A 72,089-nucleotide genomic window follows, 5' to 3' on the forward strand; every position below is an offset into this window, starting at 1 on the left:
TCTTTAAAGCAGAGACATGGACGGCCGGTGGGTCTGATTCCAGTGACGAGCTTGCTATACAGTGCGTCCTTGGGGATTCTGCCATCATTCATGCGGCTCACATGGCCAAGCCATCTCAAGCACCGCTGGCTCAGTAGGGCATATATGCTGGGGATGTTGGCCGCCTCGAGGATTTCTGCATTGGAGATACGGTCCTGCCACCTGATGCCAAGGATTCTCCGGAGACAGCGAAGATGGAATGCAGTAAGACGTCGCTCTTGGCTGACATACATTGTCCAGACCTCGCTGCCATAGAGCAAGGTACTGAGGACACAGGTTTGAAACACTCGGGCTTTTGTATTCCAAGTCAGTGCACCATTTTCCCACACCCTTTTTGCCAGTCTGGACATAGCAGCAGATGCCTTTCCCAAGCACTTGTTGATTTCTGCATCGAGAGACAGATTACTGGTGATAGTTGAGCCTAGGTAGGGGAACTCTTGAACCACTTCCAGAGCATGGTCACTGATATTGATGGATGGAGTATTTCTGACGTCCTGTCCCATGATGTTCATTTTCTTGAGGCTGATGGTTATGCCAAATTCGTTGTAGGCAGCCGCAATCCTGTCGATGAGTCTCTGCAGGCACTCTTCCGTGTGGGATGTTAATGAAGCATTGTCAGCAAAGAGGAGTTCCCCGATGAGGACTTTCCATACTTTGGGCTTTGCTCTAAGATGGGCAAGGTTGAACAACCTACCTTCTGATCTTGTGTGGAGGAAAATTCCTTCTTCTGAAGACTTAAACGTATGTGAGAGCAGCAGTGAGAGCAGCAGTGAGAAGACGATCCCAAACAGTATAGGTACGAGAACACAGCCCTATTTCATGCCTCTCAGGATAGGAAAAGGGTCTGATGAGGCACCGCTATGCTGAATTGTGCCTTTCACATTGTCATGGAATGAACTGATGATACTTAGTAGCTTTGGTGGACATCCGATCTTTGCTAGTAGTCTGAAGAGACCACGTCTGCTGACGAGGTCAAAGGTTTTGGTGAGATCTATGAAAGCAACGTAGAGGAGCATCCATTGTTCGCGGCATTTCTCCTGTAGCTGGCGAAGGGAGAACAGCATGTCAATGGTGGATCTCTCTGCTCGAAAGCTACACTGTGCCTCAGGGTAGACATGCTCAGTCAGCTTCTGGAGTCTGTTTAAAATGACTCGAACAAAGGCTTTCCTCACTATGCTGAGCCGGGAGATTCCACGGTCGTTGTTGCAGTCACTGCAGTCACCCTTGTTCTTATAGAGGGTGATGATATTGGCATCGTGCATGTCCTGTGGTACTGCGCCCTCATCCCAGCACAGGCAAAGCAGGTCATGGAGTGCTAAGAGTATAACAGACTTGTCACTCTTGATTATTTCAGGGGTAATGCCGTCCTTTCCATGGGCTTTTCCCCTGGCTAGAGAATCGATGGTATTACTGAGTTCCGATTTTGTTGGCTGTTCGTCCAGCTCATCCATGACTGGCAGAGACTGGGCTGCATTGAGGGCGGTATCAGTGACATCATTTTCCCTGGAGTACAGTTCTAGGTAGTACTCCACCCAGTGGTCCAAAACAGTATAGGTACGAGAACACAGCCCTATTGCCTTGGTCAGTGATCGTTTCCCCTGATTTAAACTTGAGGGGGGAGATCTTCTTGATGGTTGGCCTAAAAGCTCTCTTAATGCCATCATATTTTCCTCTGATGCTTCCGGTATCAGAGGCCAGCTAAATATGACTGCATAGGTGTTGCCAGTAGTCATTTGCACAGGGCCTGGCTGTTCTTTGTGCAGTGCTTCCAGCGGCTTTAAAGTGCTACGGATGTTAACTCACTGGGGGCTTTCTTGTAGTTCAGCAGTGCAGTGCACTTAGCGGCTATGACAGGTTCCATCTCTTCAGAGTGAGATTGAAACCAGTCTGCATTCTGCTTCTCACATTTGCCAAAGGTGGTCATTGCAGGGTCATAGCGTCTCTGATGTGGGCCCATTTGGTCTCTGCATCCCCTGCAGGAGTGTTTTGAAGAGCTTTTTCAAGTGAACTAAGAAACTTTTGTGACAGCTGTGGATAAGAAATTCTGTTAGTGTTGATGCGCAGGCAGCCCTTCTGCTTGGAGTGATGTAGCTTCTTTGGTTTGAGACTAACTTTGCTGCACACCAGGGAGTGGTCGGTGACGCAGTCCGCACTGTGGAAGCTGCCTGTGATTTGAACGCTGTTTAAAGAGGCTCGCCTTGTGATGATGAGGTCCAGCTGGTGCCAACGACGTGATCTTGGGTGTCTCCATGAAACCTGGTGACAGGGTTTAGTATGAAAGAACGAGTCGATAATGCAGAGGTTGTGATAGGTACACGACTCCAGCAGTCTCTGTCCATTCTCATTCATCCTTCCAATGCCATAGCGCCCGAGGCAGGAGGGCCATGAGTCATGGTCAGCCCCAACCCTGGCGTTAAAGTCCCCCAGCAGGAACAAATGTTCGGTATTAAGAATGCTACTAATGATATTATGGAGTTCCTTGTAGAACTGGTCTTTAACTTCAGGTGGGGAGCAGAGTATTGGAGCATAGATGCTGAGTAGGTGTACTGGAGCAGAGACGGTGAGCAGTCGGATGGACAGTATGCGTTCTGAGCCATTTGAGGGTGGCTCTATCATGCTGAGCAAAGAGTTTCTGATGGCAAAGCCCACTCCATGCTGTCTTGGTTCTTCTGGATCCCTACCCTGCCAGTAGAAGGTGTAGTCTTGCTCTCTTAGTGATCCGCTTGCAGGGAGGCGTGTCTCCTGAAGTGTTGGCAATGTCCCCATTGAGTCTACTGAACTCATTGTTAATGGCGACGGTCTTCCGAAAGTTGTCGATTTGTGTAAGGTCTACCGACAGGCAGGACACATGTTCTGACGTTCCAGCTTGCAAAACGAAGAGCTGGTACCTTCTTTCCCTTTTTTGTCGTGCTGTTTTGTGCGGTGTTACAGTCCACTTGTCAGGCAATGACCCTGAACTCCAAGCACCCATTGAAGCAGGTGGACTGTGGTGGGACAGAACCTTTCTGACTGGGGACTACCCGGTTTGAGGCGGGCGGTAGCTGTCCAGTGAGATGCAATGACCTGTCCCACTGACAAAGGCAACCCATGGCACCCAATCTCTACGTCAATTGAGCTGGGCTTAAATCCCGTAACTGCTGCCTTCCATGTTGTTTTGGTCGCTATGAGGCGACTATGGAGTGACCTCTCCATGGCGCATGCCTGGGAGGAATGTATGGAGGTTGTGAGTTGCCCAAGTGTCAAAACCCCCCTCTCGGCCTTCCTAGTGGGATCCAAAGGAGTGCAGATCATGACTTTTGGCACCAGTATGGCTGCAGGAACTGCTGGAAACATACCAAAGGTGACACATGCCTTAGGGATTCCCCTCCGGATTTTCTGTTCGGGTTTACTCCCTTAGCCTTAGTCTCTCCTGAGACGCTCACAAGACAGTGGGGTTACTAGCTCGTATCCTTGAGCAGGGGCCCTAACAAGTAAACTGTGCGATTTCATGGAGGGAGAGGGAAGGGGGGAGGGGGTGCGAGGGGGGAGGGGGGTGCAGGGGGGGGGAACGGGGTGCGAGGGGGTGGGGGGAGAAGGTGGTGTGAGGGGGAGAGGGGCCCTAACTTTCTATGGAAGGTTTAATTAATAAACAAAATGCACCTTCTTTAAACTCATGGGGATGTTGAGGATTAGTTGCCACTTTCATGAAACAAATAGTAAAATGGTCCAGTAACTTGTGGCAATTCATGATTCACGGGGTATCTCTTCCTTGCTATAAGGTTCTGGATGGCTTACACATTAATAACAATGAGTGCAGTAGGCTTGCTGTTATTTTGGCAGCGAAATCCGGGCAAAGAAGATTTAAGGAGCTATAGTTAACATCCTAATAATAGTATTTTTTGATGTCCGTCAAGTTTTCAATTCCAGTATTGTGATGGAATATCTGCATGTGTAACCAGAAATGAACAACAAATATTTATCTGAAATCCAATGAATGGAACAAAGCTTTTTGACATAAAGCTGGTTTCAGATGCAATAGTGCAACTATCTGTTATTACAGTTTCAGTGTCTGTGATATACAATCAGGGTCTATGCAGGCATGATAAAGAATTAATGCAGAAGGATGAAGTGTAATCTCTTATTATAGGATAAGTTACTGTGATAGATCATGGGACCTCTGCAGCACCATCTGTATTGTAGGGCCATATCAGTAAAGGTAAGTGCTCATATTCTCTATAGTAATCATGATCCTTTGAAAAAAGATCTTCTTTGGTGGTTCACAATCAGCAGCCTGTGCAATTTAGTCCCTTTCCTTCTGCTCGGATTTAACATTATTTGCCATCAGATGACTGCATATGAATATGTGATTGTTAGTTTGCACAAGGGTTGAATTGAGATATAATTCTATTGATTATGGAAATATTTATTTTCAGTGGAAAGTAGTAACCGCCATATTGTTATGTTCTTCCTTATAAAAATATAAAACAATGCAGACCATCCATTAAGCACAAGAAAACTTGCATCAAAACAGAAATAAGGAATCATTCTAGAGGGAAAGAAAAATCCACACTTCTTTTTATCTATGGTAAACCACTTCCTCAAACTCCCCTGCCCCTTCTACCTGCAGGTCAACAACAGCAGCAATGCTGTGAAGAGTGAAAGACCAGATGATGAGAAGTCAGAAATTCAATGGATAATTTGGCACAGGAGCTGAGGGAAGTTCTTCCAGGGGTGGAGGCTAATGGTAGTGGAGTTGAAGGCAGATAGGGAGATGTGGATGGTAAGGAAATTAAGGAGGTGGTCCAAGATAGCTATATCAGCCTTTCATATGTTTTCTCTATGCTGGACCTTTACTGCAAAAGTCTGAGTTTGCCATATTATTACATTGCAGTTGATGATTGACACACCCAGTACAGTATTTTGAAATGGTGTTTAATTTTATTGTATGCCCATCTGTGGCCCTTCTGGCACATGCCCACCATATGTTTAGTGGGAGTGCAGTGAAATGCCCAGAAACTTTGTTGGGGTACAGATACACTGGTGCCACCTTTCCCAGTCAGCCTTTGCAAGCAGCTATCCCAAATAATGATACTGTAACTGGAATAAGAGTGGGTGTGGTTAGGGTAGAGGTCTCCCAGGTTAGGAGATTCCATGTCTGCAGTCTAGTGGAACATCAGCAAGCGAATAAGCCAAGGAACAACAAGGGTACTGACCTACCAAAACAGCAGACATAGGTATAGAGCCAAACTGATGGTCCAGATCTGAGACTAGGCCTAAACCTCAGAAAATCTATAGGCCCCAAGGTCTGAAGACTTCTGGAATTTTTGAAGATTACAAAAGGTGCTGATTGGCATCCAATGGCACAATAAAATGTTTCCAAGGAGGATATTCCATCCCCCACCCCCTCTTCAGGTCTCCCCAATCTGATAGATGCCTAACTTGTGACCCTCGTGGCACAGAGACTGTGTATGGCATTTAACCAAGATGACGTTTGGCAGTCATAGCCTGTCAGATCAGCACTTTTGGCAGGATTGATGGACCTTGGATTTTTGGGCCTATGTCCTCTGATGAAAATTTGTACCGATGGCCAAGCATAAAGGTCAGGAGAGGAAGAGATTGTCGAAATCTCACAAATCTAGTGAGACATGCAAGCATTTCTACATGGTTTGCTTCATTTATACAGATGATTAAATTCAAGTCGCATGTATTTCACTGCTTGGACATGTATGGATTTTGATTGTTATAGAACTTGCTAACGGGGTTCTGTAAGTGACTTTTGCAATGAATGCATTGGTGACTAGAGTTTGTCCTGCAGGGAAACAAGTCATTGCCTTTAGTTTACATTTGTGCAAAATTATGTGCCACCTTTTGTTAGTGTTAAATATATCCGCTGGGAACTAATTATGCTGAGAGGATCTGCCAGCATGCTAATTAGCTTAGCTTGTTAAAGGACAATGTCATGTTACACCTGCATAGCTGTTCCAACCACAAAGTTTTTCTGAAGATTTGTGAAGATTTTGTATTACTCAGGTCACGGTTTCAAAAAGAGTTTTAATGAGACAACCTTCTAGTTTCAGTGAATTATAAATGTATCTGAAACCGTCCCACTTTAATTATCCAGTAATGTGCCATTTGTTTGTAGGAAGAAAGGTATTTAATATTCATCAGTTAGATTTTAGAATGGGACGATGTCCTCTGTTTCTTTTACTACCTTTTGCTGCTGTATGATCTTCCTCCTATTTTCCATATGATTTCTTTCCTTACCCACCCTCTCTTAAATGGACCCTCTTGCTGGGGTATGGCTCTTTTAGAGCCAGCAGCTGTCAGAAACTTTTCCCCAATAACAGTCTTTTTTTGACCTCAGCCAGTGAGCATCAGTCGACCTTGATCACACAAAGAACTGAGTCCAATCCTTTTCTCCCCTAACTTCACACAAACATACAGTTCAGCAGCAATATCTGGGTAACGATTAGAATTGCCAACCTTGATAGGTACTTTTCCTCCTTCAGGAATAAGTTTATTTATTTTTGCTCACACAACTCAGAGACTGGGTGTAGATTTCCTGATCTATATGATGCAGTGCCACAAAGTACATGGTGCAACCTACTGAAGTCTATCGAGGAATCTACCCATTTTCTTTTTAGTTTGAACATCCTCCCAATGGATCACAACTGGGTCCAAAATACAGATCCTTAAACTGTGTTCGAGTGCATCACAACTGAGTCTAAAATACAGATCCTTACTTCCTCTCTCAGTGCTAATTTTAAATTCATGACCTTTCATCACTGGCTGCAGCCAGAGAAAGTGTTATTTTTGAATTCATCCCGTCAAAACCCTTTATGATTTTTGACTTTCCTCAGCCCATTCTGCTTCATTTCTCATAGTCTCAAGGATCAAGTATCTAATCATAATACACCTTTTTCATTCCTCATTTCATTTGAATACATCTGTGCTGTATAGTATCTACGGCTTTACTATCCTTTGTAAAATTGATGTCCAAAACTATACCTAGTAACTGGGGGTCATCCCTGAATGGCAACAACTCAGGCAGGTTTTTATGGAGCCTGGAGGAGCACCTCGGCTCTACGAAAATAAACACAAACTTACCTGTAAGCTCCTCTCTGACTGGACCATGAGTCAATATTGGGCCAATCCCAGTATTGTGCGAAAATGGCAGTCTTATGTACCTTGTACAACTCCAATTTGCATTTTAAATGGGCCAACCCCTGCCAGGCAAGTGCTCCAGTCACCCACTCAAGAGAAGACATGGCCATAGCAACAGCGGTAAGGGTAACACAAGTCGCTCATCACCATTTTCCACTGGGCTGGAGGCCTTAAACTCTACTTTGCAGTCTCTAAAACCTCCAGATAGCTAACTGCAGTTTACATTCTTTCATCGCAACATTCATTCTAATTTTATACCATTATCCATAGCTATGCTTAAATTATTTTAAAGCAGCTTATTGTGTTATTATTTCATCATCAAAAATGGGTAAAAAAGGGCACTCTTTGATCTTAAATGTTAAAAGTTGGTGTGAAATTGATAAATCTTTGGGAACAAAATTAGCACAACTCTTACAAAATACATTATTATCATTGAAAGTGGAATAATTCACAGCAGGCACTCATTGACTTTGACAATCGAAGGTCATTGTATAACAGGCATGGTTAGACAAGGTGCAACTATAAATCACTTTACTATTCATTAATGTGCTATCTTTCTTTGATATCTATGCAAATGAGAATCAATACAAAGATTTCTCTAAAATAAAGCACAAGACTGGCTCTCACATCTATTATAGAAAGTGAACTGTAATGCAGGAAATTATCTAATGTCAGCAGACTGTCATTTAACCTGAGGGGGACATTTGCAAAACAAAATATTGTGTGTCAGTTCCTTGACATGTGGGTAGCTTAACATATTTAAGATCTAACTTTGACCAGTCTAGTATCATTCGCTGTACAAGATCAATTGTAGCTGACATGATGTAGCCAAATTTGAAAGAAATTAAGTCAGGTTTACGTAAAGTCCCTTCCAGCTCGAAATTCAAGCTTACAAAAGATAATGTTGGTTTATGCTTCTTACTGTCATTAATTAGTGATTGTTTTAACCACTTTCCTTACAATTTTTTCAGTTAAGTCTAAGGAAATACTTATTGCATGATAGGGTCACAATAACATGAAATCCAGAAAAATGTGCTTCGTGATTTACGATGAAACACAGAGCTCTATCTTGTGTTGGTATTGACAGCAGGAATTGTATGAGTGAACAGACAAAACAGCTTAAAAGGTAGTTTTCAACCCCGCTACTATGTTGAATCAGTTCCTGAAAAATGACATTTTTTTAAAGTTGAGAGCTTTAGACTCACTCTCACTTTTATTCAACCACCTGTCATATTCATTAATCTGTTACTATACAAAATTGCACAAATAAGGTAATTACAGAATTATTTTGCAGAAATTGGTTGATTTTTCACAGGGACTTAATTGTGATATTTTACCTCTAATGGATTCATGTTCTGATTTCGCAAAGGATTTGCTATCTCTGTAACTCAGTGGAGTTGCTTTTAATGCTTTCTTTCCTAAGAAGGCATTCAGGTTTTCTTTTTGGATTTTGCCTTTTGCTTTGGCTTCAGATTCAATAAAACATTAGCAAAGCCAAACTGTGAGATGTCATCTTGCCTTGTCAGCCTGAGAATTCCCCTGGACAGCTAAGAGAAAGCTGATGTTCCACATCCACAAACAGAAAAAAAGACTTGTATTTATACTGGGCAGTTTTGGGTCAATCAGAAAGTGCTCCATGTATCATGAATTACCGTGAACATCTAAGGACAGCGATTTTACATACAGCAATATGCCACAAACAGTAGTGAGATGAATGACCAGTTAATCTGTTTGTCTTTTGTTATGGTGGCAGAGGAAGGACTGCAGTTCAGGACAATGGTAAGACTGCCCGCTCCTCTTTGAACAGTGCCATGGGATTTGTAACATTTAACCAACCCTCCAAAACTGGCATGTGTGGCCTCAGTTCCAACAGGGTTGGGCACTGGGAACCAAATTTGGATTTTCTTTATGAATTTCAGGAATTCAAAAATGTGAATTTGTCCCAGGCTGCTATAGTCTCTGTAACTGCACTCTTATTGATAGATTTAGGAGATTCTGCCAATAGGAATGCCAGGAACGAGCCTGCCACACCTCTGTTGAAACACTAGGAAATAAATAGGTAAACTCACTTTAGTAAGAAAAGCACAATAGCCCAGGATAGGAACAGATCGGTAATAGAAAGGGATCTGCTATGCTTTCTTCACCCTGGTGCTCATGTATCTTCGCAGCCTCATTGGCCCCGGCACAACTTGCCTCCGTCTTCACCGACTCCAAGGCCAACAGGTATCTTCACTGATATCCAGACCCAAGCTTACTGATTGCTCTTTGCAGCTGCTTACTTCTTACAGTGCTTATAATTGATATGCTGAAAAAAATGAACCAGCAGTTTCCCATCAAAATAAAAAGCAGCCAGTAAACCCAGGGTATTGTGGGGAAATGCTGCAAGGGAGAAGAGTTAGCAAAAGGGGGAAAGAAAGAGGAAGGAGTGAGTGGCAACTATGAATGGAGCTGAGAGGACGGTGCAGCTGTCATTCAGTAGTGCAATGGAGTGTCAGTGCCCTCCAACAGTGACCTCCATTAGAATTTACAGGGTGACGGAGGGGGGCACTTCATTTGCATGGTGTAGATGAGCATAAGTGCCACTTTGGGGGCATCTTCAGCACGAAACCACTCCATGTACCCAGAAACATGGATAATCACCTGCCAAAGGGAGGGAAGGGAGAGCTGCCGAGAATCTGCCCTTCTCTGAATCTGTTACTGCTCCCATCAGTCCCTTAAGCAACGGGGGAAATGAACATAGGAAATGTTTCATTTTATTTCTCTTCAGGATTCCGGGCTGCTTTCCAGGCCTGGGCCCTACTGGTGAAGTCCATCTATTCCCTTGTGGAGGTTAGTAACCCACATTTCTCTTCATGCACTGGCCACTACTACTACACTTATCTATGGCCAGACTGGGAACTCCTGTCTTCGGAAATTCCTGGCCCCTCCCCACCCCCGTCCTATAATTTGCTTGTTAAAAGCCCAATCAGATGTTCTCTCCCTTACAGGGCAATGCAGAAACTGCCAGAAACATTAGAGACCCAGGGAACTCGGTCTCCCCATTTCAATGGGAACCCCCTGTGGGAGTTACAGTAGGATTCCGTCAGTCACCTGTGGGAGTTACAATGGGAGACCAGTAGAACATCCAAGAAATTTGAGGATTAACACTATGCTATCAGGAATTAAGCAAAAGTGTTAATGTATGGGGATAAGCCAAAAATAATATTCATGGCCATATAATTAGCCAGTGTATGCTACTAGGATTAGCAATTACATTTCAAACTAGTTTACTGTAATATTAAAGACACTTGTTTTATGCAACACATTAATACTGCATCTAAATGTCTCACAGGGAGTTACTGTCATAGCCCAGTTTCATTGCTACGCTGTCATTTTTTGCAGCAAACCATCGCCATGCTCTTATTTACTACAGGGATTCAACTCCAGCAGTCTCTATTCTCAAAGGAGCATTGACCACGATGGTCTCACTTCTTGCAGAGATTCATCACTATGCTGCTGACACTCGAGTTTCTCACAGCAATTTAAAATGATGCTCTTTGCCTCTCCCAGTAATTTGTCACAGTGTTCTCATTTGCCATGACAGTTTCCTGGGATACTCACAGTTGTGATGTCTTCCTTCCACTTGTTGCAGGAACCTGCTTCAACTTCTTATTTCTCCTAATGAACTGTCACATCAGGCATTCATTTCTCACTGTGTTTCTCTGTGGAGCTTTGATTTTTCATAGTGATTATACAAAATGTTCAGATTTCTCCCAGTGATTTTCTATTACATTCTCATTTCTCCATGAAGCTTTGGTTTCTTACGATTCTGGTTTCATTTCCCAGTAATTAATTTCTTAAATAATTCTTTCATGGAACTATTTCTCACTACTTTTTGTGAGGCTCCTCGTTATCAGCCTGAAAAATAAGTGCTGCACCATCGTATTTCTAGTCTTGTGTGTATTTATTAAAGATATATCAGCTTGGGGTGGGGCGGGGGGGGGGGGAGGGGGAGGGAATGGTGGTGGTGGGTGGGAGTGTTAACTCGGATGCCCTAAGCATTGGCGTTGGGACCACCACTGTTTCTAATTTATATTGATGACCTGGATTCAGGAACTTAATGCAACATGATCAAATTTATAGCCAAGGCCAAATTAGGAAGGGCAGTTGATTCTGAAGAGGCAGCTGAAAAAATAGAAAGTAAGCTGGGCAAAATGGATAAGTATAATAACAGATGACATTTAATATGGACAAGTGCAAAATACAACACACAGAAAAGACAAATGGTGACATACATATTCCATGAATGGTGTAGAATTAACAAAGGATAACATTGAAAGAAGCCTGTTAGTCTTAATAGACTTAATGCTCAGCATGTCCAACCAAGAAGAGCAAAAATCAACAAATCCAGTAGAATATTAAACTATATTGCCAAAACAATAGAGTTTACATCAGAGGAAGTCATTCTTAAATTGTATAGGGCCTGAGTCAGACTGCACCTTGTGTACTGTGTCCAGTTCTTGTCATTGAGGCACAGGAGAGACATTCAGCTCAGAGAAGTATCCCAAGGCTGATCGCCATGTCAGAGGTCTGAGTCATGAGGAAAAGATTGCAGAAATTATGAAAAGAGGAGTGTGAAATCTTATAGAGGTATATAAAATATCAAATAGTATTGAAAAAATACATTTGTAATATTGCTTCAAATTAAATTGTAAAAGTAGGACAAGGGGACACAAGTTAAAACTATTAAATCTAGGGCTGATATCAGAACGTTCGTCACACAAAAAAGTGATCGACAGAGGGAATGGATTTTCTGGTACAGCACTGGAGGCAAAAAGCCTGGAATCATTTCAGTGAAGATTAAATGTTATACTGGGTGGATTGCAGTGTTTTTCTGTGTGAATGAACTAAGGTGGGATAAATGGTCTCTCTCATCTATATTTACCCTGTGATTTTTCATCAAGCTATGATGTCAGGATGCTGTCATTTCTCACCAAGGGTTACACATGCAAGGATCTGGGGAATAAAGCTCCTTTTGCCTAGAATTCATACTCACAATGAATTTTTCAGCAAAACTATTGACAGGAGGCATTTCACCCTCCTGGTTTCCTGGAGAGATTTGCACCTCACACCTGCTATTCACTGCAATGCAGGAATTGTTCCCACATCCTCCCTTATCATATTGATGCATATATTTATCACTCCTAACTGTAATTCACAAAACTTTCATCGCTGTGCCTATTTCTCATAGAGAGTCAATGCTAAGTTCTGTTATCATATTCATTTGTCAGCGGGCTCTCATTAATCACAGAGATTTGTGACAGCATGTAAGTTTGTCACCCCATCCCCCATTTCTAGAAGCAATTCTCTAATGCTATAGCTTCTTGCTGGCTTTCACTCAGAGTTTTTGGGCGGTTTCTCTAGTTATTCAATTTGTCACTGCCCCCCCGCCCCCATGTTATTCTCAGAGATTTGTCATTGTTCCTCACAGAGGTTCAGTAACCCACCTTCATTTTTCACTTTTATTCTTTTCTTCAAGATATTTGAAATTTTACTTGATACTCACTGCGATTCACTAAAATGTTCAGGTTTGTTGCAGCAATTTGTCAAGGCTCTTGAAGCTCTTTTATGTTGATTTAGGCTTTGGATCTTTGGAGAGCAATACTCCCCTGTCTATCTGCACTGAAGTGGAGCTGGTTTCAGTGCAGGATGGGCTATAAAATATAAACCCCCGATTCTGCAAAAGTGCAGGTCGCTTCCGAGCATTTGAGTACTCTGCATGCAAAGCAAACAAGCCTGCTTGGAAACCTAAGGCTAAGCCAGTACCATGTATCAGCATACTTCCACAGTGATGCTACTTTGCCCTATGATATAAGCATGCTGATGTGGTAAACTGGTTCAGCACATCTATAACACAGACCAGAGAACTTCAAGAACAGCTGGAAGATCAAGAGACATACAAAAAACTGATCTTCATCAACTTGTTCAGCATTTTGTCTTCTTGCAGCCAATGGTAAAGTGAAGGCAAATCTGCTGTTTTTTTTTTAAACAAGATCTGAGTGAATTCAACCCGTCTAATTCTGGTTGCTAAAAATGCTTCACCAGCATAATCTGAAAGTCTTAAAAAAAAATACCCTGCTGACTTTAGGACAATAGAGCGTGATTGTCATTATTTACATGCCATCATAATGATGCCTTCACAGTGAACTCATTTATCACATTAGATATTGTGTGCATCATCTATTGACGTCACAATGCAATTATGCTGCACCCTCTCAGTGGCCACTTTGTCATTGGCTGTTCTCAGCATATAAAACCACCCAAACTGCACTTTATAGTCGGAGGGCAATCAGAGATGTGTGTGCTGTGTGAATTCTAGACAGCAACACATTTACTTCGTAATCTTAAAACCTAGTGTAAAGGTGCTTGGATTTTTTTTTGCTATTGAAGGCACATGATCCATGTGTGGGGAACTTAGAAATCTGATTTTCCTGTGGACTTTGGATATACTTTATCTGAAATAATCTGAACTCCCTTGTATCAGCAGGTTCACGGCCCAGACGGTCGCCAGCATTGGCCTAGAAAAGAGGGGAGGAAAATTAACCACAGAGAGTGCGACAGCAGCAGCAGTGGACACACCTTTGGGTTGTTGTCCAAAGACAGCAATCCTTTGATTGAAGAGGGGTTGCACACAATGCCTTAGGCCCACTTCTTCTGGGGATCCTTCCAAATAGCCTCCCAGCTGTCAATGGAACAGGGAAATGAGGCATGAGGACCCACTTCATTTAAATGATTATCTTTGACCTGCATATATTTCTAGTGCAGTCCATCCACCCCCTTGGGCAATGCCACTGAAATTCCAGGGCAACATAAGAGGTGGAAAGCAGGCATCTTGGACTTCTGCGTCTTTTTTTCCCCTGTGTTCGTACTTTGGGAATAAACATATCCCAGGCTCCAATCACAGGGGAGTGGTGGTGTAATGGTAATGTCACTGAACTAGCACTCCAGAGGCCCAGGCTAAGGCCCTAGGGACACAGATTCAAATCTCACCATTATATTCAATTATTAATAAAAATCTGGAATTAAAAGCTAGTCTCAGTAATGGTGTCATGAAACTATCATCAATTGTCACGAAGACCCATCTGGTTCACAAATGTCCTTTAGGGAAGGAAATCTGCCATCCCTACCTAGTCTGGCCTACATGTGATTCCAGACCCACAGAAAAGTAATTGACTCTTAAATGGCATCGCAAGCCACTCAGTTGTCAAGGGCAATTAGTGATGGTCAACACACCCATCCCTTGAAAGGAAAAAAAATGCCCCTCTTGTATACAGACATCAAATGAACGTTACTGTGATTGCAGCATAACAAATTTCTAACATTGATGATTGGTGCATACTAAACAAGTGACACCAAACACCAATCAGATAATTAGGAACATGTGGGGAGCCATTGCACGTTAGCTAGAATATATAATTGTGGTGTGTTGAAAAAAAGTCTAATTAGTGACAGATTAGTTATTAAGATACAGACTATTTGTATTAAGAGACACCTACAAGAATTTAAATTGACATTGAAAGCTTGCATTGAAATATGTAAAGCTAGTGAATCGACAGCAAAGCATCAGAAAGAAATAAGCACCCAAGAATAAGAAGAATATAGTAAAGAAAAATAGAGAAAGTGACTCCATTATGAAGCACAAGGTATTTTTGAAAACTACTGTAAATTCTGTGGAAAATGTAATGTCAAGCAGAAAGAAGCTTATCTTGCTTGATGGAAAAAGTATAACACATGAAACAATTCTCAGACAGGTTTTCAACATCCAATATTTGGAACAAAGGCAAACAGCAGCTATATACCGTAGATGAAGCTAATTGTGACACAAATGTAGATTATATTCTTTCACTTGAAAATGGACCAGTGAAACCTGATTGAATGGGCCCCCATCAGCAATACAAATAACAAATGCATAACCTTAACAAGAAGGCATAGTGGAGCAGTATGAAACCCCAGAATAAGGAATTTATCTGCCAATGACTTTTCTTGATCTGTTAATACTGGGATTGTTTAATTTCAATACTGATATAGATTTTATTGCTGTGGATGAAGTATTCTTATTTAAATGCTTAATTTTCTTTTGAGAAGAGAAATTTGTCAATGTTGGTGTAACTTTGTATCCATAGTGCAAGAAGTTCCCTGACTCAGAAATGTTTGTAGAATTGAAAGCCTCATGAGGTTTATTGAAAAGACACATGTTTGGAAATGCTGAAATCTCTTCGAGTATGTTGCTAACTAAACATCATATAACACACCATGATAGCTCCCGGTTGCCTTCTGCAATTAATCTTCACCATTCCTAGCATCTAAACCTATCCCCAAGTTCTCCTGCTCTTCTTTGCTCCCTTTCTCACTCAGGCTCTATTTGACTGCTGCAGTTCCTACTTTAGTTCCTCCACTGAGGTTTGCCCTAATTGCTTCTCTCTATTCTTGTCCCAATACAGAGTTTGACATCCTCCAGCTCAAAACTTCCTCTTCCCATAGCCTATCGTGCCTGATGCTGCAGGACATCACTAGTATTTTATTAATAAACTATCACTTCTGGTATAATGAATAAAGTTTCTAAATTTGTAAAAGATGGACTGACAAGTGATGAGTTCCAGAAGAAAGTCTATTTTAATTAAGCTCATTTTGAAAATGTAAATTCGGTGAAGCCACTTTTACAAGAATGTTTCTAAACTTCATAAAGGTAGGACGTAAGATTTTTTGAGTTTATTGTCTAACTGACCTAGTTTGTTTGAGCAAGAAGGAATTAGATGTGATAACAGATTTGCTTATATATTCTCCATTTAGCATAATGATCATGCTCTTTTTATTTCTTAAGAATAGGTTTTATAGGACACCCGGGAGACCCAGTGCTGCAATAAAAATGGAAAATATTGGAAATGCTCAGTAGATCAGGCAGCATCTTTTTTATATTCATTCACAGGATGTGGGTGTTGCTGCTAAGGCCAGCATTTATTGCCCATCCCTAATTACCCTTGAGAAGGTGGCAGTGAGCCTCCTTCTTGAACTGCTGCAGTCCGTGTGGTGAAGATACACCTACAGTGCTTTTAGGTAGGGAATTCTAGAACTTTGACCCAGTGAGAATGAAGGAATGGTGATATATTTCCAAGTTAGGATGGTAAGTGACTTGGAGAAGAACTTGCAGGTGTTCCCAGGCACCTGCTGTCCTTGTCCTTCTACGTCGTAGAGGGCACAGGTTTGGGAGGCGCAGATACAGTGGGGGAATGGGACTGGATTGCTATGCAGAGAGCTGGCATGGACTTGATGGGCTGGTGGCCTCCTTCTATGCCATAATGACTCTATGCTATTGAAGAAGCCTTGGTGAGCTGCTGCAGTATATCGTGCAGATAGAGTCATAGAGAGATACAGCACCAAAACAGGTCCTTTGGCCCACTGAGTCTGTGCTGACCATCAACCACCCATTTATACTAATCCTACATTAATCCCATTTTCCCCCCTCTCACATCCCCACCTTCCTTCAATTCTCCTACCACCTACCTACACTAGGGACAATTTTCTTTACAATGGCCAATTTATCTATCAACCCACAAGTCTTTGGCATGTGGGAGGAAACCAGAACACCCGGAGGAAACCCACGTGGTCACAGGGAGAACTTGCAAACTCCACGCAGGCAGTACCCAGAACCGAACCCAGGTCGCTGGAGCGGCGAGGCTGTGGTGCTAGCCACTGCACCACTGTGCCACCCTGCTAATGATTTTAATTACCTGTATACTAAAACTCCAAGAATTCTTTCTTGCCCCAAGGTCTCAAGTACATTTCCATTTAGCACATAATCCACATTAGCACACTGCAGCCACGGTGCCCCAATGGTGGAAGGTGTGAATGTTAAAGCTGGTGGATAAGGTGTCGAACAAGTAGGCTTCTTTGTCTTGGATCGTCTCAAGCTTCCTGAGTGCTGTTGGAGCTGCACTCATCCAGTCAAGTGGAGAGTATTCCATCACACTCTTGGCTTGTGCATGGTAAATGATGGGAAGGCTTTGGGCTGTCAGGAGATGAAACACTCCCCACAGAATACCCAACTTCTAACCTGCTTTTGTAACTGTGGTATTTATGTGGCTGGTCCAGTTAAGTTTCTGGTCAATGGTGACCCCCAGGATGTTGATGTTGATGCTGCTCAAGGGTGTCCTGCAAGGCCATCTGCAGTCTCTTCCACCGAAAGTCAGCAGCCTACTGCCAGCTATGCTGCAATCACCGGGGTAGCACTGCGTAGGAGTACTAGGCATCTGCACGGCAGGCACGAAGGGAATATATAAGGGTGATTAATTGAATTTTGTATGGAATATTGGCTGGTTTGTTTTAGAAAGTTGGCTTATGGTGGCTCTTATTTCAACATTCCTACTCTCAATCATCAGTAAAGTGATGGAAGGTGTCATCTACTTTCAATCATCAGTAAAGTGATGGAAGGTATCATCAACAGTGCCATCAAGCGGCACTTGCATAGCAATAACCTGCTCAGTGATGCTCAGTTTGGGCTCCGCCAGGGCCACTCAGCTCCTGACCTCATTACAGCCTTGGTTCAAACATGGACAAGAGAGCTGAACTCAAGAGGTGAGGTGAGAGTGGCTGCCCTTGACATCAAGGCAGCATTTGACCGAGAATGGCATCAAGAAGCCCTCACAAAACTGAGGTCAATGGGAATCAGGGGGAAAACCCTCCGCTGGCTGGAGTCATACCTAGCACAAAAGAAGATGGTTATGGTTGTTGGAGGTCAATCATCTGAGCTCCAGGACTTCACTGCAGGAGTTCCTCAGGGCAGTGTCCTAGGCCCAACCATCTTCAGCTGCTTCATCAATGACCTTCCTTCAATCATAAGGTCAGAAATGGGGATGTTCGCTGATGATTGCACAATGTTCAGCACCATTCGTGACTCCTCAGATACTGAAGCAGTCCGTGTAGAAATGCAGCAAGACCTGGACAATATCCAGGCTTGGGCTGATAAGTGGCAAGTAACATTCGTGCCACGCAAGTGCCAGACAATGACCATCTCCAACAAGAGAGAATCTAACCATCTTCCCTGGACATTCAACGGCATTACCATCGCTGAATCCCCCACTATCAACATCCTAGAGGCTACCTTTGACCAGAAACTGAACTGGAGTAGCCATATAAATACCGTGGCGACAAGAGCAGGTCAGAGGCTAGGAATCCTGAGGTGAGTAACTCACCTCCTGACTCCCCAAAGCCTGTCCACCATCTACAAGGCAGAAGTCAGGAGTGTGATGGAATACTCTCCACTTGCCTGGATGGGTGCAGCTCCAACAACACTCAAGAAGCTTGACACCATCCAGGACAAAGCAGCCCGCTTGATTGGCACCCCATCTACAAACATTCACTCCCTCCACCACCGACGCACAGTGGCAGCAGTGTGTACCATCTACAAGATGCACTGCAGCAATGCACCAAGGCTCCTCAGACAGCACCTTCTAAACCCGCAACCTCTACCAACTAGAAGGACAAGGGCAGCCAATACATGGGAAGACCACCACCTGCAAGTTCCCCTCCAAGTCACACACCGTCCTGACTTGGAACTATATCGCCGTTCCTTCACTGTCGCTGAGTCAAAATCCCGGAACTCCCTTCCTAACAGCACTGTGGGTGTACCTACCCCACATGGACTCCAGTGGTTCAAGAAGGCAGCTCACCACCATGTTCTCAAGGGAAATTAGGGATGGGCAATAAATGCTGGCCTGGCCAGCAACGCCCACATCCCATAAATGAATAAAAAATTTTAAAAAACTTTGTGGCCAAGAGGATGCTGCAATGGTCAGTGACAGAGGGAAGGTACAGTCTGAGACTGTTGTTGAATGAGGAATTTGGGTTGTGTTTACTGGTATCACAGGCAGATGAGCCAATCACAGACAGCCACGATGGAAAGGAGGTGCGCTGATTGCCTCCTGCTCCTCCTCCTCACCATATACCTGATATCAAGGGCTGTTCCCTCATGATGGCAATGTTGTGCAAGATACAGCAGATTGCACTCTGGTAAGGGTAACAGGGTTGTAGTGGTGGGTGATTTTAATTTTCCCCGATATTGACTGGGATTCGCTTTGTGTTAGGGGCTTGGATGGGGCAGAATTCGTAAGGAGCATCCAGGAGGGCTTCTTGAAACAATACGTAGATAGTCCAACTAGGGATGGAGCCGTACTGGACCTGGTATTGGGGAATGAGCCCGGCCAGGTGGTCGAAGTTTCAGTAGGGGAGCATTTCCGGAACAGTGACCATAATTCCATAAGTTTAAAAAAAGGGGCGGCACAGTGGCACAGTGGTTAGCACCGCAGCCTCACAGCTCCAGCGACCCGGGTACAATTCTGGGTACTGCCTGTGTGGAGTTTGCAAGTTCTCCCTGTGTCTGCGTGGGTTTCCTCCGGGTGCTCCGGTTTCCTCCCACATGCCAAAGACTTGCAGGTTGATAGGTTAATTGGCCATTATAAATTGCCCCTAGTATAGGTAGGTGGTAGGGAAATATAGGGACGGGTGGGGATGTGGTAGGAATATGGGATTAGTGTAGAATTAGTATAAATGGGTGGTTGATGGTTGGCACAGACTCGGTGGGCCGAAGGGCCTGTTTCAGTGCTGTATCTCTAAACTAAACTAAAACTAAACTAAACCTCCAGTGCAGTTCAGGCAGTGGAAGCTTTGCTTAACCACCCCAAGTCTCTTCTCAATGGCATTTCATGTGGTAGCATGGCTCTCTTCATATGCATGCTGCCACTTGTGGTTTTGCTGTGTACCAGAATCATGAGCCAGGTGGTCAGTGGATATCCCTTGTCACCCAACAACCACCCTCTGCTTTGATGTTGTGGCTCAAATACTGACGAAACAGCAGACTGGCATAGAATAAAGGCATTATGGGTGTCATAAGGATACCTAGCACTGACCAGCATTATAGAATCATCAAAGTTTACAGCACAGAAGGAGGCCATTTGGCCCATCGTGTCTGCACCGGCTGACAAGTAGCCATCCAGTCTAATCCCACTTTCCAGCTCTTGGTCCATAGCCTTGTAGGTTACGGCACTTCAAGTGCATATCCAAGTACTTTTTAAATACTATGAGGGTTTCTGCCTCTACCATCCTTTCAGGCAGTGAGTTCCAGATCCCCACCAACCTCTGGATGAAAATATCTCCCCTCAAATCACCTCTAAACCTCCTACTTCTTACCCTAAATTTATGCCCCTTGTTATGGACCCCTCACCCAAGAGGAATAGGATTTTCCTATCCACTCTATCTAGATCCCTCATCATTTTATTGGAACATAGGAAATTGGAGCAAGAGTAGGCCATTCGGCCCCTCGAGCCTGCTCCGCCATTCAACTCGATCATGGCTGATCTTCTACCTCAACGCCATTTTCCCGCACTATCCCCATATACTTTGATATCTTTAATAGCTAGACATCTTTTAATTTAGTTTAGAGATACAGCACTGAAACAGGCCCTTCGGCCCACCGAGTCTGTGCCGACCATCAACCACCCATTTATACTAATCCTACACTAATTCCATATTCCTACCACATCCCCACCTGTCCCTATATTTCCCTACCACCTACCTATACTAGGGGCAATTTATAATGACCAATTAACCTATCAACCTGCAAGTCTTTGGCATGTGGGAGGAAACTGGAGCACCCGGAGGAAACCCACGCAGACACAGGGAGAACTTGCAAACTCCACACAGGCAGTACCCAGAATTGAACCCGGGTCGCTGGAGCTGTGAGGCTGCAGTGCTAACCACTCAGTCTTGAATATACTCCCTGACTGAGGCTCCACAGCTCTCTGGGGTAGAGTATTCCAAAGATTCACCACCCTCTGTGTGAAGAAATTCCTCCTCATCTCAGTCTTAAATGACCTACCTGTTGTTCTGAGACTGTGTCCCCTGATTGTAGAACCTGCGCCCCCACCACTCCCACCGGCCAGGGGAAACATCCTTCCTGCATCAACCTTGTCAAGCCCTGTAAACATTCTGCATGCTTCAGTGAGATATACACTTCAATTAGGTTCTCCCTTAGCATCCTCAGTTCGAAAGAAAACAATCCTAGCCTGTCCAATCTTTCCTCAGAACTAAAATTCTCCAGTCCAGGCAACATCCTCATAAATCACCTCTGTACCCTCTCTTGTGCAATCACATCTTTCCTATAGTGTGGTGACCAGAACTGCACGCATTATTCCAGCTGTGGCCTAACTTGTGTCTTATACAGTTCCAGCATAACTTCACAGCTCTTATATTCTATGTCTCAGCTAATAAAGGCAAGTATCCTGTATACATTCTTGACTACCTTATCTACCTGTCCAGCCACCTTCAGGGATCTGTGGACATGAACTCCAATGTCCCTCTGTTCCTCAACACTTCTCAGTATCCAACCAATTATTGACTATTCACTTGCCTTGTTAGCCTTCCCCACTAACCTCACACTTCTCTGCATTGAACTCCATTTGCCACTGTTCTGCCCACCTGACTAGTCCATTGATATCTTCCTGCAGTCTACAGATTTCTTCTTCATTATCAACCACATGGCCAAATTTTGTATTGTCTGCAAACTTCTTGTTCATACCCCCTACATTCAAGTCTAAAGCAAGAGACTTAGTACTGAGCCCTGTGGAACCCCATTGGAAACAGCCTTTCAGAGACAAAAATGCCCATCAGCCATTACCCTTTGCTTCCTACCTCTTCGTCAATTTTGGATCTAAATTCCCAATTTGCCTGGAATCCATTTGCTTTTACTTTCATGACCAGCCTGCCATGTGTGACCTTATCAAAAGTCTTGCTAAAATCCATATAGACTACATCAAATGCACTATCCTCATTGACCCTCCTCATTACATCCTCAAAAAATTCAAACACTTTAATCAGACATGACCTTCCCTTAACAAATCCATGCTGATTGTCTTTAATTAATCCGTGTCTTTCCAAATTAAGATTTATCCTGTCCCTCAGAATTTTTTCCAATAATTTGCTGAGATGCACTGAGCATGGTCGCATATCAACTGCGCTTTCAGGGAGTGGAACTCTTTGCGGTTGTGATACACATGCAGGCTCTGTGTGCTTCTCTCTGATCAGAGAGAGTGCAATGTATTCCCCTCTCCTGGTATAAAGAGCATCAGTCCTCCTCCCTTATACAGCAGTGGACGGCAAACTGGGAGATGTTAGAGATGTCACCTGTTCCAGCCTGGAAAGATACTGAAGAAATTCATGGCCACAGTCACCTTCACAGCTACTGGCAGCATCACCCTTGCTCTGCTAAGGTTCCATGTCTATCTGCAAGAAGTGGCAGATTTCAGTAAGCATCTCCTCCATAAAACAGAGATGTACACTGTTCCTCATTGAGGTTGAGGTAAAAGAAAAGCTCCTTGAAGGCCCTAGGTAGATAAGGCCTCCTGCAAACTGAGAGCCCTTCTCCACCACCCCCACCCCCCGCACCCCCCCCCCCCCCCCCCCCCTTCCTTTGAGAGCAGTTTGGCTTCCTCTGCTCAATCACCCTGTCACACTGCAGGCCAAGATGGGTGGGTGGCAGCTACAGCACCCATGACTGGGAGCTGGTGGTCTGAGTAGAACTCTTGAAGTCAGACCAAGGCCTTCACCACATGCCACACCACTCCCTGTCAACTTCACCAACTTTAAACAGCAATTAAAAATAGAAAACTCACAGCACTTTGATAAACTGAGATAGATCCAGTAGAAATCAATCAGCAACTAACCTGAAATTAGTTGAAGATCCTTTTAAATAGCATTGGTTGGTGGGGGGGGGGGGGGGGGGGGGGTGGCGGTAGAAGAGAGGGGTACTTCCTATTGTTGAATGCATGTTCAAATGGTGTCAAATCAGCATTACTTGCTGACTGACATCATGGTCTGCCTACTCTGCATACACCCATCGCATGTTCCTAACACTTGTGCTAACGTCCTCACCAAAATGGCACCCGGCATGAGCCACACTAGAAGTTTGTGCACATAGCATGGATGGTATTTTGATACTCGTAGCACTGTAACTGCAGTTGCTACAAAGCCCAATTTTCCTGTCGGTATGCTTATATTAGATATTGGTTGAATCTTTCTTTGGCCTCCTACACTGTTCTAATGAAGCTCAACAGAAGCATGAGGAACAGCACCTCATCTTTCAATTAGGCACTCTATAGCCTTCCGGATTCAACATTGAGTTCGACAATTTCAGATCATAACCACTGTTGCATTGTTTTTTGGAGAACAGTTATCGGTAAGGATGCTGCTATTGTCATTCACAGCTCCTCTAGGCCCAGCTGTTCTTTCTTTTCTTATCCAACTGCAATCCCTTTTTTTTCTTGCACCATTATTCCTTTTGCGATTTAATTTCTCCTGCCTTCCAACCTATCACAGACCTTCCCTTTCATTCTTTCCTCCCATTCCCCTGTCCCTGCCTCGATATTTGCTTAAAATTTGCTGCATCACTAATTGTTTCCAGTTCTGACGAAGGTCATCAACCTGAAATGTTAACTCTGTTTCTCTCTCCACAGATGTTGCTTGACCTGCTGAGCATTTCCAGTATTTTCTGTTTTTATTTTAGATTTCCTGGATCAGCAGTATTTTGATTTTGTATTCGACCCAGTGCTGTTTACCAATAAGGTAGCAATCCTGAAGGATGGATAACTTAATTTCCCAATTAGGAATAAATGGCACCCGCAATTGAACATACGTCTAAAACTGGCTAGGGTCTAAAAATAACCCGCCAGATAACCATCTAAAATCTATTTACCTTACATTAGAAGCATTCGGTAGTCTTCATTCTCTCTTCTTCCAGTTAATCAGTACCCTCCAATCAACACTTCATTGTATACCATATCAGGGTATTGGAATAAATGGGTTCTGGTGGGGTTATACTCATTGATTTGGAACAACTCGCTTAATTTCAAAGCAAAATTCTTCAGTGGGTGGGTGAATATATGCAAGTAGTAAGGGTTGCTCAATGTTAAGCCAGCTAACTAAAAGATCCAAAGGGCTTGCATAAAGCCACCTTGAATAGGTTCATCTGGAAGTGATATAAAGCAATACAAGGGGTTAGTGGTCTCAAAGTTCCAAAGCCCATTCTAGCCCCTTTCCCTATTAAACATTAACAGCATAACATGCAATTTATTTACCTTTTCTTCCCTCTCCCTCGTATGCAGAAATTACCTCATTTGTCTATCAAATTCTTTAAAGTAAAAATAGACTCACAAGGGAAATTATTGAAAGAATACAATCAATCAGTCTTGAGGGCTCTGGGTGCTTTTTTTTTAACATATTGACCTACCCCATAAAGAGGCAGAAACTGTTATTTGGTCAGGTTTTATTCCACTGATTTCAAAATCAATTCTAAATGTAACCAGAAATCTTAGAAAGCTGTGCCTTGTCTTGGAACATAATGTGAACATCACCAGGTTGTTTGATAGATTTGTCCAGCAGACAGTCAGAGCTACACACAAAATAGAATTTTTTAAAATATATATATTTCATTGTTTCAGTCATAAAGTGACCTTGAAGGCTTGTTGTTGGACATGTTGCAGATAGTACCTGCTCTAGTAGTTTTCTGCAGACAATATCTTTTAATCATAAAATGGAGCCCTTAACACAAGATGGAATCTGAACACAATCTCACATAGCATTGCTTCTGTAACAATGATCTCCCTCAAATGTATCAATCTTCCTCCAAAAAGAAAGTTTTTTTTTAAACTGAGTTTTTTTTTTAAAGGAATATGAAATAGTTGACCCTTAAGCCACTACAAATTCAAAAATTACAAAGGGACATTGTCCCCTGTGGTCAGTAAGCCAGTATGAATAAGGTATCCCTGTTTGTGTGCTAGTTCTATTTATGTGCGTTCAGTCAAAGAGGGTAAGATAATACGGTCAGCAGCAAAGTTTCAGCCATATTCATTCAAGTCCCACACAACACCATCGATGGTTTCTTTCAGGGTCTGGGATATCATAGGTATGCAGCTGCTTATCTGTCTTGGGAGCCCAATTTAGCATTCTAGTGGAGAAAGCAAATGCACAAAGTTTTCCTGTATAACTTCTGCTGTTGTAAAACTACATATGAACAATTTTATACCCACATTTCCTAATACTCCTTCCTTGCATGTTACCAAATCTGAACAAATACTGCTTTTAACTTACTATCTTATTCAATGTCCAATTTAAACAAGACAAAAACTGGAATTTTATCTGCACGCCATGGGTCCACTGATGGAGGTGGCTACTGCTGAGGATGCAGGGAGAAGGGAAGGGTGTTCTCCATGTAGAGGCACTCTTGGAGGGCAGGTAAAAAATTTTTTTAGTCTGTCGGAGCCAGGCAGGCAGGCCCTAGCGATCCGAGGCATGAACCCTCCAGCGATGACGTGGATCTGCGAGGGTGGCCATTGCCACCAGGGGGCCCCCCTTGCGGAGCCCCCGGAAAGGATGGGCACCACCCCCCACCCCGGGAAGTCGCTAGGAGGCCGCCTCGATCACCCTGGCAGTCTCCCTATGTGGTAAGGCTCCGTTCCAAAACCAGCAAAATGCCAGCGGCAGCATAAAATGGCCATTAATAGGCTGGTTAATTGGAATAATTGGTTGCCTGCCTCCAGTCAGTGGGTGGTCGAGCTGCTGCCATTTCTGCCTTTGGGAATATCCCATAACAGCGGGAAGATGCCGTGCTTCCCTCCCGACGCCTTCTGCCACCATTTTACCAGCTCTCCTGTCTCCCGGCCCGTATCCTGGGCTGGTAAAATCCCTGCCATAGTCTGTTAAGATAGGTTATGATTGTTAAGATAATTGCAGCAGATAATAATCACTGCAAAATTCTAGAAACTTAATTTTAAACAAAATGTATCTATTCTGCTGTAACCCCTATGAGCGAGAGTACAACTGTCCTCTTCCATTTCAATGCAGCAGCCTCCAAGCAACATATTTCCATAGTTTATTTTAAATTGTTAAATCAAGAATCTTAATATTTATCTGGCGCTAGATTTTCAGGTCCTGCCGAGGACAGGAATGGAAGCGGGCGGGGCTCCACAATAGAGTCATAGAGTCGTACAGCATAGAAACAGGCCCTTCGGCCCATCGTGTCCATGCCGACCAAAATACCTATCTATACTAATCCCACCTGCCTGCATTAATTCAATATCACTCTATGCCTTGTTCATTCAAGTACCTGTCCCAATGCCTCTGAAATATTGCTACTGTTCCTGCCTCCACCACCTCATCTGGCAGCTCATTTCAGATACCCACTATTCTTTGCATGAAAAATTTACCCCTTTGATCCCCTTTAAACCTCCTCCCTCTCACCTTAAATCTATGCCCTCTAGTTTTAGTCACCCCTACCATGGGAAACAGACTCTGGCCATCTACCCTATCTATGCCTCTCATAATTTATATACCTCTATCATGTCCCCGCTCAGCCTCCTTCTCTCCAGGGAAAACAGACCCAGCCTATCCAATCTCTCTTTATAACTCAAGCCCTCCAAACTAGGCAACATCCTTGTGAATCTTTTCTGCACCCTCTCTAGCTTAATCACATCTTTCCTGTAGTGCAGCGACCAGAACTGCACACAGTACTCCAAATGCGGCCTAACCAACGTTATGTACAACTGTAACATGACGTCCCAACTCTTGTACTCAATGCCTCGGCCAATGAAAGCAAGCATGCCATACGCCTTCTTCACCACCCTGTCCACCACCCTGTCCACCTTTGTTGCCACTTTCAGTGAACTATGTACTTGCACCCCAAGGTCTCTCTGCTCAACAACACTCCACAGGGCCCTGCCATTCACTGTATATGTCCTGCCCTGGTTTAACTTCCCAAAATGCATCACTTCACACTTGTCTGTGTTAAATTCCATTTGCCACTCCCTTGCCCACTTTCCCAGTTGATCTATATCCTGCTGTAACCTTAGACAACCTTCTTCACTGTCCACTATACCACCAATTTTGGTGTCATCTGCAAACTTACTAATTATGCCCCCTACATTCACATCCAAGTCATTAATATATATGACAAAAAACAGAGGGCCCAGCACTGATCCCTGCGGCACACCACTGGTCACAAGCCTCCAATCTGAAAAACAACCCTCCACTACCACCCTCTGCCTCCTATCACCAAGCCAATTTTGTATCCAATTGGATAGCTTACCCTGGATCCCATGTGTTCGAACCTTCCAGACCAGCCTACCATGCGGGACCTTGTCAAGGGCCTTGCTAAAGTCCATGTAGACAACGTCCACCGCCCTGCCCTCGTCAATCCTCTTGGTCACCTCCTCAAAAAACTCATTCAAATTCGTGACACATGACTTCCCACGCACAAAGTCATGCTGACTATCCCTAATCTGACCTTGCCTTTCCAAATGCATATAAAACAAATAATAATAACGGCGCTGGTTTCCTGACGCTGTTCACGGAACAGCCATGTTCACCAGGGTAGGGGGAGGGCAGCATCAGGATCCTTCCCGATCCCTGAGTAAGGTCAATTAAACTGGTTAAGGAACTTATTAAGAGCTCATTGATGGGGGGAGGATTATGATTTTCGTGGGGACACATGGGTTACACATGCTGTCTCGGGCAGACCAGGTGAAGGGAGGTTGGTACACAGTGGGGGGCAGTCATGGTCCCATAAAAAGATGAACGATGCAGAGGGGGGCTTTGCCATTGACACATAGGTGCTCTTGGTGTAGCGCAGATGACCAGGAGAGTGTGCAGTAAGTTCACTGGGGGGGTCGTCACCATCCTGCCATCACGGAGGCAGAAGGGCAGGGGGTAAGATTGCCAATGTTAATTGGACAGCCGCCTGACACCAAGCAAGGCAGCAACTGACAATGGGAGCAGACTCTTAGATTTTGGGCTCAGTGGTGATGAGCAGCAAAAACCTCTGCAGGAAAGGTGTAACTTGAGGCATCAGGTGGGCAGGAGAGAGGAATGAGGGCAGGAAAGAGACGGAGGCCGTGCCCTCAACATAGGATCTACTAGCAACAACAGAGCTACCTGGAGATGACTGAGAACCAGTGCTTTAGGAGTCTGCGACTCTCCAGACAGATGGTCACAGACATCTGTGCCATCATCACTGAAGACCTCACACCTCGTAACACTGCTCACCATGACCTGCCAGTTGCTGCTTATGTCACTTTCGCCTTGAACCTCTTCATTTCTAGGTCCTTCCGAGAATCAGTTGTGGACCTTGGTGGCATCTCGCAAACGTCTGCACACCACGACATCTCGTAGTTCACTGATGCCCTATTTGCCAGAGCTGGACAGCACATTCATTTCATGACAGATGAGGCCTCGCAGGCACAGATAGCAATGAGTTTTGTGGCCATCGCTGGATTTCTCCAGGGGCAGGGCATCATTGATTGCACACATGTGTCTATCAAGGTACCCAGTGACCAAGTAATCAGATTCATCAACAGGAAGGGCTTCCACTCCCTCAAACTCTGCAAACACAACAAGAGCTTCTTTCATGTGCGTACTCACTTTCCTGGCAGCGGTCATGACTCCTTCATCCTCTGCCAGTCCAGCATGCCACAGTTCTTTACTCCAGCACCCAAAGTCCGTGGCTGAATTCTAGGGAATAAGGGATATGCTTCTACAGCAGCCCGAGACAGAGGCACAGAGGCAATACAACCAAAGCCAGCTGCTCACTAGGGAAACCACTGAGTAAGCCATTGGGCTTCTGAAGATGGGCTTCCAATGCATAGACTGATCGGGTGGCACCCTGCAGTACAATCCTGCAAGGGTCTTGCTCATTACAGTGGTCTGCTGCACTCTCTATAACATGGCCCTCCTGAGATGTGTGGGCCTTGATGGCGCAGCTCATTGGAGAAAGGGGAGAGGCAGGACATGGAAGAGGCGGAGGAAGGGGAGGTGGAGGGGTAGGATGCAGAACACCGAGGTGCTCCAGCTACACATGAAGGTGGCCAAGCACAGCGTGGGGCTCAAAGGTCTCATCAGGATGCCATGTATATCAGAGATCGTCTGATTCAGGAACGTTCCAACTGAGGGCCTCTGACCCAGGGTGAAGGGCGTGGTCTGGAACTCAATCTGATGTGCCTGTGCTAACATATCCATTGAAGACGTAACCTGGAACATCTAAACTCTTACCGCCAATGAAGGATGAATATCTGCGCAGAGGTTTTGCCATCACCATTGAGGAACCCGTGACGTCCTTCATCAGCTCCCACCTCTTTTCTTGTCCCACTAGCAATAAAATGAGTCTCACATGTGTGGCTTCAAATGTTATTATTTACATAGTGCTCAGAAAGGAAAACAGTGCAATGTTACAGCAAGAAGGCACCCCAGTGACCCACTCAGTGCTCCACGCATCACAGTGGCCTCCACACTTGGCCACTTCTACGCGTTGCTCCCCTTGTGGCCTCGGAACAGGTGGAGGCAGCCTTGTCAGGGCTTGTGGCTGAGATGCATGTGACGGTCGTCCTCGTTGTGGAGGTGCCTGTGGGGGCATCTCCAGAGGCTGCTGCACCTGCATCATTGCAGGGGCAGCCTCCATCATTTGAACCTGCTGCACAGATGCTCCCACTATCAGAGAAGCCAAGGAGGCGGAGGATGATGAAGGCGCCCTTACTTCCTTGCTGACATCCTCAGCCTTTGGCTGGCACTCCAGATGGCTGGAGGGGAGCACCAGCCCCTCCAACCATCTCTGTGACACCAGCACCACTGACTGGTCCATATTACATAGTGTGGCACGCATGCATGCACTCCAAGTGCTGCTGCATATGGTTCTCCATGAGGTTTACCACTCTTTCAAAGCCCTGAGCCATTGTGGCGCATATGAACTGAATGGACTCCTCCATTCTCTACCCATAACCCTGTGCTGCATCAAGGAACTTCGACATGTGGGAGGCACATGTACTGTTGCTGGTCTAGGTAGAGCCTCCTTTCCAGTGACTCCTGAGGCCCTGCATCTGTGCCCAGCTGAGCTAGGCTGTGTCTGTTCTCTCTCATCTGAAGGAGACTGCCCACAGCTGCCTCTGGTATTTCCTCCTTCACATTAGCGCCATGATCCTCACTCAGTGCCACCCTATCTAAACACACACGAGGAGTCACCAAGGTGAGAGTACCTGCGCTGGTCGATAGTGTGCTTATAAGGTGTGATGGTGCTTCTTTGGATCTTTGGTGGTCATCTTGGCTCAGTGATGGAGAGGGAGAAGGTCTCCTCAGATGGGCGCTGGCACGTATGGAAGACACAAGAAGAGATCATGAGAGCGAGCCTTGGAGAGTAAAAGCCTGTTTCGTGCTGAGGCTTCCCAATTCTGTTGGATGGGGTGGAGTGCAATACACCCCCTTAATGATCATATTGCTCTCTCTAATTACCATCTGCAGCAGGAGTGCCCATTTCACGAGGGCTGACTTCATTGTGGTCTGTGATCCTGGATATTTCCATCACTCCCTCCTCTGTTGGTGTAATGATTTGATGGGGTCAGGGATACCTCCCCCTGTTTGTGCCCTCTTGCGAGCATTATGTACCCATTTGTCCTGCAATGACAAAAGAGGGCAAGATAAAGTACTGCTGTCCTCTATGACCAATGGCTGTTGCTCCTATTTATTAGAAGCTGCATATATCAGTGCTGGGAGGTCCTCAGCAGCACTATGGCTCTGAGTCATTCTGAGGGGTCAGGAGTAGCATGCGCCCTGAGACTCCTCAGCTGGTGTGTCTGCTGGAGGGAGAATACCCAGAGACCTGTCCTGACAGTTAGGGATAGTACCCACCTTGCCAGAGTGCATCAGGTCATTGAACCTTTTTTTGCACCGGATCCATGTCCTTCTCACCACACTTCTGCTGCTGACAGTGGCAGCAATGTAAATCCACATCTTCTTGGTCTGAGTGGATGGCCTCCTCTGCAACCCAACAGGAAGAGGACCTCCCTCCTCTCCCTCACCCCCACAACGAAAATCCAGCCCCTGATGTCTCATGCCTGATACATTGGGAACAGCGCAGGAACCACAATATCAGGCTTCCTCCTACAACTCTACATCCTTTTCAGAACAAGCTTGGAGTCACCTCAACACTCATTCCTTCTTCATTTACCTCATCATCTCTCCTCTTTTCAACGTTGATGCTGTCCTGTACCATGGGCCTTGATCTTTCTCCCAGATTTATTCATAAATAGATCTCAGTCTCTTGTGAAAAAATTAATTATTTCATTAAATTTGCCAAAATAAAAAGTTAGCATCAGTTCAAAATGAGATTTCACCCACGCTATATTCTCAGGCAGAGTCTCATTTCTAGGAGGGGAGAGGGAAGGAAAAGTGAATGATGTGCTCAGCACAATGAGGCTATGGTTGTCAATGCTTCAGACTAGAAACCGTTTCCATTATTGATAGCCAGTGTCAACATCAAGTGCCTCAAGATCAAGTGTTGCCTGGGCCAGAGAAAGTATTCTGCCTCAGCAATGTTACTCAGAAAAACAAACCCCCACTCTATTGGGTTGATTTTTCCCTCACATATCATCAACCCTTGAGAGTTCTTAGAGTAAGAATTGTAATTTTGTGCTCATTTCTATCTAATTGTGGGCACTTATCTGTTGATAAGCTTTGCACATTAGAAACCCTCATCCCTGCACTCTGTAGTGTATTTAAAAACAGATCCTAGAAATTTAAGGGCACGCTGCTAATTCACTGTGCCAACCAGTTCCTTGGGAACATATTCATTAATTGACAACTCTTGCAAATGTTAACTAGGATACTTTGTAAGAGTTCATTATTCTTTGACTTAATAAATACAATTGTTAATGGCATTAATATAACAAATATACCCTCCAAGTTTTGTAAATTATCAATATTAATGCATATACAGACAATTGTTTGATAGTGTAGATGCTGATTCCATTACTGACAGTCATTCTTCCTTTCATCTCTTTCTGTTCTTTACTGGTACTAAGTAAATCAATAAATATTCAACTCTTGGGTGCAAAATCATCAAACTTCTCACACACAACCGCCTGAGGGAGGTGAAGCTGATTTTAACAGCTGGGCCTCATTAACAGCCTACTGGTCTGCTGCCCATCCAAAATGGGCCTAAAGAGGCAGCATGATGGCTGCTGACAGGTGAAGGTCAGGCAGCCCAGAAGCTGCTTGCTGACACTCAGATAAGTTAAGAAATGATGTGATGCAGGATGGGGGAGGGAGGAGCAGACAGCAGGGTTCTTCAAGTGAAATGAGGAGGGAGGCCAAGTCTTTCCTTGTGGGGCATTGAGAAGCCCCTGCAGGACCCTCAAAGAAAAAATTATACTTAGCTTTTTGGACGTTCACTAGCTGTCTGGTAGGTTGCACTGGTGGAACAAAATAAAGCAGCCAGTAGGCTTTTAAAATTACCTGTGAGTGACAGGACTCCAGTTAGCATACATTATTGAGGTGACTGCCTGAGACAGACTGACACCTCTGTTGCTTGGTGTTCTGATTGCCATGGAGCAAGAGAAAGAGCCATTTGATTTCTAACTCCTGTTCTGCAGTTTCCACCAAGCTGAGGGAGTTAAAATGCCTCCTATACTCTAAGCCATATAATCTTGCTATCTAAAAACTAGATGATCATGAGTGTCAGTTCAGTGAGCTCATTGCAATATCAGTGATTTCTCTTCAACCCCTGGAAATGCTACATTACCAGATATTGTAAAGTCAAACTCCAGTTCATAAGAAGTTGTCTTTGGTGCCAGCTACAAGAGAAAGATCCACATGAAGTGTAACTATGCATTAGTGAAGTTCTGGCAAATAATGAGTTAAGAGAATGAGACTGTGTGACAAGCCTTAATTTAACACAGTGGGAGGTAGTGAAGAGAAGGAGTGTGTCAGATGGCATATTTGAAGCTTAGAAAATAAAGAAAGGACATTTGAAAGGAGTATTGATCATAGTAACATCAATAAAATTGAGCTTGGTATGAATAGTTGTGGTAGAGAGAAAGCTTGGGGACTACAGAAATACTCTACCAGATGATGAGTTTTTCTTGTATACTATCCAGATGTGTGAAAGAGGAATCAGATGCATTTCGATAGTTTACTCACATTTCCATCAAATGTTTAAACTGTACAGCGGTGTTATAGAATAATTCAGACTTAACTCTGCAGGTTATCTCTAAATGGAGTGGTGAGATTTTGTCTCCTCCCAGGTGCCTGCTGTCTTCATTGTGGTCACGTTTTGCAGTAAAAATAAAATCTCAGCTGGGACACATTATGCAAAATAGCTGGCCTGTAAAACATTGTGCTTTGGGGGTCCATTCACCTGTTTGGACTAAGTATTTAACTTTTACCCCCTGGTAATGTCAACTGGTAAGTGAAACAAATTTACAGCTGTCATTAATCATGTATGATCAGCCCAGCTTGTGTTTATCCAGTTTTTCAATCACAACAGAGCTGAGGCCAAATTTATCCCTTGTACCTTTACAGATTCACTGCAAGTAAAAATGATTCTGCAGTAGGTTGGGACATTTGTGAGGAGGCGGTGTTGTAGTGGTAATGTCACTAGACTAGAAATCCACAGCCCAGGCTAATGCTCTAGTTCATGGGTTCGAATCCCACCATGACAGGTAGTGAAATTTGAATTTAATTAATAGAAAAGAAAGTCTAATGGTGACCATGAAACCATTGTCAATTGTTGAAAAAAACCCATCTGTTTCACTAATGTCCTTCAGGGAAGGGAATCTGCTGTCCTTACCTGGTCTGGCCTACATGTGACTTCAGACCCACAGCAATGTCGTTGACTCTGAAATGCCCTCTGTAATGGCCTAGCAAGCCACTCAGTTCATGAGGAATTAGAAATGGGCAATAAATGCTGGCTTAGCCAGCGATGCCCAGATCCCATGAATGAATAAAAAAAATTAGTGTTGTTGAATCCACTCTGTTTATATAACATTAAACAGTGATTTCACTTCAAAAGTATTTCATTGACTGTAAAGTGGACTGGGACATCCTGAGATTGTGAAAGGTGCTACAAGAATGTAAGTCTTTTATTTAGTTTGATGAGATGGAGAGACCAAATTACAGAATTAGCAAAAGTTGGCCAATAACTCAAAAATGCTGTCAAAGATTTAAAAAAAAACAAAAAAAGGTTGTAACTCCAGCTTTATACAATGGTCCCAAAAATCCATGGCTACTTCAGCTGAGTTCTACCTAATTCTGGCAGGAATCTGCCGGAATGGCCAGAAACTAGGCTAGAATCTGATAATAATGACTTCTGGCTTTGTGCTGAGATTTCCATGATGGTGAGGCCAGGTGTATGAGAGGTCTGATCAGGACCCCCAAAGGTTTAATGGTGGCTTTTGTATGGAGAATGCAGAGGCTGACTAAGTTTTCTTCTGGGGGTCCCAGCATCCGTCTACCTTGGCTCCGGAGTCTTCTGCCAGACCTTCTGTCCACTTTGGTTCTCCAGCAGTGCCCTTGGCCCATGGAAGCCATGTAATGTAAGGACCTTCCCCATACCCCATAAATTTCAGTGGGGCCAGCAGTTGAGGTCAGGGGCAGTTACTTGTGCTGTGATGCTTTGTCCTGTGCTTTGTGTGGCCAACATTCTTTCATTTGTATTGGAGGGAGGAAGAAAAGGACCTGAAAGGAAATTGAAGTGTGAAAGACACAAAACTGATAGTGAGGTCTGGGAGAATGTTCCACAGAATGGGCTGCATTTTACACTGCTGCTGAAATCAGCATAAACAATGGGCGGACCGCATGTCGTGGAGCCGCTGCGATATTATCTGTGGCAGCTCATTTCAATGGCCAGGGCGGACTGCCCCCCTGGATGATGTGGAAAGGCGGGCGGTGCGTCCCCGGCAATGGTGTCAGCTGCCTTTGCGTAGACACTGACGACATTTTTAAAGGGCTTTGAGCCCTGTCGTTACATTAAAATATTTAAAGGAGAATGGATCAAAAATTAAAGGAGTTGATTTTGTCCCTCTCCCACCAACCACCCTAACAACCATAGATTTAATTCTTTGCCCTGTCCTCCACCAAAATGCTTACCTTGTGCACCTGACCTCCCCCCCACCCCCCAAGTTCATAAACTTTAAACTTTACCCCTTCTCATCATTTCCTACACCAATGAAATGACTCTGACACCGCTCTCTCCCACCCCCACCCCACCCCCCACCACCGCACTGAAAAAATTACCTGTTCCTCCCTCCCCATCAGTGTTCCACCTCTGATCCCCGGATGGGAATCCGAAGGCACCAGAGGACTGGCCACACTGACACCAATATCACTCCAGGAAGGATTGTGAGAGCGCGATAGTAATCAATTCATTTATTTACATTAATTAACATATTTAAATTGGCCTCCTGTTGCCTAGCAATGGGGGGAGGGCCGCCATGAGGCCTCGCCACCACTGGCAATATGGGGCTGGGCCTTCCCGGCATCGAGGTCTGTGGTGGGCCTCTCCCGGAGGCATTTTCCGGTCCCCTCCACCACAACCTCTGACGTCAGGGGGTCTGTAAAATTCAGCACAATACTTAAAAATGTTGATATTATACTTCTTAATTGATTAATTCTGAAGGAAAATACAGTGACAATAGGATTTTCAACAGGCCAACTACAAGAAAGCCCCCAGTGAGTTAACATCCGTAGCACTTAAAGCAGCCAAAAGCACTGCACAAAGAATGGCCAGGCGTTGTGCAAATGACTACTGGCAACACCTATGCAGTCATATTCAGCTGGCCTCAGACACCGGAAACATCAGAGGAATGTATGATGGCATAAAGAGAGCTTTTGGGCCAACCATCAAGAAGATCGCCCCCCTCAAATCTAAATCAGGGGACACAATCACTGACCAACGCAAACAAATGGACCGCTGGGTTGAGCACTACCTAGAACTGTACTCCAGGGAGAATGTTGTCACTGAGACTGCCCTCAATGCAGCCCAGCCTCGACCAGTCATGAATGAGCTGGACGTACAGCCAACAAAATCGGAACTCAGTGATGCCATTGATTCTCTAGCTAGCGGAAAAGCCCCTGGGAAGGACAGCATTACCCCTGAAATAATCAAGAGTGCCAAGCCTGCTATACTCTCAGCACTACATGAACTGCTTTGCCTGTGCTGGGACGAGGGAGCAGTACCTCAGGACATGCGCGATGCCAATATCATCACCCTCTATAAAAACAAAGGTGACCGCGGTGACTGCAACAACTACCGTGGAATCTCCCTGCTCAGCATAGTGGGGAAAGTCTTTGTTCGAGTCACTTTAAACAGGCTCCAGAAGCTGGCCGAGCGCGTCTACCCTGAGGCACAGTGTGGCTTTTGTGCAGAGAGATCGACCATTGACATGCTGTTCTCCCTTCATCAGATACAGGAGAAATGCCGTGAACAACAGATGCCCCTCTACATTGCTTTCATTGATCTCACCAAAGCCTTTGTCCTCGTCAGCAGACGTGGTCTCTTCAGACTACTAGAAAAGATCGGATGTCCACCAAAGCTACTAAGTATCATCACCTCATTCCATGACAATATGAAAGGCACAATTCAGCAAAGCGGCACCTCATCAGACCCGTTTCCTATCCTGAGTGGCGTGAAACAGGGCTGTGTTCTTGCACCCACACTGTTTGGGATTTTCTTCTCCCTGCTGCTCTCACATGCTTTCAAGTCTGTTTAGTTTAGTTTAGAGATACAGCACTGAAACAGGCCCTTCGGCCCACCGAGTCTGTGCTGACCATCAACAACCCATTTATACTAATCCTACCACATCCCCACCTGTCCCTACCACCTACCTATACTAGTGGCAATTTATAATGGCCAATTTAACTACCAACCTGCAAGTCTTTTGGCTTGTGGGAGGAAACCAGAGCACCCGGAGAAAACCCACGCAGACACAGGGAGAACTTGCAAACTCCACACAGGCAGTACCCAGAATTGAACCCGGGTCGCTGGAGCTGTGAGGCTGCAGTGCTAACCACTGCGCCACTGTGCCGCAGAAGAAGGAATTTTCCTCCACACAAGTTCAGGAGGCAGGCTGTTCAACCTTGCCCGTCTAAGAGCGAAGACCAAAGTACGGAAAGTCCTCATCAGTGAACTCCTTTTTGCTGACGATGCTGCTTTAACATCTCACACTGAAGAGTGTCTGCAGAGTCTCATCGACAGGTTTGCGGCTGCCTGCAACGAATTTGGACTAACAATCAGCCTCAAGAAAACGAACATCATGGGACAGGACGTCAGAAATGCTCCATCCATCAATATTGGCGACCACGCTCTGGAAGTGGTTCAAGAGTTCACCTACCTAGGCTCAACTATCACCAGTAACCTGTCCCTAGATGCAGAAATCAACAAGCGCATGGGAAAGGCTTCCACTGCTATGTCCAGACTGGCCAAGAGAGTGTGGGAAAATGGCGCACTGACACGGAACACAAAAGTCCGAGTGTATCAAGCCTGTGTCCTCAGTACCTTGCTCTATGGCAGCGAGGCCTGGACAATGTATGTCAGCCAAGAGCGACATCTCAATTCATTCCATCTTCGCTGCCTTCGGAGAATACTTGGCATCAGGTGGCAGGACCATATCTCCAACACAAAAGTCCTCGAGGCGGCCAACATCCCCAGCTTATACACACTACTGAGTCAGCGGCGCTTGAGATGGCTTGGCCATGTGAGCCGCATAGAAGATTGCATGATCCCCAAAGACACATTGTACAGCGAGCTCGCCACTGGTATCAGACCCACCGGCCGTCCATGTCTCCGCTTTAAAGACGTCTGCAAATGCAACATGAAATCCTGTGACATTGATCACAAGTCATGGGAGTCAGTTGCCAGCGATCGCCAGAGCTGGCGGGCAGCCATAAAGGCAGGGCTAAAGTGTGGCGAGTCGAAGAGACTTAGCAGTTGGCAGGAAAAAAGACAGAGGCGCAAGGGGAGAGCCAACTGTGCAACAGCCCCGACAAACAAATTTTTCTGCAGCATCTGTGGAAGAGTCTGCCACTCTAGAATTGGCCTTTATAGCCACTCCAAGCGTTGCTCTACAAACCACTGACCACCTCCAGGCGCTTAACCATTGTCTCTCGAGACAAGGAGGCCAAAGAAGAAGAAGAAGACTAGCTCATCACTTATTAATAAAATAAAAAATGTGTTTTTTCTACAATGGACAAGCTATCTGCTCCACTAGAGTAATGCCCAGATCACAAAGTTGAAAATTACCCCCAGTGTATCTCATCTAACGCCATACATTTTGCAGAAATATTCTCATCTCCTCCAATCTTCGCAGCTCATATTTCCTGCCTGCCCTTCAATTCAACCTGGCAGTGTTCTCTCCCTCAAACCCAATCTGTTGGTATTCTTCTTCCCCTTTTCCCAATTCATGCTGGCACTCCTCTTTCCTCATAGCTCTTCGGTAATGCCATTACTCTCTATCTTCCTCCATCTAAAGTGCCACTTCCAGCTTCTTGTCTCCTCCCTTTAATTGTCATTTATTCCTTTCCCGTTCGCTTCTCTCTTTTCCTCTCCAATTCATTACCATCCATTTCTCCCTTCTTTCTCCTTCAGTTCCCTCTTCCTTGTCCCCTTCATTACCATCCAATCTCCCTCTTCCTTCTCCCTACATTTCTTACTTCTCTCACTCTTCATTGTCAACCATGTTCCCCTTTCAGTGCCTCTCATTCACTACCACCCAGTCAGTCCCAGTCCTATCTGAGTCCAGCTGCTAATACATTGGACCAAGTTCCTCTCTGCTCTTAACACTGCTGTTAGCATGAGTGGCAGGGACTGTCTCCTCTTTATACTGGAGGTGGGAACTTCTATTCTTGCACAAGTTCCTCCCTACAGTTGTCTTTCTATAGCTCCACTACTCCACTGGTCACAATATATATTTAAATGTTTTACCCTGTTACCAATACGACCAATTATATCCTTTATCTATCTTAGTTTCAGAATAAAAATCCACCAACCAGGTTTTTTAATAAACAACAAAATTGTTGATTTATTATAAAGCAAGACTTATTCAATTAAGATGCAAAGCTTATGAACACACAGTTTGAAATATGAAAGTATAAATGTCTACCCTTTAAAATAACCTATAACACTTGCATACACATACCGGTTAAAGAAAAAAATAAGGACACATGAAAAAACTGGCTCTGCAGAGATAAATTTTAAAAAAAAACTTTGGCCAATGTATTGTCAATTCTTGAAGAAAAGGAATAAGATACAGATTTTCCAGATGACTTTCGGTCTGGCCCCTTGCTACACATAGACGGATGTCACTAGACACATGTGGTTGTCACTGGGATCTTTTCAGAAGCAGTTCGTTCAGGAGATGTCGAGAAGAAGTCTTCCAGAAGCTTCTCAGGAGAAATGCTGCATCGGTTTCTCTAGCTCTTACACTGGATTCTCAGGGTTTTTCAAAGCGGTGGAACAGGATGGGCTGGTTGCTTCTCCATCTCTCTGCAGGCTGCAATCGCAACTGCACTCCAACACAATATCCAAAAGCGCAACCAAAACTCCTGACAGCCATTAATCCAGACATGTGACTTCTCTAAGTCCAAACAGTTCCATAGTCTATAAGGCTCTGGCTGTTTACTTAAGACATGTGACTTCCAGTAAGTTTTTTTTAAACAAAGTCCCAAGTGTCCTTCCAGAGACACTTTTTAAAAAAAAAACAAGTCCAGGCAGCTTCTCGGGTATTTTGCACAGTCTTTTAAACACAAGTCCTCAAAACAATATTAATAACGGAAGTATCTTCATGACACAATACATGGAGGCACCATCCCTAATATACCACTGTGCGCCACTTAGCATAGAGAGAGAATAGATTTGGTGTGATGCAGCAAGACTGGGTTGGCATAGAATTGGGGGAGAGGGGCTGACCAAAATGCTGTTTATCAGGGTCGAGTGATGGATGTCAGCATGTACAGACCGACACTGCTGAACTTCATTTTCTTTCCCTTGAGCACAAAGTGAATCCTGCCTTCAACAAGATGGGAGTAGCCCGATAGTGCAGTCAAGGGAGGAGTCTGTAACAAAGAAATGGACCTTGTGCAATCTGACCATAAAATGTAACTAGAAAAACCTTCCCCACACTAAAGAACACTGCCAAATGATCATTCAATTGCTTTGCCTTAGCTAATTACTCTAAAATGTTCAGTAATTTACCACCAACTTTAACACATTGTCATTTGTTGGAGAGTACTCCAAATCAAGATTAGGGCTGGTGACTCATTACAGCATGACATCCTGTGACAAATCCTAAGATTTCTGTAACCTACTGTGACAAGTGTGATTTTCCTTGTCACATGGCGGATTGCAAGTCTAATCAGTGAAAAGTTTTTTTTTAAATAACAGCTGCTTTCATTTCAGCACTGTATGCTTTAGGTGTACCTCTTGGTGGACTGTGTTTGCAGATGTACAACATCCAGTTCCTTGTGGTGGAATAACAAAGGCCCCATATTTCAAAGGTGCATCATACTCTTGAAAGTTTCTTTCCACTGTCAAATCAACCAGACTGCTCTCAAACAGTGCACTTTTATATCAAATTTAGAAAATCTGAATCATTTTACTTAGATGGAATTTTAAATTGTTTTTATAATTCCTATCACCATTATAAATTGAGGAATCTTTTTATTGGTTATAGATTTATTCTCTCTCTGTGCATGCTTGATGCCCACACGGGAATTTGTTTTTGGAGTAAAAATGACCTAAGCCCAATTCAAGGTGCTGAAATTTCTGTAAAATGTGGGAATGCACTGCGATGTGCTCTGTAACTTTCTATGCAGTGCTGCTGAGATCATTGTTCCTGACTGCACGCAGTTGCATTGATCTCACATGACCAGTGGACACTGCTAGGAATGAGGTGTCTTATCAACACAAGCAATAATGTTCTGATGTAGCTTTATAAGTGTCCTTCTGTTCTGTTGAAAGTATATTTTATGGCTAAGTTCCTTTATTAGTTGTGCCCCATTAAAAAGAAAAGGGACCACATGTAAAATCTATTTGTTCTGTTGATGAGACTGGGAAAGCACAGTGTCTTCTTTGTGGATCAATTTTAAAGCAAAGTAAGACTGGTCAGCTCATTTTAAATCTTTTAGTACTGGTCCCAGTGATTAGCACATAATAAACGCGGAAAGCCACGGAAGCTGGGGGCCAAATATCAAGTGCTGATGGCCGCCTTGATAGTACTGCTACTTTTTTTTAGATTAGAGATACAGCACTGAAACAGGCCCTTCGGCCCACCGAGTCTGTGCCGACCATCAACCACCCATTTTTATACTAATCCTACACTAATCCCATATTCCTACCAAACATCCCCACCTGTCCCTATATTTACCTACCACCTACCTATACTAGTGACAATTTATAATGGCCAATTTACCTATCAACCTGCAAGTCTTTTGGCTTGTGGGAGGAAACCGGAGCACCCGGAGAAAACCCACGCAGACACAGGGAGAACTTGCAAACTCCACACAGGCAGTTTGCACTAATTTATTGCAGCACAATTCAGCTGAAATCAATGTAACCAGCACAAGAGGTTATGGAAATCTTAACCATAAATTCCATTCAGTGCACATCAAGTTTCCACAAACTTTTGTGCTACTTTAAAAAGAAATCACGTTAGAAGCTGGCTCCATGCATAAAACTGGTCTCATCCCCAGGATGAATTACTCAATATTGGGAGATTCTAATAATTCATCATTTGCAGGCTTTCAGGGACTCTCTAAAAATTAAGCTGGATCTTTTGGATGCAAGGACACGAATAGAAATGTTTCATAGGCTTTCAAAGAGGGTTGTCCAACATATTGCCCGCGGGCCAGAATCCGGCCGACCAAATGTTTGTATCCAGCCCGCCAGTCCGCTCCTTTCAGGCACACACTCTTACACAATATTCACACCCGCCCTTTCACACAACAAACTGTTCGCCAAATGTAGATCTCCCAGGACAGGTTTTCTCCTCTTCTCGGCCTGCCTGCTGTGGACTCTCAGTGGGTATTTCAGCTCAGCTCAGTAACTGCTAAACACTCTGAGTCCGGCGCTCCGAAGAGTGTCTGTTGAATAGATTCCTTGGCAAGAGCCAATCCCAGCTGTGACTGTGATAAACCAATCGCTGGTGTTATGTCATTATATTGATTTCACACAGAAACATGTTGCATTATAGTGAAAATACAAATCAGCTGTTCTCGGACCCTCCAGACTCTCTGGGCTGAATTTTATGAGCCCTCCAGTATCAGGGGTCATGGCAGGGGCCTGTAAAATTGTTCCGGGAATGGCCCGCCACGACCCCCGATGCCGGGAAGGGCCTGTCGCATTTTACCGGCAGTGGCAATGTCTCGGTGCGGCACCCCCCCACCCCCCCCCCCGCCGCTTGGCGGCCGAGCCTTCAATTACATATGCAAATTATATTAAAATTAAATAATAATTACTTACCTGGTAGCGACGGCCATCCCACGCCAATATTCAAGCCGCTGGCTGGAACACCCGCGCCTTCGGAACTCCGTTCGGTGGAGCAGGGAAAACTCTTTGGATTGGTGGGGGGGATAGCAGGAAGGGGTTGAGGGTTAAAGTTAATAAAGGTCGGGGGGAAAGGTCAGAAACTGAATAAAAGTTTTTTTTTGGTGGGGGGGGGAATGGGCTTTTAATGAATAGATTATTCCTTGGGGGTGTGGGTGAGAGGAGCGAAGATGTTATTTAATGTATAATTTTACACTTTTGTTCCCTTTAAAAATTCAAAATTCTTCTAAGGGCTAGAAGCCCAATGGCACAGGACGCCATTGCCTGGGACAGAGCAGCCGCTACGTCATCGGGGCAGTCACTCCACCCCCTCCATTTAAGTGAGCCCCGCATGAAATATCGTGGGGGCTCAACGACAGCTGCTCCGCGCGGGCGGGCTGACAAGATCAGAGCGCATCGCTGCAATTTGTGGCGTACTCATAAAATTCAGCCCTCTGTTTTTCTGCCTCCTCCTGCACTGTAAAATCAGAGAATCAAAGACAACAGGAACCAGTGTCCTATCCTTCCCATTCTCAACAACCAGAGACATCCAGTTGGAAAATAATCCCACATTCAGACAATGGACTTTCAGACAGTGACTGGCTGTTTCTATCCATCCATCGATTCAGGACTGAAGACAGAAAAGTGCACCGTCACACCTGAACTTACCGAGAGGAAAAGGGACACTCATCCGTCACACTGGAGGAGTGTTCACAATGCCAGCGTGATATGTCCTATCAGTATGTCCTCATCATGCTCAATAACATTATCACCCTTTTATATACAACACCAGACAGAAAGAAAGAGAGACAAAGAGGGAGTGAAAGAGCATATCAGTCTTAACATTCCTAACAGTGTGCCCATATTACACTGAATAACAGTATTACATCTTCATACGTATCATCAGAGAGAAAGAATCAGTCTTACAAAAATAAGCATACATATCACACTCAATAATGGTCTTCCCAATTGCTAAGTTTTTCACTTTATTGACTTCAAAATTCTTAATTTCACATATCGACATGTATTGATACTGATCTTGAACTGTGATGAACTGAAGTTGTTCACAGACATTGACTCTTGTGCAAGCAAAAAAAAAGTATCTCACTAAATCTGTGTTCAACATAGTGACGAAAAAGTAAGTTAATATATTAGTCTTCTCGTTTAAAGCTTGTTCACAAAAATGCACATTTTTGTTGTTTTGATTAAGAGTAAAATAAATTTCCATTGCCTTTATCTGTCTGAAATTTGCTCACTGGCCCCTATGTAGGGCAAAAATTGTAATGTTCCCCCCCTACCCCCATGCAAAAACATTGAACACCACTGCTTTTGAATGTAATGTTTTCTTTAATTTAATAAGAAGCTGGCTGCAGAAACCAAATAACTAGCAAATGATTCTGTATGTTTTTAAAAGTCATTTTCAGTCATTTAAAATTGAGTTATTCTCAGGCGGTGGATTAACACTTCAATTAAAAATGCTCAATTGGTTACAGTAAACTGATTTTCAGCTGTATTGATCAAATTGCGCCAAGTTATTACTTAAATATATCAAGAAATATTTTATAAAACAATTTAAATCTATGGTTAGTTTAGAGAAACAGCACTGAAACAGGCCCTTCAGCCCACCGAGTCTGTGCCAACCATCAACCACCCATTTATACTAATCCTACACTAATCCCATATTCCTACCACATCCCCACCTGTCCCTATATTTCCCTACCACCTACCTATACTAGGAGCAATTGCAAATGGCCAATTTACCTATCAACCTGCAAGTCTTTAGCATGTGGGAGCAAACTGGAGCACCCAGAGGAAACCCATGCAGACACAGGGAGAACTTGCAAACTCCACACAGGCAGTACCCAGAATTGAACCCAGGTCGCTGGAGCTGTGAGGCTGCGGTGCTAACCACTGCGCCACTGTGCCGCCCTGTCTTAAAATGTTGCTTGATTGCACTGGTTCATGACAGATTTTGCATTCAGCAATATGCAAGGGAATTTGAGCAGAACATCAAGAAAAAAAAACACTTTCTTAAATGGGTGCAATTTTGAGCACAATTTGAGCCCATTTCTCTGATTGTGCTCAAAGTGGTAAATCTACCTCCATGTTTCTCTCTGAGAAATACTTTATTTCAAGTTCAGTTTGTTTAATTAACTTGTGAATTATTTCCATTCTTCCCACATGCATTAGACTGTTCAATATTTTGGTATAGAAATCCCAATCTCCTAGTGTAACCTGAGTGGAAGATTGACAGAAACCCTGGAGAAATCATGTAATTAGCCAGTTATGCGATTACTCCAAGGTTTTACCTGACCTTTCACTGAAGCTAGGGGCGGAGATTGGGAGAATCCCCATAGAAATTCAAGGCATTTGTCCATGTTGCTGATTTTGTGAAAAACCTTTTTAATAGTTTACCCTAAATGAAAAGTATTTGGTATTACTGATATCATCAGCCTTCTGAAGTGATGCGAGATGTAGGGCTGAATTTTATGAGCCCCTCAACGCTGTGAGTCATGGCGGGGGGGCCCGTAAAATTCTACAGGAAGAGGCCCGCCTCAACCCCCCACGTTAAGAAGGGCCCACCACATATTACTGGCGGCAGGGGGGTCACGATGCAGCCCGCCCACCACTTGGCAGCAACACCCCAATTAGAATATGTAAAGCGCTATTTACCTCTCCAGATTATGTATCCCACCGCCTCTCGCTCCACTCTTCCGAGTTTTACGTAGAACAGGCGACAATCATGTGCCGTCCTGTTCACGAACAGAGAACCAGATGAGACATCAGAAGCAGGAGTGCTGGACAGTGAAGGTAAGTGCAGCTATACAGGGGTCTCAGCTCTGCATTCTTAAAGGGAGGAGGGACGGGGGATGACAGGGTGCTCAGCTCTGCATTCTTCAAAGGAGGAGAGAGGGGGTCTGGAATTACTGTTGGGAAAGCTCTGCAGGGATGAAGGGAGGTACTGTGTACCCTCCCTTCGTAAACGGTGTACGCTCTGTGTTTGTTTGTGTGTATGAAGGAGCAATGGCACTCTAGTCACCCTGTGGGTGGGAGAGTGTCAGAAAGAGTAGGAGGGGATGGTGATGGAGGGGATGGATGATGCAGCTGATAGGATCTTGATATGGTCATGCTGTGACACTCTGAGTGTTGGCCAAGATGGACAATGCCATGCCACGCCATATAGTTGATCCATGAAAGCACCTGATGTACCCGTCAACACCAATGCCCGCCCTGTTAGGAACCTTTGAATAAATGAAGGATACAACTTTGTTTATCACATAGAAATGGGTCTGGCTCATTGTGTGATCAGCTTCTCCTGAGGATCCATATATGCCGGAGGCAAAATCAACAGGCAGGTGCAGTCCATGTAGAGGCACCTGGTCATGAGCAGCAGCCCCCAAGGGGGAGCTCACCATTACGGTCACCATGCAACTACAGGTCCCATATGACATGCCATCGGCTGTCAGAGCATCAGTGTCAGAGGTGATTGCACATGTGGAGAGGGTGGTGACAGTCTCTGTGCCCTGCTCAACGATGACCTGCAGCCCATGGTCTTCGGTGGACATCCTATGCCTGCTGTCCTCGTAGTGGCAGCAGTTCCTAAGCTTGACGTCAATGCAGCATTTCAGGGGCCCATCGGAGACCTTTGTGGGGTCACACTGTCAGCAGTGCACTGCTGCACCAGGGTGGTCACCGATACTCTGCACCGGAGTACCAGTGAGTATGTCCGCTTCAGGATGGACTCTCACTGCCAGGTCCAGACGGCCATCGGTTTCCGCACCATTGCTGGAGAACCATAGATTTTAGGGTTTATAGACTGCACCCACGTGGCCATCAGGCCTCCCGCCAGGCTACCACCTGCAGATGTCACCATTAAAGGAATCCTCTCAATCTAGGTGCAGCTGGTATGTGATCACTGGAGATGCTTCATGCAAATCTGTACCTGCTTCTCAGGCAGCTGCCATGACACCTGGGTCCTGCGCCAGTCCCAGCTGCCACCACTGTTCACTGAACTGGCTCAGTTGGAGGGGTGGCTTCTTGGAGACAAGGGCTATCTCTTGCAGACATGGCTCCTGACACCAGTGAGACATCACTATTGTAGAAGAGAGATACAACGCCAGCCGCTGAGCTACAAGAGCCACCACTGAACAGGTGATCGGCATGCTGAGAAAGCGCTTCCAATGCCTGGATAGATAAAGTGATGCCCTGTACTACGGGCCAAAAAGGCCAGCTCCTTTCTTTGCTGATCACTGTACTCTGCACAACTACGTACCCAATAGGCGGCAGGCCTTGCTTGATGAGGAGAGATGTCAACAGGATTCCTTCTTGGACTATGAAGACATTGAGGACCTACAATAGGCGATGCGCATGGGAGGGCAGATTGCACCCAGACTCTGCATGCAGGGCTAGCAGTGATCTAGGGCTGTACGACAGTGGCTTATCAGACAAAGGCTCTCTGCTCCATAGGAACTGACATGAGCTCTGCAAGCCGCACATCACCCTCGCTCACCTGCTGTGCAACAGTCCACATCTGCAGCATGCAGTAAACCATTAAAGGCAGCAGCTGACTAAGCCAACATCCATGTCACTGAGTCCATGGAGACGCTCATGAGAAATGGTAGCATGGCAATGAAGTTATTGCATATGTTGGCTCTCCTGAAGGGCCAACGGTGCAAAGGGGTGTGACATTGGCGCGACATACTGGCACACATCATTCACACAGAGAAAAGGACATTCATGTTGATGAGGAACATTTAGTGAAAGATGTATTTACATTGCTGTGACACCCGTGGATTCCCATTTGTGCCAGTGTTTTCTCTAAATACTTGCAAGTGCCCCTTCTCGGTGCAACCTCTGCACCAGCAGCCTGACTGGAGGAAGGCTGCTGATCTGATTGCCCTTTGGCTGTGGATTACTTTGACGGTTATACCCTGTGCTTACGATGCTTAGAGGGCCCCAGCTGGCTGGGGGAGTGCTCGTTCATCCTCTTCCAGCATTGGACCCTTTGACAGCGGATGGCCTCATGGCTACTCACCTCCTCTGCTATCTCCAGCCAGACTGCCTTGTTCAGGCAGGAGGGCCTCTTCTTACAATTGCTGGGGAAAAGGACCTTCCGCCTTGTCCGCACAGCCTGGAGGAGGGCGTGTAGGGAGGTTTCACTGAACTGTGGGGCCACCCTAGAGTACGCCTCTGCCATTGACAGTTTTTGGTGTGGTGTTTTAAATGCAAAGATGACTCTACCATGTAACTGCTCTAACCTCTGGCCGCAAGGTTTATCTTGCAGTTGTTTGAAAACCAATGCAGGACTAGTGAGGAAATCAGTGCTGTTGTCATGGTTTTTCATGTATTACACATTAACACATGGTCACAAACACTTTGCTTCTGCAGCAGCTGATCATAATTATTGGTGTAAAATTTCTAGTGGGCAATGCAGCTAGATTATGAACATATTTTCCTCTTTATTTACAAAGATTGTTTAATTTCAGTTACATGTATTTTCACATAACGGTTAGCAGAGAAATGAACACAGATTCCAAATGCATATTAGTCTGCGGCTTTTCACAGTCAGATGATTAGTATGTAGATATTCTTCAGTTATGTTTTTATTTCTGTTGTGTATTTGCCTTTTATGGTACATTTAAGTCTCACGTCTTGGAATGTGCGAAATTATGATTATTCACCCAGGTACAGCACATCTAAAAGAAGGAATGTTACCCTTGAGTGGAAGAAGAGGATCTCAACTTCACAGGACACTGGGATACAGCAGGGTAAATATGTGGCAGCAAAGCAGAAAGTGCTGGGGAAGCTCAGCAGGTCAGGCAGCATCTGTGGAGAGAGAAGCAGAATTAACTTTCAGGTCTTTGGAACTTGGTCAGTTAAGTTAACTGAAAGTTAACTCTGCTTCTCTCTCCACAGATGCTGCCTGGCCTGCTGAGTTTCTCCAGCACTTTTTGCTTTGCTGCCAGATTGACTGCAGCCCCACTCTTCAACAGTGAGTTAAGTATTTCTTTGGCAGCTGTCAGGAAGCAGGTGCTGGGGTGCTTTAAATAGGGCCCCAACACCTGCTGCACAACTGTCAAAAGGTCCCTCACTGTGTCGTATGTCCCACCTCTCCCCACGTAATATGGGTGTGGCGGCACATCGGAGTGATACTAATGAGCCCCCGCACGTAATATCACAGGGGCTCGGCGGTGGCTGTTCAGAGCGGGCACACCGCTGAGTTCAAAGCACGCCGCCGTGAAGTGCGGCCGCTAATAAAATTCGGCCCGTGGTAGAATCCTACATATCTAGTAACAAATTAACTATTAAGTGTAACAAATTCATAATGTTAAATTTTAGCAGGGACTATATAGCTGCCTCTTGAGAGCAAGTACAAAGTTATTGGGAGCGATTCCAAAACATGACATTAGCATTGGTAGCATCTCATACTTTGGGTTATGTATCCCACCTGGAATGGCTTTTACTGCAGCTTGTGCTTTACAGAAAATTCAGCCTTCTCCTTTAAACTGATAAAACTATGATAGTAATATGCTGCATATTATTGTCTATGTTCAGAAATTGTAGTAGTTATAATGAAACTAGCATCTATGTTTCAATTCATAGCTTAATGACACATTTGAGATTTAGCTGTGAGTTATTTTCTAGCATACTGTAACCACAGAATATTCTTTGCAGTTTTCAAAAAAACTTTGTGTTTGTTAGGTCATATATGCATACTGTCCTTTAGGAGTTAATATTGCCAATTTTCTCCATTTTACCCTTACTTCAGAGGTGATGACTCCTTTCTGGGATACAGTTCTATAGACCTTCAATAGTTCATCCATTTTGCTATTATTCATGTGTGAGCCTTTACAATCAGTGTCAGCAGGCTATTAATTTGCAGAGGGTATTCCTGACCACATCCAAGCTTATCCTGATCTGACAATCCACACATGTGAAATTCCAGCAGGAGTTGTTGACTTGCAATGAGAAATGGAAACGCTGATTAGTTTTCTCATCCCAAACTAAGGTCAACTGTAATGAAAGCAAAATACTGCAGATGCTGGAAATCTGAAATAAAAACAAAAGGTGGTGGAGAGTACTCAGCAGGTCGGGCAGCATCTGTGCAGAGGGAAGCAAACCTTTCAGGATTTGATGAAAGGTCACTGACCTGAAATGTTAAGTTTGCTTCTCTCTCCACAGATGCTGTCAGACCTGCTGAGTATTTTCCGCCACTTTTTGTTTTTATTTAAGGTCAACTGTAGTTGCCTGTCTGCTGTCCAAGCTGAGATCAGCTAACTCAGCATTGACCTGGGATCGAACCTTGGGCTTTGCTGATCTACATGGCTAAGCTCTTCCTTGGGCAAACATGTTGAACTATTAGAGGAGCCTTTTATTTATTTCGAATGTTAACTGTGTGACTGTTGTCATGGCAAAGAGTCAGTTTACTACACATGTATTGTCATGCAAGCCCCCACCTGCCAAGAATGAGGCATATTAATTTTGTCATATGAACATTGATTTTAAACTGTTGCTGGAGTGAAGAAAGGTCTTGTTAAAAACTCACCAGACACTTGGCTGGAAGGACATTTACATACTAAGAGACAGTGCTTGTGGAGACAAGGATTATTCCCTGGTCTACTTAACCCACAATGGATTTTGATCACCAGACATTGAAGGTGTAAGGAACAGCGTTCCAGAGACTGCTAAGGTGATACAATCTGCAAAAGCCAGGAATGGTTAAACCAGCTGGGCACATGACTAACTGGCTGGTCCAGGATTTTTTGAACTAGCCACAGAGTTTTTGAACTCAGAAAGACTGTTTGCTCCTGGATTGAGAAGACCTCTCCAGTCTGTTCCCATCTCTTTCTCACAAGCCTCTGGACCCACAGAAAACACGTGAGCCTCAAGAGAGAAAAAGTTTAAGAAGAATACTGGGCCCCAACAAAAAAGCAAGACCTAAATACAATCAAGGACTCTACAGCGAGCTCGAAGAACAGTAACTAAAACCATCTTCAGATATTGCCTCAAACTTTTCCACTTTATTTCTTCTGCTCTTTTCTGTCTCTATCTGCATGTGTGTATCACATATGCAAGATAGCAAGGACACGTCACGTATCTGTAGGCATTAACTGAATTAGAGTTTAATAAAGTTCAACCTTTCTTCTTTCAACCTAAGCAAACCTGTTTGGCTGGTTTCTTTGTCTTACAATTAGAAAGCAGTGAACAAGGATTCATCAAGGGGGAGCTAAAAACACAGTGTGTTTAAAATTAAACCCTGTTACAGTAAGACCAGGTGAAGGCTGAGAAGGAACCCTAGACCCCTTTCTCACCTAGTCATAACAGTGTCCACAGACACAGGGACACCGTTGGCAACATCATTCGATTATTTCAACACCACTCATGTTCAGTGCTTTCAAATTTATCATCTGTTCTGAGTGAAATAAAAGCATAATACTGAAGTTGAGAAGTGTGTTCATTGGGCCACATCTACTGCTGCAGCACTAACATTCCTCATTGGAGATCATGACGCAGGTTTTCCTTAACGCTCTCTAAAGAAGAAACGACAGTCTACAAATTGCTAAAGGCATATAATGCTTTACCCTGGTAGAATTCAGCAGTACTGGCCAGCAATTTGAGGACTGCTTTTGCATACCAGTGCTGGAAGACATATTCTTAGGACAGGAGGTGGGCAACCTTAATAACAAGAAGAGTCACATTTTTAAATTTATCAAAAGCAATATCTTAAGAGCTGCAATGCTGTTACTCAAAAGCCAATAATAATGGAAAGCAAGACAGATACATTTTAACAACATTTTACAAAAACATTGTTAATTGACTGATACTTTCTCACAGGTGCAATATTTACAAATGTTTAAAAAAAAACAATTTAATTACCATCTAAATGGGTTTGATCGTTCAAGATTGGGTGCCACATTTCAGTTCTGAATGAGCTGCTTGTGGCTCCAGAGCTGCAGGTTGTAGACACCTTGAAAAAGGTCCACTAATCTGCCAGAAAACAGAGAAGTACAAAGGAGGTGTCTGACAAATGTATGTAACCATTCATGAATTAACTCTATTGGTACAATTGGTATTATTGTCTCACGAAAAGCACATTCCATTCAAAACTGTCCATGCTTTCCATTGCCACAGTTAAACAGGTAAGACTCTTCACACACTTATTCAATTATTGAATAATACACAATTATTCAATTCAATTTGTCTCTGTTCAAATGCAGATAGTCTAACCATTCCAGCCCAAAAGCCATGAGCAAGGACAGTCTGCATGACATATTTCTATCCTGCACCCCTCTTTCCCTTCTTCACTTCTGTGCCATTTTACATCAAGTGCTTTCTCATGCCCTCAACTACCTGTAAGTCCTGCAATACTAGGGTATCAGTTAACATAGGCCAAGTGGGTGATGCAGGATGCTGTAGTCTACAGTACGATCCGGTTCCGACTGTGAGCATTGGTTCCTGCACCATTGTTTGAAGTGGAAGCAGGAGTTACGTTTGAGTGCATTAATGAATTTTTCCAGTTCGCTATTGCTTTTGAAAGTTATTGCAAAGCTGGTGTTCCCATTGTGAAAGTACAGAGACATTTGCTTTTCACAGAGGTTGTCAAATAGGATGGTCATGATCAATGATCTGCAAATCAGAGTTAGCAAACAGCACAAGCTGCCATTAGAGGAACATTCTATTTTCTCATTGAATTGCTGTATGGTCAAACAGTTCAGAAAAAAAAAAATGCAGGTTTTTAGAAGCTTGGGAACTGTGAAAATGACTCGCTAAAGGAATGTATGGAGCCACAGATCTGTTGGGTGAGATTGTCAAATTCATAAGGTATGAGTCTGACATGAGGCAATCTGTGCCCAGCTGTTTTAATGGCATGTGCTACTCACAGCTAGAAATAGGGGAACTTTAAGACTTATTTCTAAAAGAAGAAGAGCTCCCTAGTTTAAATGGTCTTTGGCATTTACCAGATAACTCTGGTGAGATTCATAGAAAACAACCTGTCAGCAATCCAGAAGGGGAAGAACACCAGTCAGTGTAGTGAATGACAGATTCAGTATTGTGTAATTTGGCAGGTTGATGTCACCTCCATTTGACTCACAGAGAATAAAAATAGTTAAGAAAATTCAAATGCACAGGAGCCTAGCTACTTGACGATTCCTATTATAATTTTCTTTTATCAGAATATTCAGACATTCATATCAGTAAATCAATAAAATCTGCCAGCAGCTATATTTTCCCACTGATTAATTTTTTCTATCATTTACCTATATAATAAATCATTTTCTGTCATACAAAGAATAAATCCTAGGCTTTAGGGTTTGACTGAAGTTAAAGAAGAAAATCCTTTATTGTTTGTGAAAAATAATCTTTCTGGTGAAAATGTAGACAAGAAGAAATATGTGTTCTTAATGTATTAATGGTGTGTTTCAAAAGTATTGTGAGAAAGTATTTTGTAACTTCACTCCTAACCAATTGGGTTTCATTGTTACCAGGTTTTTGAGGAGCAGGTCATGAATATCAGAAACATGCATCTGAATCTGGCCTAAAAAATTATGCACAGTCTCAATGTAATTACTTACATTTTCTGACATTTAGCAACCATGTTGTCCAGAAAAATGCTAGAAGTATCTCATATTTTATGTTTTAAATCCAAGAAATAACCCAGTGTCAGTGAATTGATGTGATTTCTATGGTCACAATGTATACAAACAGCAAACAACATGGTAACTCATTCATTTCTGAATGTGACTAAACTTTCCCTGAACCAACATGCCAAAAATGCTCTATCAATTAAGGATGATCTCCAACAACTAACAAACAGAATCCATGAAGCAAGAAGACTGTTTGGCTTAAGCACATACAAAAAATGAATTTCCAATTGTGTTTAGAGGGCTGGAAACACCAAAGATAATAAAATGGAGAAGAATTAGAAGTGGATAAATTTTCATATTATTATGCTGCTGGGTATGGTAGTATAGTGGTAACTTTACTGGCCCAGTAACCTAACAGCCTAGACTAATGATATAATAAACATGAGTTCAAATCCCACAATAGTAGCTGGGTAATTTAACTTTATTTAATTAAGTAAATCTGGAATAAAAAGCTTGTCTTAAAAATGGTGACCATACAATCACCAGACTGTTGTAAAAGCCCATCTGGTTTTGACCTATGACATTTCATAAAGTGTGACATAACAGGCTTGTCAGCAAGTTAAAACCCATAGAATAAAAGGGATAGAGGCAGCATGGATATTAAGTTGGCTGAGTGACAGGAAAACAAGAGTAGTTGTGAACGGTTATTTTTCAGACTGGAGGAAGGTATAAAGTGGGGTTCCCCTGGCGTCAATGTTAGGACTACTACTTTTCTTGACCTATACTAATGACCTAGACATTGGTGTACAAGGCACAATTTCGAAATTTGCAGATGACACAAAATTTGAAAGGATAGGGATAAATTTCAAGAGGACTTAGACAGGCTGGTGGAATGGACTGAAAAGTGGCAGATTAAATTTAATACAGAGAAGTGTGATGTGATTCATTTTGGTAGGAAGAACGGGGAGCAGCAATATAAAATAAAAGGTACAATTCTAAAGGGGATGCAGGAGCAGAGGGACCTGGGGGTATATGTGCACAAATTATTGAAGGTGGCAGGACAGGTTGAGAAAGCGGTTAATAAATGTTGCAGACAGGTGGGAAATGATAGGGATGGTTTCCACTTTTCACCTCTCAAATGACCAAAGACAGTATGTTTTATTAGAATTGAGTTTTAACCCTTGAGTGTTTAAAGATCAATAAACAGATAAATAACTCATTTTCTTATATGTTTAAAGAAAGATAAATGTTTATTAAACAATATCCGAAAATATTCACAATGTCACCCACATACACACATGCACACAAACAAGAAAAGATGGAAATTAAAAGATAGAATGCTTTTATGTCTGATGGTGTTAATAAAGAGTTCATTGTGAAACCTTGTTTTTTTAAAATTATTTGTTCCTGGGATGTGGGCACCGCTGGCTAAGCCAGCATTTATTGCCCATCCCCAATTGCCCTTGACAAGGTAATGGCAAGCCGCCTTCTTGAACTATTGCAGTCATGTGGGGTAGGTGTACCTACAGTGCTGTTAAGAAGGGAGTTCCAGGACTTTGACCTAGCAACAGTGAAGGAACGAACGGCTATATAGTCCCAAGTCAGGATGGTGTGTGGCTTGGAGGGAAACTTGGTGGTGTTCCCATGCATCTGCTGCCCTTGTCCTTCGAGCTGATAGAGGTCAGGATTTGGAAGGTGCTGTCTAAGAAGCCTGGGTGCATTGCTGCAGTGCATCATGTAGATGGTACACACTTCTGCCATTGTGCGTCGGTAGTGGAGGGAGTGAATGTTGTGGATGGGGAGCCAATCAAGCAGGCTGCTTTGTCCTGGATGATGTCAAGCTGCTTGAGTGTTGTTGGAGCTGCACCCATCCAGACACTGTGTGGAGTTTGCAAGTTCTCCGTGTCTGCATGGGTTTCCTCCGGGTGCTCTGGTTTCCTCCCACATGCCAAAGACTTGCAGGTTGATAGGTTAATTGGCCATTATAAATTGCCCCTAGTATAGGTAGGTGGTAGGGAAGTAAATAGGGACAGGTGGGGATGTGGTAGGAATATGGGATTAGTGTAGGATTAGTATAAATGGGTGGTTGATGGTCGGCACAGACTCGGTGGGCCGAAGGGCCTGTTTCAGTGCTGTATCTCTAAACTAAACTAAACTAAACAAGTGGAGAATATTCCATCACACTCCTGACTTGTGCCTTGTAAATGGTGGACAGGCTTTGGGGAGTCAGGAGATGAGCTGCTCGCCACAGGATTCCTAGCCTCTGACCTGCTCTTGTAGCTACAGTATTTATATGGCTACTCCAGTTCAGTTTCTGGTCAATGGTAACCCCCTGGATATTGATAATGGGGGTTTCAGTCATTGTAATTCCCCATTGAATGTCAAGGGGAGATGGTTAGATTCTTTCTTGTTGGAGATGGTCATTACCTGGCACTTGTGTGACGCAAATGTTACTTGGCCACTTATCAGCCCAGGCCTGGACATTGTCCAGGTCTTGCTGCGTTTCTACATGGACTGCTTCAGTATCTGAGGAGTTGCGCATGGTGCTGAACATTGTGCAATCATCAGCGAACATCCCCACTTCTGACCTTATGATCAAAGGAAGGTCATTGATGAAGCAACTGAAGATGGTTGGGCCTAGGACACTACCCTAGGAACTCCTGCAGTGATATCCTGGAGCTGAGATAGCAACCACAGCCATCTTCCTTTGTGCTAGGTACAACTCCATCCAGCGGAGAGTTTTCCCCTGATTCCCATTGACTCCAGTTTTGCTGGGCTCCTTGATGCCATACTCGGTCAAATGCTACCTCGATGTCAAAGGCAATCACTCTTACCTCACCTCTTGAGTTCAGTTCTTTTGCCCCATGTTTGAACCAAGGCTGTAATGAGGTCTGGAGCTGAGTGGCCCTGGCGGAACCCAAACTGAGCAGTGAGCAGGTTATTGCTAAGCAAGAGCCACTTGATAGCACTGTTGACGACACCTTCCATCACTTTACTGATGATTAAGAGTAGACTGATAGGGCGGTAATTGACCAGGTTGGACTTGTCCTGATTTTTGTGTACAGGACATACCTGGGCAATTTTCCACATTGCTGGGTAGATGCCACTGTTGTTGCTGAACTGGAACAGCTTGGCTAGGTGCGTGGCAAGTTCTGCTGGAATGTTGTCAGGGCCCATAGCCTTTGCAGTATCCAGTGCCTTCAGTCATTTCTTGATATCACATGGAATGAATCGAATTGGCTGCAGACTGGCATCTGTGATGCTGGGGACTTCAGGAGAAATCCAAGATGGATCATCAACCCGGCACTTCTGGCTGAAGGCCGCTGCAAATGCTCCAGCCTTATCTTCTGCACTGATGTCCTGGGCTTCCCCGTCATTGAGGATGGGGATATTTGTGGAGCCACCTCCACCTCCAGTTCATTGTTTAATTGTCCACCACCATTCACGACTGGATGTGGCAGGACTGCAGAGCTTAAATCTGATCTGTTGGTTATGAGATCACTTAGCTCTGTCTGTTGCATGCTGCTTACACTGTTTGGCATGCAAGTAGTCCTGGGTTGTAGCTTCACCACTAATGACTGAGCTGGCGGAGACCTAAAGGACATAACTGCAAGACTGGGTCTGCGCCAGGTGGTGAAGGAAACGACAGGAGAGAGAAATATACTAGACCTTGTCCTCACCAATCTGACTGTTGCAGATGCATCTGTCCATGAGAGTATTGGTAGGAGTGACCACCGCACAGTCCTTGTGGAGACTAAGTCTCATCTTCACGTTGAGGATACCCTCCATCATGTTGTATGCATGGTGCTGCTGCTGGCATGCCCTCCTGCACTCTTCATTGAACCAGGGTTGGTCTCCCGGCTTGATGGTAATGGTAGAGTGAGGGATATGCCGGGCCATGAGGTTACAGATTGTGGTTGAGTACAATTCTGCTGCTGCTGATGGCCCACAGAGCCTCATGGATGCCCAGGTTTGCATTGCTACATTTGCTCAAAATTTATCCCATTTGGCACAGTGTTATTGCCACACAACACAATGGAGGGTATCCTCAATGTGAAGACGGGACTTAGTCTCCACCAGGACTATGTGGTGGTCACTCCTACCAACACTGTCATGGGCAGATGCATCTGCGACAGGCAGATTGGTGAGGATGATGTCCAGTATATGTTTCCCTCTTGTTGGTTCCTTCACCACCTGGCGCAGACCCAGTCTCGCAGCTATATCCTTTTCGTCTCCGCCAGCTCGGTCAGTAGTGGTGCTACCGAGCCACTGTTCATAATGGACAATGATGTCCCCATCCACAGTACATTCTGCACCAATGCCACCCTCAGTGCTTCCTCCAAGTGGTGTTCAACATGAAGCAGTACTGATTCATCAGCTGAGGTTGGGGGGTGGGGGGGGGGGGGGGGTGGGGGTGGCGGTAGGTGGTAATCAGCAGGAGGTTCCCTTGCCCATGTTTGATCTGATGGCATGAGACTTCATGGGGTCTGGAGTCGATGTTGAGGACTCCCAGGGCACTCCCTTCTGACTGTTTACCACTGTGCCTCAACCTCTGCTGGGTCTGTCCTGCCGGTGGGACTGGACATACCCAGAGATGGTGATGGCAGTGTCAGGGACATTTTCTCTCAGGTATCATTCTATTTAGTTGGCAATTGTAGCAGCATTTCTGCCATTGAATTGTGACTGAGATTTAACCAAAGAAGTCTGTGGGCTATGGCTTTACTAGTCTGTGGGACAGCTCTCCCAACTTTGGCACAAACCCCCAGATGTTTGTAAGGAGGACTTTGCAGGGTCAACAGGGCTTTGTTTGCCATTGTTATTTCCAGTGCCTGGGTGGATGCCAGGTGGTCCGTCCAGTTTCATTTCTTACTGGCTTTGTAGTGGTTAAATACAACTGAGTGGCTTGCTAAGCCATTTAGGAGTCAACCACATTGCTGTGGGTTTGAAGACACATGTAGGCCAGACTAGGTAAGGACAGCAGATTTCCTTCCCTAAAGGACATTAGTGAATCAGATGGGTTTTTACAACAATTGACAATGGTTTCATGGCCATCATTAGACTAGCTTTTTTTTTTTAAATTCCAGATTTTTATTAATTGAATTCAAATTCCTTCTTCTACTATGGTGAGATTGGAACCCATGTCCCCAGGGTAATACCCTGGGTCTCTAGGTTACTAGTCTAGTGACAGTACCACTATACCACTCCACCACCACCTCACCATTTCCCCAGGAGGAAGAGTTAAAAACAGCACAAGTCTGTTTTTCCTTTTTCCTGGTATACTGACGTCAAACTATGGAAAGTTTCAGGTGGGCGATGCTTTGCTGCAGACTTCTTTGGTTAAATCTCAGTCACAATTCAGTGGCAGAAATCCTGTTACAATTGTTTAGGTAGGGAGATTCAAGGTCATCTTTTGTCTCTACCTCTAAGTAGTTTAAAGATGGTATTCTGGCAGGGTCCTTCTTCTTGTTGGGATGGGTCTCTCTTGCTTCTGGCTTTATGGCTTTCTACACAGAAAAATGTCTCTTATTAAAAACTCCTTATCAGAGATTTGGCATCTGCCAGGTGACCTAAGTTTCTCTCCCATTGTGTTTTCATAATTGGTGTTTGATTATATTGCCATTGTTAGACAATGGGTTTGGATGTTGCTCGTCTCTATGGCATCTTGATAAAGTGGTGTCTTTTCCACACCCAGGATCCTGAGTCTGGAGTCTCGTTGTCTGCAAAGTCATTGTTAGCCCAACTTGTTGAATAGGGGTAGCCATTAACATTGAATTAACATTTACATTTCTAATGCTTTCTTCAACACTTGACCAGACATGACAATTTGTTCAGCATTCCAGCAGTTACCACATGTACTTGCAGGACAGGAGAAGTCACCTGACCGCATACTCCAACTTGATTTGCAGCAAAAGGTGCACGTTTTGAGTCCAATTCATCAGGTCATTTTATAGTTCATAATTTCTCCCTGCTTGAGTATAACATAAAGTATACGGGATCCTGGGCTTTATAAATCGGGGCATAGAATACAAAATCAAGGAAGTTATTCTGAACCTGTATAAAACCCTGGTTCATCCATAAATGGAGTATTATGTCCAATTCTGGCCACAACACTTTAGGAAGGATGTGAAGGCATTAGAGAAAAGATTCATCAGAAAGGTTCCAGGGATGAGGAACTTCAGTTATGTGGATATATTGGAGAAGCTGGGGCTGTTCTCCTTAGAGAAGAGAAAATTAAGAGCAGATTTGACAGAGGTGTTCAAAATCATAAGTGGTCTAGAATGAGTAGATAGGGAGAAACTGTTCCCGTTGGCAGAAGTCTCAAGAACCAGAGGACACTGATTTAAGGTGATTGGCAAAATAAACAAAGAAGAAAAACTTTTCTACATTGCATGTGGTTAATATCTGGAATGTGCTGCCTGAGACTGTGGCGGAGGCAGATTCAATCATGCCTTTCAAAAGAGAATTGGATAATTATCTGAAGTGAAAAAATTTGCGGGGCTGCGGGAAAATGAAGGGGAATGGAACTAGGTGAGTTGCTCTTCCAGAGATCTGGCATGGACACGATGGGCCAAATGGCCTCCTTCTGTAACCAGTTCTAATGAAAGGTCACAGACCTGAAATGTTAACTCTGCTTCTCTCTCTCCACAGATGCTGCCTGACCTGCTGAGTATTTCCAGCACTTTCTGTTTTTTTTTATTTCAGAGTTCCAGCATCTGCAGTATTTTGCTTTGATATTAGGGTATCTTATAGCTTGTATTATAAACATCATTCCAAATGAAACCAATGTAAGCTGCAGAAAGAGAAAGGAGATATCTGTTGCTGAGCGTCATTAAGAAGTTCATTGTTTGAAACAAAAATTACTTTCATAGCATTAGCCCACTATATGCTTTATTGAAATATTTCAAACTCAATGGGAACTATTGTTGAATCTACTAAGAGAAACAGTTTGATATGAATATGGAACCATGCATTGTGTTCTGCTTTATGTGGCAGATAGACTCTGATGTGTACAAAGACTGGAGGTGAAGCATGCTAAATGTTTAAATCACTGGGATATGGCTAGGTTGGTGAGAGAATTGGTATATCTAAAACAGCAATTTATGAAAGATTGATCATATTTTTCAGATCCAGATTGCTGTTTCAAGATTGTAATTTCTCATCTATCTTCGCTAATGTCTTGCATTTCCATGAACATGAACGAGCCTTTAAATTATATCCTCAGAAGGCAGAAATCTACAGCAAGTATTCCAAATTCTAATTGACTTTCAATACAGTATAATCTAGCAATGCATTACCATCTGCACTCTGAGGGAGCATGCCTTCTGATATGAAGCAAATTGTGCTTTATTGTGTCCTTTGTTAAAGAAAAGCATATAACATACAGCTCTTCACTATAAAATTATTTTATGTGGGCTCCCAAAGAAAGCATTATGGAGAGGTTTTTCTGCACTTGACCTGTGTCACTACTGTTCTTCAAAAATAAATCACAAATTGTGACTCCAAAAGACATTCACAGCCCTCATCATTTCCACAACTTTTTGTAAATAACTTATTTTCAACTGGGTTATTTTGGTGATTTATTCTGTTACTTCCACCTCTGCCTTTCTTGAATCTTCTTGGAGCATGTAGCTTCTCTTACTGAGAAGACAAAATAAAAATCTGCACCAAGGTCTCTATTAATGCTGGTTTGTAGCAGTAAGATGTATATAATAGCAACCTGGTGTAACCAGTCCTCTGATTTTCATTCACTTTCCATGAGGAAGTGCTTGGCCTTTAACACACCAATATAATGCAAAAAAATAGCATCTCAAAGGCAATGCAGCCAAGAGCCTAACACTTGAAAATTGGGTTTTAGTTGAAAAATGCACTTTTCCATTAGAACAGTGCAGCTTTTGGGGTGATGTGATAGAAGCAATTATTAAAATTATGAAAGGATGCCTGATGGAAATAGACTGTTTCTGGGGGTCTAGAACGAGGGATTATAAATACAAGATAAAGCATAAGTAATCTAAAGAGAAAGGCATGCATTTCTATAGTGCTTTACACAACTTCAGGGTGCTCCAAAGCATTTTACAGCCAATGAAATACTGGTGGAACAGTCACCGTTGCATGAAACATGGCAAATTTGCAGACAAGCTCCCAACAATGTGATAGTGACTAGAAAATCAGTTTGAGTAAAGTTAAAGGGATAAGTATTGGTCAGGACAACGGGAAGAACTCCCCTACTCTTCCTCGAAATAAAGCCATGGGATCTTTTGTATCCATCTGAGAGGACAGACAGAGCCTTGGTTTAACATCTCATCTGAATGACAGCACCTTTGATTGTGCAGCACTTTCTCAGTAATGGACTAAAGTGTCAGCCTAGATTTTGAGCTCAGAACTTGAACCCACAACCTGCTGGCTCTGACGTGAGGGAGCTTCTACTGAAACACAACCGACACATTTCGAACATAAAGCAAGGTAAAATTCTTTACACAGTGTTACAACCAAGGCAGGAAGGGTGCACTGTCAATTCAGTCCCACTTCTCCAGAGGTCACAACACATCAATAAATGTTCCCACTTACTGAAATAGCCAATTAGAAACTCTATTTGTCCCAGAATAAAGCACACCAACCAGGTTTCTTTAATAAACAACAAAATTATTTATTATAAAACCAAGTCTTAACCAATAATGAAGTAAATATATACGCAAATTGAAACATATTAAAGCCCATATTTATATATATATATATATATGTCCTACCCATCACACACACTCACACACATCCAAAACCAGTTAATCAGGAAAAAAGGGATTTTTGTTTACAGCTGTTACAAAGAACTAGAAGGAATAAAAAAGAATCTTAGACTGCAATGATTTGGAAGGAAATCCTTTGGTTTTGGAGGGATGTCCCAAGGTCGAATAGCTGGCTGCTACTAGGAATTTTTCCAGGCGAGGTTGATGAATAGTCTGTTTGGGTAGGTTTTCAAAGAAATTCGACTACAGCAGGCTTCACATAGGTCTTCCATCAGGTGTGCAGCAACAGGTGCCAGTTCTCACACACATTTGATGCAAAAATCCTTTTAAAGATGCAAGGTTGCTGCAAATATTCAGGGTTTCTTCAAAAATGCAGGAGGCTACAGTACCACTTCATACAAGCTTTTGCTTTTCAAGAGCAAGGATTCTTTACAGAGAGGTAATACTTGTCTGGTTTTTCTTCTGATCTCCTGGTAGGTCCATTTGCAGATTCCAACTGCCTGCTTTAGTCCAAGCCCACTGGCTTTTAAAGTTCAAAAATGAAACTACTTTTGCAAGTAAGTCTCACGCGAAGTCATAAATTCCCTGCTGTCAATACAAAGGGTAGCTCTGAGGTCAAAACTCCTTGCAGTTTTCCTTGAAATCGCCTGGTTTCCAGTATTTGTTTACTGGTCAAAACCAGGAACCTCTTGTTAACCTTGCTTTTTTTTAAAAAAGCATCCATAAAGTTCAGCTATCTCCAAATGTTTCAATGTCCATGAAATCCTTTTTTTCTGGTTTTTAAAAAAATATAATTTCCCAAGTTTTAACAAAAATATGGACTCTCGTAACAACAGAAGTTGTGAGGCTGTGAAATTCACATCCGGCTTAGTGGTGAGGCAGAAACCATCTCAATATTTAAGAATAGATTGGATAGGTGAATGAAGGAAAAGGGAATGAAGTGACATGGGAACATGGTGGGTTGATGTAATTAGAACGTTTTGCTTCCATGGAAGGTAAACATCAACAAAAACTGATTGGGTCGAATATCTTGTTTCTATCTTGTAAATTCCAGATATTTCTATATGTAGTTGCTCCATTCATATTCTATGGGATCAGTCGCTTCTAACTTTCAACTGACGATATATTTGGAATTTTCTGTTCGTGTAAGTGTAAATGTAACAATGAAGTCACCTCTGCAGTGACTATGGAATCTAATATGCAGTCAAAACCCCAAAAGATTAGCATTTAATTATAATGTAAACAGTACAAAGCAAATTGGACCATTTTGAATTCATTTGCAAAAAGTCAAAATAAAACTCTTCGGCAAAGACGGAGGTTTTCGGGGTCTGTCTACATATTTCCCACAGCTTTGACAATTCAAAGATTCCTTGCTGCTATTTGACACTGGTATTTTTAATAACCTATTCGTAATATAAAAGTATTTTTTCATCCTGAGTTCCAGTGAGATCCAACTCTCTTCAGAGTTACATATGAGTTTGTGGAAAGAGGGAGCAATGCACTCTAACTGGTATCTGGTTTGTTTGTTTTCTTTTTCTACGTTTTAATTCACATTGGTGTAATATGTGGCACGCAGTTTTTGACAATCTAGAGTTAACAATAAGGGTGATCATTTAATTTACTGCTCGTCTAGTGGAGAACACATCCATTGGTGAATGCTTATTCTTACTGGCAATCTAGTGGTGAATATATGTTGATTCAAAGGTAAAATTTAATGTTTCATGGGAGGGAGAGAAAGACAACATGGGTGGAAACTTGCAACACCCCAAAATAATTAATTTAATAATTGGAAATATTTATAAACCATAAGGGAAAACAATGAAACTGATGTAGAATTATTGAAACAACTAAAGGCAGCATTCATGAAAGGGAGGGTGTTGGTTATGGGCAATCTGAATTCATTGAAAGCCTTCAATGAGTGACGTGAGCGGAAGTAATCATTCAGGGCTAACAGAGATTCCTTGCAGTTGTGGCCTCACTTAATTTCCTTCTTCTCATTTTCCAAGGCAACTTTGAATTTTGGGGGACACCCCAGTATCAGTAATGATACATCTTGAACTTGTGATATCAACTGGCTATGAATTATGTGAAAGCTTTCTGGAAAATATCATGTATCAAAATTCTAATTCACTTTCTGAATGTTTCTGGCATTCATGCCATTTCCACAATTATGTCAAATACAGGAGTGGTAACTTTATTATACTGCAAGGACTGTCTGAAAAGCATTCTGTTTGGAAGATTGGAGGGGCATTGCCATTTAGTTCCCAAAGGAATTTTAATTTCCTTTATTTCTAGAAAACTCAGAAATGTGCCTTATAACACATCAAATCGCACCTATCACAAGACATCTCCACTGTAAGCATCAACTGTATAAATGAACTTCAATTGTATTTGGTTTAACTTAATGCCATTTAAGTGTTCTTCAAATGCTCACAGTATGTAAAGAGATTACTCTCAAACTCTGCTCTCATACTTTGTTGAACACTTGACAGTTCTAACAGAAAATATAACAATGGCAGTCAACGAATAAGAAGGTGGTACCGGAGGCTGGTCACCTTAGAGATAAAAGATAATGATTTTTCCAGAAGGGAATCTTTATACAAGGATTAGATACTTTATCCATTTCATCTGTTCATCCAGAGGGGCCAGTTAACTGAATACTACTGGGAGTTGAATCCATAGACTCCAGCAAGTATTAGGCATGGGCACTGTTAGGTTTGACACTCAGTACGTTATAATAATACAATCAGGTTCACCATGAAATAGAAAACTGATAGAAAATGTGGAATCTGGGAAGTACAGTTCTGTGCTAATTACAAAACCTGCACAATCCCTGATCATGCTGTACATTATAACATTTCCTATGACATAAAAAAGTAATAAAATCATATTACATAGTCGCTGTGCTGACAATTTATGATATTAGCAAATTTCTCTTGAGCAAAGTTGCAGAATAATTTGATAGAATATGCTTCTATAGTAGCTTGCTCTATTCAAGTTATAAAAAAATAAAGTGGTTCTTCTCTTTAAAACCAATACCTGCCACACTATTTGGTCTAATTACTGTTCATGATCTTAAATTGTGTTAGGATCCAAATTTTGCAAAGGGCTGCTGTACTAATAGTTCAAATCCATACATGAATATGTTTCTACAATAAAGCCAAATTCTCTCCTCCCAGCACAGGATGGGTTTAAGAAAACTTAAATGCCAGCCTTTAATTGCTGAAACTGTTAAGAAAGAAGCATTTCCAATGCAAAATAAGTGAATTCGGAAAACACTCAAAATAACACAGCAAGTCCATCAGAGTCACCAAATCACACCTTGGTCTGTCCCCCTACACCTCTGGCATCTTCTCCTCCTTTGAGCATTTCACCTTTCTCTACCCCTCTCACCTCTCCTTTAAAATCCTTATTCTCTACCACCTACCCAAGTAACACACCGAGTTTCTCATCAAGCTATCTTCACTGCTTTCTTCCCTTAGCCTCTGCATCAAGTAACTTCTCATCCTTGGTGACTCCAATCTCCATCTCAACTCAATATTCCCTCTCTCCTCTGAGTTCACTACCCTCCTATCCTCCCTGAATGTGTTCCTCCATATAAACCTACCTACCCACATTCAAGGCCACCCCCTCCCCCAGCCTCTCTAATCATGTTGTATCAATCACAGATAAGGCTATCTCTGATCAGTTTCTTGTATCCCTCTACAGTTACATTGCCCTTTCCCCTCTTAACCCCACTTCCTTCTGTATCTGCCCCTAGGCAAAAAAGGAAAGGAGGAGGGGTAGTGTTGTTGGCAAAGGATGAAATCAATGCAATAGTGAGGAAGGATATTGGCTCGGAAAATTATGATTTGGACTCTGTATGGGTGGAGCTAAGGAACTCCAAGGGGCAGAAAACATTGGTGGGAGTTGTCTATAGGCCCCCAAACAGTAGTGGAGATGTAAGGGATGGCATTAAACAGAAAATTAGAGACGCATGCAATTAGGGTACAACTGTAATCATGGGTGACTTTAATCGCGTATAGATTGGTCAAACCAAATTAGCAATAATGCTGTGGAGGAGGATTTCCTAGAGTATGTATGTGATGGTTTTTTAGATCAATACGTTGAGAAACCAACTAGAGAACAGGCTATCCTAGACTGGGTATTGTGTAATGAGAAAGGATTAATTAATAATCTTGTTGTGCGGGGTCCCTTGGGGAGAAGCAACCATAACATGATAGAATTCTTCATTAAGGTGGAGAGTGAAGTAGTTGAATATGAAACTAGGGTCCTGAATCTAAATAATGGAAACTATGAAGGTATGAGGCGCAAGTTGGCTATGGTAGATTGGGGAACTTTACTAAAAGGGTTGACGGTGGATAGGCAATGGATAATATTTAAAGAACGTGTGCATGAATTACAATTATTCATTCCTGTCTGGTTCAAAAATAAAACCGGAAAGGTGGCTCAACCATGGCTTACAAAAGAAATTAGGGATAGTATTAGATGTAAAGAGGAGGCATATAAAATTGCCAGAAAAAGTAGCAAGTCTGAGGATTGGGAGCAGTTCAGAATTCAGCACAGGAGGACATAGAGGTTGACTAAGCGGGGGAAAATAGAGTATGAGAGTAAACTTGCGGGGAACATAAAAACTGACTGTAAAAGTTTCTATAAATACGTGAAGAGAAAAAGATTAGTGAAGACAAATGTAGGTCCCTTACAGTCAGAAACAGGGGAAATTATAATGGGGAACAAAGAAATGGCAGAACAATTAAACACATACTTTGGTTCTGTCTTCACAAAGGAAGAACTGAAGGAAATCAGACTGTGCAGGATTAAAATACCAGCAGCATATTACTCACCTTCGTCACACAAGTTTGTGCCCTATCCCATTTTAACACATGACTTTTGGGCAGTGCTAGAGGCCTTCGCCTATTGACATGCAACAGTTGGGGGCCGATGACATAATTCAGTTTTCAACCCATTTTAAATTTGTTGTGGGGCGTTCAGTGCCCCCTGCCAGCCTTACCAGGGAAACCTCCTGCCAGACAGAAGTAGGTCCAGAAGAGGGCCAAGAAAGTGAGTTAATTAAACTTAGTCCTCTGGATCCCACAAGGAAACCTTGGATTAGCCACCTATTATACACAGCGCCTGATAATCATGTGACAGAAACCACACCTGCCAAATCGAAACATATTAATTTTGTTGTATGGAACAGTACTTGAACTTTTACTGGACATTGAATATAACTTGTTTAAAAAGACCACAGAGCTGAATGGCTGAAAACATGGCTGCACATTTCTGAGATACTGTTAAATAGAGAGACAATGGAAGTGTTCCCTGATGCAATTAGCAAGATTGGGCTGGGCAACAGTGATGATTCACATCTTGTCCGTGTAAGAGCCAGCACTCCACCCACCCCCCCAACCTAGTAAGCTTTGAAAAATCAACAACAGTCGCAGACTATGCTGTTTCAAACAAAGATTTGGTCACGTGATTAACCTGCTGGCCAACCTGGGAATTGCTTGAATTGTGCCTCACAGAAAGATTTGGGACAGACTGAAATTGAAATTCAAGAAGAAAGCACCCCTCTCTCTGTTTCTCTCTCTCTGGCAACGTTCCAGGGACCCACAGAAGCAGCTTAAGAGGACTTAATTAGCTTTCTGATACCAGCGAAACAGATTTGAAAGTGTGCACTGGGCCCCAATGAGAACTGCAAGACTTAACTCCAATCCAGGTCTTTACATCCAAACCAAAGACAGTAACTGAATTCCATTTATTACTGTAAAGCCCCCCCCCTTCCCCTTCATTCTTTCTCCCCCTCTATATCTATTTGTTTGTGTGTGTTTATCACGTATACATGCTAGCATGGTTGCGTTGTGTATTTTTAGTACTTTAACTAAGTTAAAGTGTTAAGGCTAATAAACTTACATCTTTCTTGTTGAAACCTAAGAAAACCTGTGTGATTGGTTCCTTTACAATTACAATTAGAGAGCAGGGAGTAAGGACTCAATGAGGTGAAGCTAAAACACTGTGGTTTTAAAAGTTAAACCCTGTTACGGCCAAACCAGGAAAGGGGCAAGAGGGGATCCTGAGACCCCTTCCTCACTTGGTCGTAACACTCATTTCCATTGCAGTTAATGGGATTAAATATTAGGTGCTGCATATAATGGGCAGCCGATCCAATATCTCACTTTTTGTGCTACCGCCAGAGACGAAAATCTACACCTTACAGTTTTGGAACACATTCTCTGTTTTAGGTTCCCTGCTTTTTGTTGCTTCTCCATGTTTGCACCCTATTTTTTACATAATTTCCACAGATTATTCTACAAAATAAATTACTATTGCACTAAATTTCATGACTTGACATTATGGGCTGAATTTTATGACCGCACTGCAGATCACGATGGCGTGCTCTCATTTTGGTGTTCCGCTCGTGCGGATGCGCCATCACTGAGCCCCCGCGATATTTTGCGCAGGGGATCATTTTAATGGAGGGGATGTGGTGGCCGCCCCCGATGATGTGGAGGGGGCAGCCGCTCTATCCCCAGCAATGGCGTCCGGCGCCACTGCGCTGGCGGCTGCGCCATTTTTAAAGGGCTTCAATCCCTTTCTGGCAATTCAAATTTTTAAAGGGACATGGAGAGCAAATTAAAATTTTAAATTTTATTAACCTATCAAAGCCCCTTTCCACCCCGCCCCCCGCCATTACCATTAAATGTATTTAAGACACATAAAAAACTTTTCTTCCCATCACCAACTTTGCCTCCCGAACTTTGCTACCTTTGCCCTTCAACCCCTTCCCAATATCCCCTCAGCCAATACAAAGTGTTTTCCCTGCTGCACCCCCCTCCCGCCCTGATAATTTCACTCCTCCCCTCTCCCCATCAATGTCACGCCTCGGAATTCCGAACAGAGTTTCAAAGGCGCACGAGTTCCGGCCAGCGGGACATGGTGAGTTGATTTGCATCTTTTTAACTTTATTTTAATATTGAAATGGAGGCCCAACCGCAAAGCAGCAGGGGGCCGCACCGAGGCCTTGCTACCACCTGTAAAATGCGGTGAGGCCTTCTCGGGGTTGGGGGTCATGGCAGGCCTCCTACAGAAGGATTTTTATGGGCCCACCCATCATAACCCCCACTCCGGAGGGCTCATAAAATTCAACCCTATATGTGCAAACTGATCCAAAGTGCTTCATCAAATGATCTGTCATCCACATTGGCTTCTTTGGTCAAACCCAGTGACCTGATAAAAGATGGAAAGAAAATCTGCCCCATTCCTCACACTCAGTGAACCAAACGCGTGCTTTATTTGCTTTCATTTAAAGAAACATTCAGTTCTTAAGTAGACCCCTTAGGCTTTTACGTGACTATTGCAGGGATTTGAAAGAAAATATGAAGCGTGATTCATCAGTGCCACTCTGTGGTAGTTGTCAAGGCTTTAATCAAATTGCAATGGAAAGTCTACAGAGACTTGCAGAACCAGGGCTGCAATTTTGAATATATCAGCGTGATGGTAGATAACATGAATGCTGCTGTATTAATAGGCATAAACCTCCACCTTAAATTGACTGATTAAAGTATTTTCTAACAACCATTTTATTCTATGACACATATGATAGATTACTTTGCATCAAGTTTCATTATTGCTATTCGCTTAAATTGAAATTGGCACTCGAATGACCTTGTCCAGTTGAAGGGCTATCAATAAAAACATGGGTGGTTAAGATAGGGGAACCAAGCATGCAGAGTGAAATGGAAAAGGGCAAGAGATAAAAAATTGGGGATAGGAGAGGCAAGTTGGGATTATAGTAAAAAAAAAGGACACAAAGAGAGAAAAATCAGTTATGCACTAAGAAGTGAAGAAAATACAGGGAGAAAACAGACAGAATAAATGCAGTTCTTAGGCAGGAAAGAGTCCCTGCTACAGTGATGAATTACCTAATATTACAGCAGATTTCGTGATAATAAATAATACATAATAATAAACAAATAATAATAAATAATAGGGGGAAAAGATTGATTTTTAAAAATACTTGCTCTTTTTAGTTCAAAGATTTCAGAAAACCCCATACAACACACTTTATTTCTCATATCTTCACACTGTTCACTTGGAGATCAGTGTGAAATAGTGGAAGGACTCAGATCCTGATTAACAGTTTGACAAACTGAGACATGAGGGCTTCTTCCATGGCCATAACCATCTTTATACTAGCTCATGTGGAACATAAATGCCACCATAAACCAGTTGGGCTGAATGGCCTGTTTCTGTGCTGTAGACTCTGTGCAATAGGGTGCTTAATCCTGCATAGTTCTCACAACCCATACGATTAGAGTAGACCTATCATACCAGCAGATGCAAGCATCCCACTGGATGTCAACTCAGAATTTAGAGCAGGAATTAAGTCCATTGCTGGGACTCTCAGCAGCAGGGTTTGAAGCCTACAACTTCTGACTCAGAGGCAGGAACATTACCACTAAGCTTAAGACTTACTCTAGCATACAGCACTAATAAGCAACGTTCAAACTGAAAGTAGTAGTCGAAATTGAACCAAAACTAAGATATCCATGTTGTACTTCTCCAATTTAACTTTGTAAGTTGGAAATTTGGTCCTTCATTTCTGGTAGACCATAGATAACAATTGGACTAGGCTGAAAGGAAGCAATTACCAACAGTTAGTGTTCTAAAAACAGAAAATTCTGGACACACACTGTTGTGATACTACTTTAACAGTCTGAGTACTTCGACATCATCGCAAGATGTGAAAACAACCAACATGTGATTGCTCAGTTGGAATTGTGCTAATTATCTAGTCACACATGTATTATAGAACCCTCTTTTAAACCTGTTACTTAATAATAAAGAACCCATTCTTTGAATTACCTTTCAAGTCAAGATTGCTTGATACCTTATTACTGAACTTGGCAATAACACAATATGGTGGCAGCGTGTGGTCTCTGAAGATTTCCAAGTCTTAAGCACACCATACACAACATGGTTGCAGCTTGTGGTTTCTGAAACCTTTCGAGTTCTGGGCACACCATCCACATCTGGTAATGTCGAGGCGTAGTTGAAGACTGCAGCATGGAGGGAGCAGAATGCATCGAAGTAGCAATACAGCAGAGAGGCTCAGCAGCAGCATTCATCGGCGACAGCAATTTCTCCTATTGAAGTCCATTGGAGGCAGTGGTGATGGCACAACACTGTCAGATTCGACAACTATCTATTGAATTCGGTGCTCAAGAGTGAGTGAGTACACAAATGGTGGTTGTTATTTTGACAGTTGTCAGTGAGAAAACGCAGAAATTGGGCTGAATTGGACTCGGGAAAGACGAGCAGAGTTGGTTCGTGTTGGGGCAGCAGAGCGGCACTGCTATTGTGTGTTGTGTGTCTCCGCTATAGCTGCTTCATGGGCGGAGTCTCCCGATCACATACAGAAAGCCGCTATAGGCACTGAACACAGGGCATGGCTGAAGTCTGACACATAATGGCAATACAGGCAGCAATCGAAGGAGACCATTGATCAATTTGTAAGCAGATGTCACACGAAAGGAAAGGTCTGTGATTTTTTGAAAGTGGCATTATCCAAAAGGATCATGAAATTGGTTATTGAATCTAACCTGACAGAAACTTTTCAGAAAGAGCTACTAGACAGACAAAAAAAGGGTTTGATATAGAAAGTCACCTGAGAGAAGACAAGAAATTTGAGGCCATTGCCACAAGCATGTATATGAGCACCCGGAACAACGATCATAGGCGAGATAGCCAGATCACCTCAGCAAAGCAAGATATATGGCAAGTGTGGACTGGCACACTGACCGAGAAATTGTCCCACTTACATGGACAACTGCAAAGTGTGTGGCGAGAAAGGGCACTGGGTAAGGCTGTGCAAGAGGTCTTGTACTAGTAGAAAACTGGGCAGAAGTCACAGCAGACCATGACCTGCAAGAAACAAACACCACCTTATGAGAGGAACAGGGATACATTCAGAAGAGGCCAATCTAAATGCAGAAATGTCCACGAGATATGTATAACATAGAGACCACTGATGGTGAGCAATTCTTTCACACAGTAACAATTGCCTACCAGATGGACCCAGTTACTCAGCATGAAGCATTCACCGCCATTGACATCAGTTGCTCAGAGAAAGCTGAACAGCACAAACTGCAACTCAAGATCGAGACA

The sequence above is a fragment of the Heterodontus francisci genome, chromosome 27 (genome assembly GCF_036365525.1).
Source record: "Heterodontus francisci isolate sHetFra1 chromosome 27, sHetFra1.hap1, whole genome shotgun sequence".
NCBI classification, from domain to species: Eukaryota; Metazoa; Chordata; class Chondrichthyes; order Heterodontiformes; family Heterodontidae; genus Heterodontus; species Heterodontus francisci.